The following is a 72,089-nucleotide window of genomic DNA, read 5'->3' as shown; positions in this document are numbered from 1 at the left end:
AAGTAATTTTAAGAGCAAAATCTTACACTTTTTTAGATGTCGCATAAAGAAAAAATGAGAGGCTTGTTTAGCAAATATAAAGTAGTCTTACTACTCATTTTACCCAACACCTCCATAACTAACAAAAAAAATTCAAATACTAGGAGGATTAGTGTTAAATGTCAAGGGAGGAACCCAATCATCTATTTGTAGTAAGAAAACAGATGGCAGTGCCCCAACGGGTTTGGCACAGTGGAGGGGACCTCGACCACTAGGAGGGTAGTCAAGGTGCCATTCTCATGACCATCAGCCCCTTGCATTAATGAGGGTAAGGGATAAGTCCTTGCTCAGCCTAAGCTTGGCAATTTCTTATGTGGAAGAGGTGCACCAGGGGTTTACACCAACCTTAAATATCAGACTTATTTAGCGCAACTAGGTCTCTGATTTTGAGGGTGATTTTTTCATCCTTCCTAAAAAACAAAAGAAAACAAAGACCGGTTGACATGCCAAGAGTACTTATAATATTTCAATGCCACTGCATTATTCAAGGGTCAAGGAGATAAAGGAGAATCTCATTTAGAATAATAAGCATCCAATATGCCAGACCCAATTCACTTTAACCATATTCCAAGAAGACCGGTGATCTAGTGGTTTATCCTCTCTTGCAATTGTAAGAATTACATATGCATATGCCATCTTCATTGTCACAGGCCTATTTCTTTCATAGGGCGGTGCAGTGCCACGTCACAAAACGTTGGTCAACCTAATGGCCAAAGGCTGCGTACCAACACATTTTCATATGTTGAATCATTTTATTGGCCAAAATTGTCTAAAAAAATCATGTCTTTACATCAGAAAACCATCGTCCAAGGTTTGATTCTTTGCAAACAGGCCATGTTGGATACATCTATATGGTCAGATTGAGATTATACAGTTTAAAATTATGATTTCTAGCTCAATAGTTATGTACCTGAATTAGTACCAAATATAATGAAAAAAAACAAAAAAATTAACAAAAAAATTAAAAACATCCCACAGTGACTCCTCACCCTTTGTGTACTTATTGAAAAAGTACAGTGGTATTTATGTCATTATGGTTCTCTCTCTCATGAATAAATGAAGTGAATTAAAACTCAAGCATTCTCTGTGAAAAAATTTAACAGGCATTGACTCACGTTCACCTCTCACCCCCACACGTAGTGTGCCAGCCTTTAATCCCGTCTTTTCCTTATTTTTGCTTCCAGTCATCTCCTCCAATTTCCCCCCTTAACGGTGAGAGGAAGAGCCTTCCTGCTGCTGCAACATTCTTTGAAGATCCCCATCATTTTCCTTGAAATCTGCTGAAACCCATCAGAGATCTCGCGTGGGGTTCTCTTGTATTTCACTCATCAAAAGAAACCCACCTTTTTGTCTCTCTCTAAGCTTCAAGTCTTGGTATCCTTCTGGTTTATATTTTGAAGAAAACAGAACTTTTGATTTCTCTTCTATAATTGAAATTTGATGTTATGATTTTTACCTTATTGGTTATTTACTGATATGCTCATGTGAATGAAACCCACTTTCTCTCTTCCGTCTCTTTGAGTGCTTTTCTTTCTTGTGTTTTGCTTGTACGTGGTTGCATATCTATGTACCATACTATTCACAAAAAGAAGAGCGTGGTGCATTTTGGTTCTTCAATCATCTTGAACCCAAAAAAGTTTGGCCATTTTGGCTAGTGTTATACTTTCACTTCTTGAAGTGATCACCTTTTCTAACTTCTAGCCTCAAATTTGGAAGGGATTTTGAGTTTTGAAAAATAAGAACCTCAACAATGGGAGATGAAGATGGTGAACAGTACCTCTTCAAGGTAGTGATAATTGGAGACTCGGCTGTTGGGAAATCGAATTTGCTGTCGAGGTATGTGAGGAACGAATTCGATTCGAATTCGAAGGCGACGATCGGTGTTGAGTTTCAGACGCAGAGTATGGGAATTGATGGTAAGGAGGTGAAGGCACAGATATGGGACACTGCTGGGCAGGAGAGGTTCAGAGCTCTCACATCTGCATATTATAGAGGAGCAGTGGGTGCTCTTGTTGTTTATGATATAAGCAGAAGGGGTACGTTCGAGGCAGTTGTTCGATGGCTAGATGAGCTTAGAGGTAAGATACCCAACAGAATTTCCTGTTCTCCCGTCTGTTTATAAATTTTTAACTTCAGTCCAAGTTTTGTTCTTTATTTTATTTTTCTGAAGTTATTTATTTATTTATTTCGTTTGGAACGTTGAAGATTTCGAATTTTCTGTTTGTATTACTGTTTACCATTAAATCATGATGTTCGTCTGGAACCCCAATGGTATGGTTGTATAACTGGTAGGGGTCTGCCTAACGCCAGTTTTCTCTTTCAAAATAAAAAGTGACTGCATTGACTTTTTTATTTAAAAGAAAAGAAAAAAAGAGGTTCACAAACATAATGTATGACCTGGTTTGATAGGAAGCTATGCTTTACTTGTATGATTTATGGAAATTTTGAAAATAATGCCTTGAAAAATAGCCACCATAAGGTTTTTCTTACATCCAATACTTATTGCACTGCAAATCTGCTTCACAGTTAATTGTTTTTTTTTTTCAAAACTTCAGAAAAAGAAAAAAAAAGGTCGTAGAATGCTTAGATCTATATTGTTTGAAGCAACTGACGAAACTATATTCTTCTTTTTTTTTTTTGAAATTTTGAAAAGAAAAGAAAGAGAAGGAACCATAAAAACTTGCACTAACTAGAAGATTCTCTAATTGTTTGTCATCAAGCTTTCACTTAGGGAGTTGTCAACACTTTAAAGGCCAGAGCTTAGGTATCAATCAGGACATGGATTTACTCATACAAAATCTAAACTTTCTTCTTGTGATATTGAAAACAAAGCATTGGACTCAAACAGCATTAGTGTTCTTATTGCACACGACATTTATGTCTCTTTCTTGTTTCTCCGAATTTGTCATGAGTACTTTTCATCAACCTCTCTGATATTTAAAATTGCCCCCCCCCTCCCCCCCTCCCAAAAAAAATCACAGCCCATTCGGATACGACTATTGTGAGGATGCTAGTGGGAAACAAGTCTGATTTGGCCAATATCAGGGATGTGACTGTTGAAGAAGGCAAGAGCCTTGCTGAATCAGAAGGGATGTTCTTCATAGAGACCTCTGCACTGGATTCGACCAACGTTAAGATCGCCTTCGAGATCGTTATTCGGGAGATCTACAACAATGTCAGTCGAAAAATCTTGAGCTCTGATTCCTACAAAGCACAACTATCTGCAAACAAGGGTGTGAGCCTTGTCAACAATGGGGTCGATGGATCTAAATCCCAGGAAACTGCAAACAGCTTCTCTTGTTGTTAGAACAGTCTCTCCAATATGAAAGTCTCTAAATCATAGGTTGTTGAGTTGGTCAGTTAGATTTTCCTCCTCTCTTTTTTCTAGAGAGTTTTTTATTTGATGGGTTGTATTGCTATAAAACAAAACCAAGTTTCTTGTCATTAGTGTCATAGATCATCCTGCTTAAAAGCAGTGTCATGTAAAAAAACAATGTTCCACCGTTTGAATAAGAGTACATTTAATGCAAGTATGGAAATCTACTTTCTACTGCCATTGTTTTTTTTTTTTACTTCCACACATTATTAAACACACAATTCCCATTTAGTCACATCTCATTCAACTTTGATATATTTCAATAACTACTTGACGAGACTATCAATGTTATGTTTAAGGTGCCTTTGTGTGCTGCAGAAGAGGTTGTGTGCCATGGAAAGTGTTCTTACCGTGAAAGGAGGTGTTTCTGCTGAAAGCAAGCTCCTCTCTGGGAAAACCAATTTAATTAAAAGGTGGCCATACGTCCAGAGAACTTGCTAAGAAGCATTGGTCACATTTTCATCATCACCACCGCCTCACCACTTATTGATATATTTCAATAACTAGTTAGCAAGCTGTTTAGTTTTTTAATAATTATATTCCATTGAAACCAATCTAGTGAAAGGATGGCAACAAGTCCAAGCACCATGCCAGTTTGCAAGAGTCATATTTTCATCATCACCACTTGCACCGTAATATCACCGTTGCCATCATTGCAACTCGCTGCATATTTTAAGCAACTTTTTTTTTAATACATGCAAGCATCCTGTGGACCCATTTTCTGACATAAAATAAAGACTTTGGCCTTTATGGACAAGGGAGTAGAGCAAGGGATCGTGTCTTTCACTCACATTCCATCTTTTTTAACAACTTAAAAGCATGTCTTAATATGGAAGAAACAGAAAACCTTGAAATGTTTGTGGGTTGTGGAAGTTATCATGTGGAATTGCACTGGGCTTTCTTCTTTTTTTAGACAGAGAAAGCTGGGGTTTCCTCTATCTAATATAACCAACAAAGGTTTTTGGCTTTTCAAATGTCCACCAAAGTATCCTCCCGTTCATCAAATACACCCAATTGTCAACCACAGGTGGCTTAAGGATGAGTACGTTAATTCTCATGGGTTGCATTTTTACCCTTAAAAAAGGGGCAACTCATTGTCCTTGTCTTCTCACTCAATTAAATTACCTTTTTGTCCTTGATTCCAAAATTCTTTCTTGTTTTGATGCATTTAAGGATGGCAGTGGACGGGGGTAGGGATGGCAGTGGACCGGGGGAAAGCGGGGCCCCGCCTCGCCCCGTTTAGACCGGGGATGGAGGGTATGAAACGGGGATGGAGGCGGGGACGAAGGTTAAAATCCATCCCCGTCCGGAGGTGGAGGCGGGGATGGACTAGCACGTTCCCCCGCCCCGCCCCGGCCCATCCCCGCCCCGCCCCCGGCCCATCCCCGTCCCGGCCCCGCCCTGCCCCATCCCCGCCCCCAACCCTTTATATTTTTCTACATGTTTACTAACCCTAACTCCCTTCCCTAATTTCCTAACCCTGGAGCCGCCGAGCTGGGCCGTCGCCTCTTCCCCTTCCTTCCACATCCGCATTATCATTGGAGCTGGGCCGTCGCCGACCACCGTTGGCCGTCGCCGACCATCGTTGGCCGACGCCGACCACCGTTTGCCGACACCGACCACCGTTGGCCGACACGATCTCTCCCTCCTTCCATGGCTGATGCATTGTTTGACATCTTCTGAGATCTTAAAAACAACTTTTGACATGGCTGATGCATTGTTTGTTTGTCAGCGTATGAACTATCAAAAAAAGAAGGTGAGGTTGGGACACCTGAGAGACCACTCTCCGATCTTGGTAATCTAAGTTATCGTGGCTACTGGACTAGGGTTTTGCTTGACATTCTGAAGAAGCATAAGGGCAATATTTCCATCCTGCTTTCTTTCTGGACCTTCATGTTTTAAATTTGTGTTGCACTCTGTGGTTTTGCTTGTGCTGTCAAATCTTCTCATATAGTGGACACATTTTTCTGTGATTATAAAGCAGGTTTCAATAGGTTATTTTTTTCATTTATAGTGGTTGTTTGATTTGGCTTAATTTTTTTTAACATTTCAGATCAACTTATTTGCATATTCATTTTTCTAATTATTAAATAATATTCTCCAGTTCAGAAAAAATTGGAGGATGAGGAACTGAGTCCATTCAATATCTTCTAGAGCATGATCCATGGATGTTATGTATTAGTTTACTAGGCACAAGTAAAATCTAATTTTTGTTTGGGCTATGAAGGCGGGGAGATCCTGTTTTCCATGTGGATGAATTCATTTATCATTAACTGAAATATTAACGTGAATGATTTCTAAGTAGGGATGCAATTTGACAAACGGGGACGGGGACGGGGACAGGCCGGGGCGGGGACGGGGCGGGGGTGGAGGACATGAAACAGGGATGAAGGCGGGGGTGGAGGATAAAATCCATCCCCGCCGCGGAGGCGGGGCGGGGGTGGAGGATAAAATTTTGAGGCGGGGCGGGGGTGGAAACCTTGTCCCCCGCCCTGCCCCGCCCCACTGCCATCCCGAGACGGGGGGATAACAGGGCCCCGCCCCGCCTTGCTCTTTTGGACCGGAGATGAAGGGCATGAAATGGCGATTGGCGATGAAGGTTAAAATCTATCCCCGTGCGGGGATGGACTTACGCTTTCCCCCGCCCCATCCCCGTCCCAATCTCAATCCCCACCTTGCCTCACCTCGCCCCCATTTGGACCGGGGATGGAGGACTTGAAATGGGGATGGAGGTTAAAATCCATCCCTGTGCGGGGATGGAGGTTCGGATTTTGAGACGGGGCGGGGGTGGAGGCCTTGTCCCCCGCCCTGGTCCACTGCCATCCCTAGATGCATTCACAATTACCATTGTTGCCCAATTTATTAGGGATGAAAACGGGTAGTAGTTTTAACCCAGGTTCAAACTCGACTCAACTCACATTATCTGATCCAGATAATATATTCTGAATCTAGTTCAGATCTGAAATAGACAAAGTCAGTCTATTTAGATCTTGGTTAGAATGATATAAGCATACATGGACGGTTCTGCCGCAAGGGGGTTGGTAGTGGGGTGGGGCCAGTCAAGGTTTGATTCTCATGCGTGTCGTCCCTCTGTGCAAGCCAATGCATAGCAGAGGCCCCGATGGCAGGGGTCTTAGCCTTGGAGTTTTATGCTGCTGGCATAAGAACGGTAGGTATGGCAGGCTGAGCCAGCACGACCAGATCTTCATTCGGTATGCAGTTTCTTCGGGTTATAAATTAAAAAAAAAAAAGAATACATGGATGGTTCTGGATTATAATGGGTTCAAACTCGTCATTTATCGTTTTCCTTAAAAATCAGTTTGTTTATCCGTTTCTTGGATCCAGAAATATAAGGTCCCATTTTTTACCTGAATCATGACCGTTATTGTACAATTCAAGTTGGATTCAGATATGAAACCTAATGCACCCTTCAAAAGTTGGAGCCAGTATCGGGATCTATTCTTATCTGACCCATATCTAGCCTATTTTCAACTTCATTATTTATAAAGTGTGTAACTAGGTTGGGTCTGACAGGTCACGTCAGTTCCATCCCTAAATCAGGACTAAAAACTACAACAAAATCAATCCAATACAGGTTGAGTTTGGCTAATCTTTGGTATGATTTCTACATATTTAATGGATCGAGTTTTAATGAGTCATTTTTCACATCACAATTAAATTAGACCCAAACAAACTAGAACTGATAAAAAGCAGGTTTTGGGGTTGAGTATTAGAAATGCTAAACGGCATAGATTCCCTATTAGTTTGAACCAGATCTGACTCATATTGTCAGATCCAGATACTGTGTATCTAAATCCATATCAAATTGGGGAAAAGTATGCTTGGGCTTTGTTGAATTTGCGTCAAAATATGGAAAGAAATGTGATTGGATCTAATCTAACCCATTTTAACTTTTCCGCATAGAAATCGATAGGCTTTACATATTTACAATGGATCAAATACCAAATTGACTAATATAATGGCCAGACCGCAAATCTTTGAATATGAAAAATAATAGGATCTATTTTTTCAAAAATCAGTTCGGCTGCTCTATTAAGCTTGATCCAGCCTATGCCCAACCTGTTTAGCTACTAGGCTAGAGTGTGTATATATATCGGGTAACTGGAATATGTAAACAAACAAAATATGTTTACTGGTATACACTGAGATTTCCATAAGTTTTTATTATTTATTCTAAAATTTTACAGCACGGATGCAATCTAGATATTTGGTTTTATAGAAACAAACTCTTAGATCATCCGATTACCATGTATAAGAAGAAGAATCTTTTAAGGTTTGAAAACCAACAACTTAGAATTTTTGTAAATATGAAAGCATAAAAAATCACATTTCTTGATCCGATTATGATGATCCAATAGTCGATTCAAAGTAAATGGTCCACGCCGAATGCATATGTAGGGTTTTAGATTTGCCAAAAAAAAACTATGATAATCTCGGTTCATATCAGTGTACATATTTTGCTAGTTTATACATTTCAATTTTCATATATATATATATATATATATATATATATATATATATATATATATATATATATATATATATATATATATATATATATAGAGAGAGAGAGAGAGAGAGAGAGAGAGAGAGAGAGAGATTGCTTGTAATGGATAATTAATATAAGTCATTTGCTTAACCTAGACAACAAAACTTTGGTGAGAAGTTGAAAACTTCCATACTTTTGGTTTGCACGTGAATTAGACCAAAAAGTTTGGTGGTTATTTGAAAATTTCTCTAAGTTTTTCCTTGATGGCTATGCCATACTTCAACGGGGCACTCGCGTCGTGTCCTTTTGTATGCTATTTTTTATGGAAAATTATACAATATGGTGACTCTTGTGTCCTTTTTTCTGTGTCCATGTGACATAGTTTGGTAAACTATGCAAACAATAACAAACCTTGAAATGATGAAAATAAAATAAATTTTAAGCAAAAAGAAGGAAAATAAGAAGAATATGATCCATTTTCAATAGGGACAGATAAAAAAAGACGCTGATGAAGTTGCAGCTTTTAATTTAATGAAGTAATCATTGAATTTTGGAGGGAATGAAAGATCAAATGTTCTAGGTGAATGAAACAGTGCCAGCTATTGAACAATCCTTCATTTTTCTAACTAATGCATTACAAAGTTTAGAGGAGTCCTGGGTGCAAAACAGATTCAGTGTCCAACTAACCTACACAAGGGCTACCACCCACTATTATCCCAACTAACTTCAACAACCAACAAATGAAGAAATGATGCCTGAAACGATGAAAGTGGCAAATGAGGTGCAAGAGCCCACATTATATATGAACAAAAAACTATGGCATCCACCTAGTCATATCTGTATTATCTCCTATTTGAGGAACCTTTTGAATTAGCTATTTTGCTTACATAAAATGTGGCCCATTCTAGACTTTAATGAGTCATACTTCATGGAAATGTCTGTGATTTCCATTGTTTGGCTCTCTCAAACCCATTCTTGCAGTAATGATAGTCTTCAATAGTTTGGTCAATCTCAACTTGGGTGTTCATCACAAATGGACCATACTGCACAACAGGTTCATTCAGAGGCTGACCACCAATGAGAACAAACCTTAGTGGCTTTGAGGATTTGTTCCACACACTGAGGCCATCTCCATGGCTCAGAACCAGAGCATGGTGAGCAGTTGCAGGTGAGGAATTAGCATTTCCAAGGACGGCCTCGCCTTCGATGATGTACACAAAGGCATTCCATGGCTCTGGAATTGGCTGATGCACTTGGGCGCTGGGTTTCAGCGTGAAATCCAAATACATCGTGGGCGTCCTGGTATAAACTGGTGATTTGATTCCCATTGATTCCCCAGCTATAACCCGAACTTCTACGCCATCCTTCTCTGCTCTCTTAATGTCTTCCTTCTGCAATTCTTGATATCGAGGTTCGATCCTGAGATTTCGTGGAAAGTGAAGGTTGTGGTTTTCAAATTAATTTACTTTTGTTATGCGTCAAAGTATAATAATTAACCATTTTAGTTCGACTCATTACATTTTCTCCTTGGCAGAGAGATTGATCCATAGCTGCAAGCCTTTTTGGGCCCCTTCTCCGGCTGGCATTTCTGAATGAATGATCCCTCTCCCAGCAGTCATCCACTGCAGGGAAATCAAAGTTCAAGAAAGATCAAGATATTAAAGACTATTTCACTGTCCAATTGATATCATATGCTTAGGAGACATGATCATTTTCATAAGCATACCTGCAGATCACCAGTTCTAATTGTTCCCTTATGTCCTGCAAAATCTTGATGGGTGAAAGCTCCCTGAAATTCAAATTTTCTACACTTTAGATACATATAGAAAGAAAACTATATTGCAAATGATCAAAAATAAAATATCAACACACCTGCAGCATGTATGTAACAGTTTCGAATCCTGGAAAAGCAGAAACCCAATCCAAGAACCAAACAATCAGATGTCAAAGACAAAAAAATAAAGGGTGTGCAACCGGTGACATAACAAAAGAAAGACTTCACAAACCTCTGTGCGGATGATCCGGGAATCCAGCAGGAGCAGAAACTGCAACACCGAATTGCCCAAATGATCACAAATGCTTCAAATTCAAACCAAACAAGAAAACCAACTTGCAGAAAATACAGTACCTGAGAATTCATCCAAGAGGAGAAATGGGTCCAACCGCTTCAGTTCCATCCTGAAAAATTAACAATACCCTTCAAATTCTAATCCCCCACAGATTCCAAAAAGGCAGAAAAGAAGACAATAATGATAAAAGAAAGAACAATGGAAAGAAAAATCGTTCACAAACCTTCCAATGCTTCTTCTAACCACAGCTCCATCCCCTTCATGCTGTGGCCTGGCCAATACTCTCTTCACAACGTGCCTTGGCTTCTGGAAAGAGGAAGCTTGTTCTGCCATCTTAGAAATGCACCTGAAACGATTCAGAAATTGATGGGCGCTAAGAAAATGTGAATTCATTGAGGGACTAAAGCCTACGAGATGCAAATTTATAGGCGTCGTTTTTGAACGTAACCAGAAATATTTGTTCTCATTTATTATATTGCCAACGTTTTAAAAGAAGTTAGTTGGCCTTTCCTACAAGCAATTTCTTTCCATATACAGGGGTTTGCCTGGCTGGATTAGATTCATGCTGGTGATCTCACTCTGATGTAATCATGACATGATAATTGGGTTCGGGTTCGGGTTCGGGTTCGGGTTCGGGTTCGGGTTCGGGTTCAGGTTTTGTCGGGTCACTAAAATAGAATCTCAAATCCGAACCTGCATAATTTTAAAAATTTGTTTTTATTAAGAAATCTATATAATGCTTAAGTCGTGTTGGGTATCCTGCAAAAAAGCTTGGTCGGGTCAGTATATTGTTTGGATCGGTTTCGGAACCCTAATATAATCAGTGTCAGCATTTTTCATGCTCATACCCAAGAATTTAAGTTCGGGTCCGATTGAATACCCTATACAAACTGGACCCACTGACAGCCACCATCTATTAAGGGCCAGTTTTGATATTGGCTCCTTGTGGAAGGATAAGATTGGAAAGATCATGCTTTGTTGAAAATAACAAGGTATGATGAATCTGTATTTGTTGGTCATCTAGAGTTTTAAGAAATAGTTTTATCAATCTATGCCTGTGCTGCTGCAATTTTTTACATTTTTGACACTGAAAGGGACTAGTTTGTCGCCAAGGCATAACTAACTCGTTGGGATCATGAAAATTCAAGTTGGTATTTTCGGCTATCCCATTCACAATTTTGTCAAAGTTTCATCTTATTTATGAAATAAAACTTTTGGTCCATGTCAATATTATAATATTTTTTCAACTGTCTGAAAAAAATGAGTGCCCAACATGCTTGAATAAATGTATTGGATGGGGAAAACTAGTTTATATCTTTTCTTTTGAAACTTCAATGACACTTTATTAACCACCCAATCACCAAATAAAAATCAGAGCAAATGCAATTAAAAGTTTCTGCAAACCCCATGGAGTCCCAGTTTCTGTTTCAAAAGAACTTCACAAGGGTTCACTCATCTGGTAAGGGTGACTTGTGAGTAATGTTAAAATCGGTTTACAATGTGAACTGGTTTCTTTAAAAAAACTCAGAATTGAATTGAATTGAATTGAATCGAATTACTTGTGAATCAACAACTTTTTGCCATCAGTTGACACGTGTCATTCGAAAATAAAAAACATCAAAATATTTTTTAAACCCCTCAAAAGAAATATTAAAAAACCCATCTGAATCAGCCCTTTTAGAACTGCTGTTGAGCCGATTCTATCTGAATAGGCTGATTCAGGCTTAGACTGTTTTTAATAGCATTGCTTGTGAGCATCACCAAATACGAGGGTTCCGCTTGTCTGGCAAGAACAGTTAGTGCACGTCACCTTGTGTTGGGACGTTGCAAGTTCGAAACCCAGTGGCATGGTCATCTTTCTCTGTCAAAAAAAAAGTTGACAGGACATCCCAAATTCAAAACAAACAGGGGTCCCATGCTATAAGGTCGAAACTAGGTGTACTCCCCAATGGGTAGGAGTACCTCAAGGGTTTTATCAACTGTAGGTCTGCCAATTCCCGACCGACCATGGGAAAACCACAGTTTTCTGTTTCATAAGTGCCTAATTTTAGATATTACAAACAGAAGGGTAGTGTTAAACAATTCCCATTTGATTTGGCATCTTGTTTTTCAGATGATACCTCTTTACATCCCTATTTTCTGGTCCATGGTATTCCCAAAAACATGTTGACCGAAAGGGGCGTTGGAATTTGGATTCTGTTCCTTCTGGCTATTATTTTTTTGTTGAATACGTGTGAATTCTAATCATATGTGACATCTTCCACGCATAAGCATGGCGTGTCTTGTGTGCATAAGCATGGCGTGTGTATGACCAAGAAAAAGATGGATTCACCCTTCCCATCTTCTTTGTCTTTCTAGGAAGGTCATGATAGCTTAAGCCACCAGTTAAAGGTATTGATATTTTGGAAGTGAGCTACCTGAATGCTGTTCATGCATCATTGCATGATATCTGTAGGAGATCATCCTTCCTAAAACAAGGAAAGTAGATGGTAGTCATAGATATTTATCATAATGGGCAGTAAATGGTAGTGATAAATATTTACCATAATTGATTACTGATTTCAATTGTTACAAATCTTGTTCTTGGCAAAAATCTCAGGTGAGGGAAAATCTGGCGTTATTTTAAATTTTTGGCTTTTTTGGGCAAATCTCAAAAAATCCTGCACATAGAAAAACACAAAATATAGGAAAATTGGTTCCTAACCCACCATAAAGTGTGGACAATGTTGAATTTTGATGTTTCAAGCAATGTTTGGTCAATCTGATTCCATTAGCTAGGACCGATTGTTGGATCATGTTTTTTCATTGAAAAAATATGATATTATAAGTTTAAATTTATAAAAATTCTGAGCTGTCAATTTTGAAGCCTTATAAATACTTGCTCACATGTCATAATCAGGGCAATATGTAAGCCCTAAGAGTTTTTACACAGCCAAGACACTCATCATAAGTACGGTAAGCATAGCCAACACGGTTAGGTCTTTGATCCTGAGGGCGGTTTCTCCATGTAAATAAAAAAAAGTCTGTTTCTACTAAACAGGGCATATAGATCACATTTGTTTTTTCGATAGAGAAAGTTGGGGTTAGGCATGTCCTGGGCCGAGCCTTCGGAATGGGGCAATGGTAGTGCTGAGATCTACGGAGTAGAAAATGCATCGAGTGTAGGAACATGCAGCATGAATTGGCTTGATCGGTGACGTACACTGATAGCACAACACGTGATAAACAACAATATTGTCTTTAGTGCATCGTTGTGTGGCGGCACAGACGTAGAGCGTTGTCTGATTAAGTAGTACCAGCGGATCAGAGGATGTTGCCTTTGAAGATTTGGTTAAGGACCTCTCGGCTTGCAAGAGTTTTCCACGCAGAGCATTTGGATGCACAAGGGTGTGTGTGGGTTAGAGCTAATTCCCCTAGGGATCACCTTAGGTGGTTTCAACTGAGTATGGTGACTCGAAGCTAGGCGAGTGAATGCCTAAGCACAAGATGAGTTTGGGTGGTGCTCTTCACTATGGTGTTCAATTATCAACTGGTCTTCGGATTGGGAGTTGCAAGGTCTTGTTCCTTCAGTGGTGAGGTTTTGTTGTGTTGTGCGTATAGAGTTGCAATATGCTCCATAACACGCAAGGCTAGGGCAAGTTTGTGTCCTTTCGAAAGAGATAGCTGGTATGGGACGACTATGCACTAAGCGACATGGACTAAATGAAATTTGCATTTGAAGATGCACTTGATCAACTTTCGCTAGGCAACTGCGCATGAGGTGCTGCACATGACCAATGGAAATGATTCAACACATGAAAAAGCGTTAATGTATAGCCTTTGGACGTTGGGCAGGCCAGACTGAGCAGTCTGGTGCATTATGTGTTTGCAAAAAAATCTATGTGCTTGACAAATTGGCATCAGAGCAGAAAGATTCACAGATACCTTGTTGTTCATTGTATGCGACACTGAAGAGGACAGTGATGGTTTATCTTAGTTATATAATTTTGCACAGCTGAAGTGTGGTTGACCGTGCACAGAAGCAAGATGTTGACAAGTTGGTATAGATTATCTTGTCGATAATAAGCAAAAGTGTAAGGTTGTTGTTCCGTTGACTAAGAGAACATAGATAAGTCAAATATTCCTACCAGTTGTGTGTTAGGCCCACAGGTAAAGTATGATTGGAGTGTGACGTTTTCTTGTGCAAGCAGAGAATACACGTTTGATTCGGTTGAAAAGATTTGCACCTTTGGATATGGGAGACTCAACTAAACTTTTATATTCTCTCTCAAGATTGTAGGTTAGCAAAGTGCCAATGTTGAGCAGAATGCTCGTTGTTTTGGTTCTTTGAATTGGTAGTTCCTCTGTGGATTGCATGTAGAAAAAAATTTATTGTTCGTGGCTCATCGGTTTGGTTCCTACGGGAACGTTTTGCTAGATCCGGATGAGAGTTGCAGTGTGTTGGCTCCATATGAGAGTTGCAGCGTTAAGTCGTGTTTCTCTTTGTATGGATGAGTGTCTAGGAAGATGATTTAAAGAACCGCTTTAGGGTGTTACGCAAATAGGCATCTCCCACTTGAGGACTAGTTTGAACTATTGAAAAACCATAAGTTGGTGCTTAAGGAAGTTGATATCTCTACGACATACATTGATGGTCGTCTTTCTCTGTAAAAGGACCATGAAGAGCTTAGAATTGCCTTTGCTGGGGTTAGAAGAAACTTCAGCCATAAGCATGAAGATGACGAGTTTATCGTGCGGGCGAGGATGACATGCTTGTATATATGACTGCACTGGGATTCTAAGAGCAAATAATACTTGATGTTGATGGAGCGGAAGACTGTTATCTAAGTGATCGGATGCGCGTTAAAGAATGAGACTTGACATGTTAAAGGTTGCAGCGATGGTAGATGAAAACCAAAATAAGTTGAGTAGAGTAAAGAAAAGAAGTAAACCAAAGATGAGTTCAAAGAGAAACTGACATATCAATTAAGACTGTGTTCTTACCTCCACCGGCATTGTCAAAGACGATAATAGTTTGGGTGTCGGAGAATGTCACAGACTGAGCCTTCGGAATGGAGTAATGGCAATGCGGAGCTCTACGGAGTGAAAAATGCATCGAATGTAGGAACGCATGGCATGTGTTGGCTTGATCGGTGACGTGCAGTAATAACACGACACGTGATAAGCAATGATTTCATCGTTAGTGCATTGTTGTGTGGTGGCACCGACATGGAGCGTTGTTTGATTAAGCAATGCCAGCAGATCAGAGGATGTTGCCTTTAGAGATTTGGGTAAGGACCTCTCGGCTTGCAAGAGTTTTTCATGCGTAGCGTTTGGACGCACGAGGGTGTGTGTAGGTTAGGGCTAATTTTTCGAAGGATTACCTTAAGTGATTCCAACCGAGTATGGTGATTCAGGGCTAGGCTCATTCGCCTGGGTGGTGCTCTTCGCTATGGTGTTCAATCATCAACTGGTCATCGAATTAAGGGCCAAAAGGTCTTGCTCCTTTAGTAGCGAGGTTTTGCTGTGTCGTGTGCATAGAGTAGCAATATTCTTCATGGCACGCAAGGCTAAAGCAAGTTTGTGCCCTTTCGAAAGCGATAGTTGGTATGAGACGGCTATGCACTAAGCGACATGAACTAGATCAAATTCACATTTGAAGATGCGCTTGATCAGTTTTCGCTAAGCAGTTATGTACGAGGAAGTGCGCAGGACCAATGAAAATGATTTAGCATATAGAAAAGTGTTAGTGCATGGCCGTTGGATTAGCCAGACTGAGCAGTCAGTCTGGCACATTGCGGGTTTGCACAAAATCCTATGCTCGTTACAAGGCATACCCCTACCAGTTATACAATCATACAATTGGGATATTGAACTTTGAACATCTCAACACACGTGCATTAATTGCTCGTACCAGACAAGCGGAGCCCCATGTATATAGATCATATGTATAAGGTTAGATTCTAAAAAGAAAACAAAAAGTTAAAAATTAAGACTGTCTACACCCTCCGGAAGACACAGGGTTACGTGCATTAATTGCTCGTACCAGACAAGCGGAGCCCCATGTATATAGATCATATGTATAAGGTTGGATTCTAAAAAGAAAACAAAATGTTAAAAATTAAGACTGTCTACACCCTCCGGAGGAACCAATAACTCCAAAATATATAAGAAAAAAAATAGCATGTTAATTTCATGATAAAAGCCATGATATTTTCAAAATAAGCTATATGTTAAATATATCTCATTTGTTATGGAGTGATGTCAGCTTTGGAAAATATCATGTTATAAATTTGTGACAGAGACTAATATATGACTAGTATAGCGTTCTCTTAAAGGCGGTTGGTTTAGAGTAATGACATGAACACGATTGACCATCCAAATGCAGTCCCAGCACCCACACCACGAAACAGTCAAGTAGGCCCCACTCCATCCTAACTCTGGCCGGTATCGTCGATACACTTCACCCTTGAATCACCTATTTTTTTAATAAATATAAAAAATACTTAAAATTATTTTTAATATTATTTTAATGGCTTTAACATGTGTCACATCCTGATCGACATGTAATATTTTTAATTATTTTTTAGCTTATTCAGAACGATTCACTTGGGTATCGGTGTCGGTGTCGGGCAATTCACCTGAATCGTTGGCCAAACAATACAGGACCATACCGATACAAACAACATTGGGTGGGACCGTGGGAGCCATCTTACACGAAGGAGAAAGACCCTTATAAGGAAAAGGAACAATTATGGTCAGAACTTAGTTTGACGATGAGGGGGACAATCTCGCCATAGATGGGTCGTTTTTGTTCTCTTCCTATTCTTTTCCCACCACCCTATATCTTCCAACACCTCACAAGGATTCGAACTCGTGACCTCATTTGAAACTGCGCACTACATGGTGTCACTTGACTATTTGAGTTAATTTTACTTTACCCCGATTTGATTATATAACATATAATTTATTATATTATACGATAGTCACAAATCTTGCTTTTAGGAAAATCTTGCGATATTTTCAAAATATTGGCTTTTCTTGAGAAAATAAATCAGTACATAAAAAGTATAGAATATGTAGACTATATAGTAAACATATAAATACTTAAACAGCATTTGCAAAAAAAAAAATCATAACATATATTAATGCCTTAATAACATGTCATATTCAAAATAAGTATTTTTTTAAATGTCATTTTTTATGATCAAATAATGACCATGGAAAATATCAAGATAAATTCATCGTATTTTCAAAATATTGGCTATATTTATGACAATGCTTATGCTATATATCTATATACAAGCCGCAAGGTGATATCCAAATCACAGTTATCATAAACTTACAGGCTTAAACCTCAGAAGCTCGTTCGTGAAAATGGAAGCACGCTTCTACCGATATGGAATTGAACTTGGCATTGGAAATGCACTTTTCATGTTTAAAAACAGAAAATTGTACTTAAAAAAATGAATCTTTTTATATCATAAAACGTTCATATATGATGTTTTTTAGGAGAAAAAGCTCAAAATATGCATTTAAATAAAAAACATAAGTTTTATTTATTTTTTAAGTCAGTTTTTTTTACTCACTTCCATTGTCACTTCTTATGCTTCGTGTTTCATACTTCATTCATTAAGACATCTCTGCCTTTGGTTTCTAGGGAGGATCAGGTGCAATGTAATTAATTGCACACTTTTAGTGTGCCAACCCCATCATTGTTTGGGCCCTACAGCTGATAGGCTTTATTCCAAAGATAGGAGGGTGGTCAGGTACAGCAGCACACTAAAAATCTGCAATGACATTGCACCTGATCCTCCCTCTTTTGTTTCACGATCCGTTTGTCACTTATTACTATGGTAAATATTATCCAATGGCCTTTTATAAAGCATTGATTATAACCACCATGGTGAAAAGCATTGTTCAGACAACTTGGTCCTTTTGAAGACTTATCATGAGATAAAAAGAAGACGACGTTCTTTGGTACAGTGAAAGTTGAGTTAATATTTGCTACAATCGATTGTACCTACAGTTGACCTAAGAAAGCCTGTCTTTTATTTTTATTTTGTTTTTTTCTTTAACATTGTAAATGTGATGTACATGTTATTTTTAGTAGAAACTGGATTCAGCGTTAGAGTGTCACCTTGACTTGGCTGAAGTTATCAGTTCGAGCCTGATTATTCCTAAACCCAATGTGAGCTTTGTCATTTTGACTTGCTCCCCCACCCTGATCGAATGAGATAAGAGGCTCATGGGATTGACGTGAGAGGCCTTTGAAGCCCGCACCCAAAAACTGCTACAACGTAACACTACAAGAAAACACGTTAACGACAGACGGTAGCAACGGAAATATTCCGTCGCTAGTTAGCGACGAATTAACGAGCGACAAACATCCGTCGCTATAATCCATGAAGCATACGAAACCAGCGACAGAATATAGTCCGTCGCCCCGTCTGTCGCTATTTAGCGATGAATTTTGCGACATACTATTTTGTCGTTACGGCCGCACGATTTACCGACGACTCTTGCGACAAACTTCAGTTCGTCGCTACTTAGCGACGGACTTGGCGACAACGTATAGTCCGTCGCTGGTTTCGTAAATTTGATTTACGTGGGCTTAGCGACGGATTAAATCCGTCGCTAAGTTTCGAATAACCCTAATCTCAGACAGCTTTTCATTTTCTTCTTTCGCTGCTCCCGTTGTTCGCCGCTCTCGCCGTTCGTCGGTCCCACTCCCGCCGTTCAAAAGGCAGGGGGTTAACCCCCTGCTGTTCCTGCCGGGGGTCGACCCCCCTACCGGAAACGCAGGGGGTTAACCCCCTGCCCAAAAACGCAGGGGGTTAACCCCCTGCCCAAAAACGCGGGGGTTAACCCCCTGCGTTTTCCGGCAGGGGGTTAACCCCCTGCCGGAAACGGCACCTCCTGCCGGAACAGTAGGGGGTTAACCCCCTGCCGAAAACGGCACCCCCTGCCGGAACAGTAGGAGGTTAACCCCCTGCCGAAAAACGCAGGGGGTTAACCCCTTGCCGTTTCGGGGTTAACCCCCTGCCGTTTCCAGCAGGGGGTTAACTCCTTGCCGGAACAGGCAATGGGTTAACCCCCCTGCCTATTCCGGCAGGGGGTCGACCCCGGCAGGGGGTTACCCCCCTGCCTTTCCGGCAGAGGGTTTAACCACCTGCCGGAACAGGCAGGGGGTCAACCCTCTGCCTGCTCAGGTAGGGGGGCGACCCCCTGTTGTTCCGCCAGTGAGTCGACCCCTTGCCCGAACAGGGGTTCAGTTAACTCCCTACGTTCCGTAAGGGGGTTAACCTCCTATGTTCCGTAAGGGGGTCGACCCATTGCCGAAACAGCAGGGGATTCGACCCATTGCCAGAACAGCTTTTTTTTTTCGTGGTGACTTCATTTTAAAATAGTATTTTTTTGTGCAGATTTTTCAACGGAACCAGCTCGTGCTCAGCCACCTGTGGTAAGTAAGTGTCAAAAACAATGCAAATCGGGTAAATACCCGTGGTGAGTAAGTGATGCAAGCGTATCACATGTTATTTAATTTATTAGATGTAACACTTTATTGTTCACACACTCACTTAGTTGTTGATATTTAGGGTTGCTTTGTTGGAGTTCGGAGATCATGCTGAGCATGATTTTAATGTATGAATATTGAAGTGTTCTTATTTTTGGAGTACGGAGTCCATGCTAGGCATGGTAGTAGTTAGTGAGATATTGAAGTGTGTTTGCTGCAGGTACATGTTTGCCATTTGTTTGATATGAATGATTACGATGTATTGCAATGTTTGATGTAATTGTATCCATGCTTGCATGTAGTTACTTTCAATTTGATTATGACTTCCATGTGAAATTGTATAATGAAAGCATTTTCAAATGATTGTATCGTGTCATTAATAGTTTGCACATGAAAATATTAAGTTATCAATGCATGCATCAAAATTCTTGTTATTGTATGACATTATATATTGCATGATAAATTTGATATGTTCTTCATCGTAGCATTTTGATTGTTCTCTTTTAATTCGTTAGGCTATTACTCGTAACATCATAAGAAAATGACTGCAAACCGTGAATGGATGTACCGTAGGATAGTGGGCAATGAGTTATCGCATGAATATTTGGATGGTGTTGACAGTTTTATTGAATTTGCAATGACAAGTGTCAGTATAGTGGATCTCACAGGTCAGATTAGGCGTCTCTGCAAGATTTGTAAGAATAATCGATTTGTAGAACCTCATAGCATTAGACATCACCTATACAGGAAGGGTTTTGTGAGTGATTATCAGAACTGGACGTTTCATGGAGAAGAATTTAGAAACGATTTTGATGCATGGGTGAATGTGGTGCACGATAATTCATATACGAATTTGATATTTGATGCCGCACGAACAAAACTAGGTTATGCTATGAGTTCTAGTGATGTAAGAACTGCCGTAGATGAAGAATCACCAAACGATGCAGCTACTAGATTTTATGATTTACTTAGAGATGCTGATAAGCCACTTTGGAACGGTTGTGAGAGTTACACTATCTTGTTTGCAGTTCTTCAACTAATGAATTTGAAGTTCGAGTATAATTTGAGTCAATCATGTTTTGACCGTTTGTGCATGATTGTGAAGAGTATGTTGCCCAAAGATGAGAAATTGCCACAAAATTTCTATCGTGCGAAAGTTATGGTCAACGCTCTAGGTACAGGTTACAAAAAGATTGATGCTTGTCCAAATCACTGCATGTTGTATTTCAAGGAGTAGGAAAACAACATATCATGCTCGTCATGTGGGCATCCTCGGTTCAAGCCAAAGACAAAAGGCAATGGTAGCACGAGATTAAAGGAAGTTTCATACAAGTCGCTCCGCTACTTTCCTATCACTCATAGATTACAACGAATGTATATGTCTTCAAGGATAGATAAACACATGAGATGACATGCAAATAAAGTCTGACACAATGAAAACAAGATCACGCATCCTGTTGACGCTGAAGCTTGGAAGCACTTTGATCGTACTCATCAGAACTTCGCAATGGAAGTGCGAAATGTTAGACTCGGTCTATGTACAAATGGATTTAATCCATTTGGGGGTAGATCAACTCCATACTCATGCTGACCAGTATTTGTAACTCCATACAACCTTCCACCAAGCTTGTGTATGAAACGTCCAAATCTTTTCTTGTCTCTGTTGATCCCTGGTCCGACCTCACCTGGCCAAAATCTTGATGTATATTTAAGGTCATTGATTAATGAACTAAAAGTACTGTGGGATGACGGTGTTACCACATATGATGCCCACAAAAAATAAAATTTCAACATGAAGGCCGCTGTTCTATGGACAATCAGTGACTTCCCTGCATATGGTATGCTATCTGGTTGGAGCACACATGAGAGGTTGGCTTGTCCGTACTGCATGGAGGATTCCAAAGCTTTTAGATTGAGGCATGGAAGGAAGCCTTGCTGGTTTGAGTGCCAACGTCGATTTCTACCCAGCAACCATCCATTCCGACGACAAAAGAATGTGTTTAAAACAGGCACAACTGAAACAGAAGGTTCATCCTCAAGATTGTTTGGCATAGAGATTCTAAGAAGATTGCGATACTTTCTAGATATATTAACAGATGCCCGCAGTTCTACACCCTTCCGTGGATTTGGGAAGGATCACAATTGGACGAAGAAATCTATTTTTTGGGAACTACCGTATTGGCCGACCCTATTGATACGACATAATTTGGATGTGATGCATGTGGAGAAAAATGCGTTTGATAATGTGTTCAATACAGTAATGAATGTTAAAGGAAAAACGAAGGATAATCTGAAGGCCCGTATGGATTTAAAATTAATATGTAAAAGACCAGAATTGGAACTCAAAGAGTATAATGGCAAAGTACTGAAACCAAAGGCAAAGTACGTGCTCGAACCTGATCAAATAAAACATGTATGTCAATGGTTAAGACAACTGAGATTTTCAGATAGATATGTCTCTAACATTGCTCGGGCTGTGAAGATTGACGATGGACAGTTATATGGGTTGAAAAGACATGATTGTCATATCTTTATGCAACGATTGATACCCCTAACATTCCATGATATGTTAGACAAACCTATATGGGGGGTATTATATGAGTTGAGCAGATTTTTCAGAATATTGTGCGCATCGGAGGTCGTAGTATCAGATGTAAAGAATCTCGAGAACTCTGTCATCACCACTATTTGTCTGCTAGAAAAGATATTTCCGCCAGCATTTTTCGATGTTATGGAACATTTGATCATACATCTGCCATATGAACTAAGGGTTGGTGGCCCTGTACAATATCGATAGATGTACCCATTTGAAAGGTATATGTTTTTTATATTTGTCTCTTTAATGACAGATATTTAAAATTTGAAATGTATATTCTTGTCAGATGCATGTTCGACCTAAAAAAAAGGTTCGTAATAAAGCAAGAGTAGAAGGCTCTATTTGTGAGGCGTACACTTTAGAAGAGATTTCAAATTTCTCATCTATGTACTTCGAACCTCATATTCCAACATGTTACACATGCCCGCCCCGTAACGATGATGGAGAACAAGTGACTGTAGCTGACAAGCTGTCGATATTTCAACCACTTAGGCATGCATTTGGTAGTTGTCGATCAAGGCTATTGACAAATCGAGAGCAAGATGCAGCACACATCTATATTCTTTTTAATTGCTCAGCGATCGACCCATATATCGAGTAAGTATATGTAGATGCAACACAATTATAAATCCTTTTATATTCTATATGTGGATACATGGCTCTGCAATATAAGTATTTGTGGTTTGCAGACGATTTGATCTGGAGTTGCAAAGAGAAGTTTCACATCTCACTGATGCAGAAGTACAAAAAGAACGTGAAACTAAGTTTATGGAGTGGTTGAAACAGTTGGTAAAGAAGCTAACATAAATTTTGTACTTATAAACAACACTAAGTTACTTCATTGATCGTGATAACAATCATTGTTTATGTCTGTGCGTAGGTCCGCCATGGTGATGTTAAAGATCAAGGAATATGTGATTTAGAAAATGGTTCGACCAAAGTTGTGCAATGCTACAACGGGTACATCGTAAATGGTTATCGATTCCATACAAAAGATTACGGTATAAATAAATCAACGATAAATAGTGGTGTGTGTGTCAAGGGTAGCATCTACGGTGAAAATGAACATGATTACTACGGTGTTATAGAGGAAATAATGGAGTTGATTTACTTAGGCATAAATAACAAGGTAACTTTATCATTGGTTTGATCCAACTGCAACAAGACTCGACAAAGCTTCAGGCATTGTGAAGGTGAATCATAAATCCAGGTTTGGAACATATGAACCATTCATATTAGCCTCGCAAGCTCAACAAGTTTATTATACTTCATATCCGAGTATAAAAAAGTCAGATAGAAATGAATGGTGGGCAGTTTGCAAGGTGAAGTCCAAACTATACCTTGAGTATGATCAGTTACAGGAAGATAAGTTAGCTGAAGACAGCGCTTACTATCAATCAGATGATGTCTATGACTTCGCTTATGGTCACGATGTTGTGCATGATATGCATGTCATATCTCCATTGGCCGATGAAACATTCATAGAGGAATGTGATCCAAATGATGTACCAAGTGGATGGGCAAACAATGAAGAAGAAGAAGAAGAAGAAAGTCAAACTAGTGACGAGGAATAATTCTTAAGCTAGTGAGCAAAATCTTGTACTACAAACCTCTATTTAAATGCATTGCAGTACTTGATGTGAATGATTTGAATTATTTGAATGTACTGTAATACTTGATGTGAATGAATGAGTTGTATTGCAATACTTGGTGTGAATGATTAAAAATTTTATTAGAATGTATTGTAATACTTGATACGAATGATTCGAATGCATTACAATACTTGATGTGAATGATTTGAATTATTTGAATGTATTGTAATACTTGATGCGAATGCATGAGTTGTATTGCAACACTTGATGTGAACGATTAAAAATTTTATTTGAATGTATTGTAATACTTGATACGAATTATTTGAATGCATTGTAATACTTGATGTGAATGATTTGAATTATTTGAATTATTTGAATTATTTGAATGTATTGTAATACTTGATATGAATGATTCGAATGCATTGCAATACTTGATGTGAATGATTTGAATTATTTGAATGTATTGTAATACTTGATGCAAATGCATGAGTTGTATTGCAACACTTGATGTGAATGATTAAAAATTTTATTTGAATGTATCGTAATACTTGATACGAATTATTTGAATGCATTATAATATTTGATGTGAATGATTTGAATTATTTGAATATATTATAATACTTGATACGAATGATTCGAATGCATTGCAATACTTGACGTGAATGATTTAAATTATTTGAATGTATTGTAATTTATGCAACGCATGATTTGAATTATTGCAATACTTGATGTGAATGATTTGAATTATTTGAATGCATTGTAATACTTGATGCAAATGATTTGAATGCATTGCAATGCTTGATGTGAATGACTTGAATGCATTGCAGTACCTGATATGAAAGATTTGAATTATTGTAATACTTGATGCGAATGACTTGAATGTATTGTAATACTTGATGTGAATTATTTGAATGTATTGTATGACATATGTTATTTGTTAGAATATGGTTCATGGAGGTTACAGTGGTCGCTCATCCAGTAGTAGCCAGGCCCAACCTTCATCTTCACGGGCTCCTGTGATAGGTATATCATTTAACTAACTGGATGCTTGATTAATTCAAATGCGCATTCTGAGAATTTTTAACGTATTTTTTACAGATGATGTTTCGCTTATACACGACCCACCTACACCAGTTGATCACACAAGTCAGGAGCCAACACTGGAAGCAGGGTCTTCTCAGTCTGGCACAAGAAGACTCATTCGAATAGTGTATATCGATAATCGACCGTAAGTATTTCGTTTTCAATTATTGCATATCTTATAAATATTTTATATTGATATTTACTGTGTAACAATTCATGTGCAGCATGAGGTTTGAGCCACAAAAAGTAGTACGGGAGATTAGGAATTCACTTCTTCAATATCTACCAGGATCGATTGCTCAATGGAAAGAGTACCCAAAGGAGGTATTAGACAGATTGTGGTCCTCATTCACGGTATACAATTGTTCCTCATAGTTAATGTGTTTCATATTTAAATTTTTTAAGTAATGTCTACTAACTTTCTGAAAATATTTGTAGGCTTCGAATCGCTTCGCAACTACGGTGGAAGAAAATGATGCAAGGAAGGTGTGGCAGAAGGTGGATGTCAATCGATTTGCAGACATGTTGCACACTATGAAGACTGCAACAAAAAAAGCATTTGGCGTAGTAGATGATCCACTACAGTGGAAGGGCCATGGCCTTATTACTATCAGGAGATATTACTCTGATGAAATGTGTGATAAGTGGGTGAGAGATGCATTTTGAAATCGCTCTGCGAAGGCTGCACAAAATCGAGCAAAAATGCCCGAAGCTCATCTACACACAGGTGGATCTAAGACATTTGGGAGCCACCTAAAGAAAATGATAACTCATCAATATATAATATTCATTTATAAGTATTGTTGCAAACTTGTGTACTAAATCTTTTGTCATTTAACTTCGCAGGAAGCAGAAAAATGTGGCATTATACCATATAAAGATGTGTTTGTTGAAACACATAAACAGAAGACCACGGGAGTCTTCGTATCAGAGAAGGCGAGAATGACAACGATATGTATTTATTCTATTAATAATCATTGCAATATGCAAGTTATCATAATGTTATCATTAATTATTAATGCATACTTTAAACATTATTTTATAGGAGGCAAATGAGCAACAGATGGTAGAGCGATATGGCGATGACGCTACTCAGCATCCATCATTTGATCCTGCAGCATGGGTGACTGCAGCAGGTGAACCCAAAAAAGGTCGTGTGTTCGGGTTTGTGAGTAATCTGAACACTTCACCAGTTATTGCTTCTTCCAGTTACGGCTCACAGGCTACTTTCGCCGACATAAGCTCTAAGCAGCAGCCTATTCTTTCCAGTGATGATGTACGCCAGATCATTAAGGACACAATGCATAACTACTTTCATGACACTGTCGCCCCTTTTCTCCGAGATGAGATCACCAGTATTGTGTTGAATAGAGGATCTTCGATTGCAGGTCCCTCTCAGGTATAATCACATATTCAATTTTTTGACTGCCTTAGCACATATATGAGCATGATAGAATCACATATATAACTTTTTGCCTGCCTTAGAGCACATATGAGCATGATAGAATCACATATAGAGTTTTTTTATTGCCTTAGAGCACATATGAGCATGCTATAATCACATATAGAGTTTTTTTATTGCCTTAGAGCACATATGAGCATGCTATAATCACAAATAAAGTTTTTTGCCTGCCTTAGAGCACATATAAGCATGATAGAATCACATATAAAGTTTTTTTGACTGCCTTAAAACACATATGAGCATGCTATAATCACATATTCAGTTTTTTGACTGCCTAAGAACACATATGAGCATGTTATAATCACATATTCAGTTTTTTGACTACCTTAAAACACATATGAGCATGCCAAAATCACATATAGAGTTTTTATTACTGCCTTAGAACATATATCATTCATGATAGAATCACATGTAAATTTTTTTGCTTTGCCTGCCTTAGAGCATATATGAGCATGCTATAATCACATATTCAATTTTTTGACTGCCTTAGCACACATACGAGCATGATTGAATCACATATATAGCTTTTTGCCTGCCTTAAAGCACATCTGAGCATGGTAGAATCACATATAGAGTTTTTTTAGCTGCCTTAGAACACATATGAGCATGCTATAATCACATATTCAATTTTTTGACTGTCTTAGCACACATATGAGCATGATAGAATCACATATATAACTTTTTGCCTGCCTTAGAGCACATATGAGCATGATAGAATCACATATAGAGATTTTTTATTGCCTTAGAACACACATGAGCACATGATAGAATCACGTATAGTGTGTAATTTATTTCATTATATTTTGTTTATCAATACTGACTGTTTTTTTCTTGTGTAGGTTGCTAGCGATAATCAGCGTAGCGGAGCTGAAGGGACAAATAAAGGCAATGAACAAGAAGACGCACAAAATCTTGGCGATGATTAGAGAATTGTATTAAAGAAGTTCTATTTTTTATGTTTCCTAATTGTAATTGTTGAATTGTAAATAATTAAACTTGTTAATTTTAAGGTGGAACAATTAATTGTTGTAGATTCCTTTTATATGGAATTTTTTAGTATAGTTTGTTTTTTATTTACAGGAAATATAAATTGTACACGAAATATAAATTGTACCGTTCTCGGTATTTAATTTTCAAATAAATTTTTTTTATTTTTTTTCGTGTTTGCGACGGATTAGCGACGAAAACATCCGTCGGTATGTATATAAATCTAGCGACGTCTTAGCGACGAACGTAAATCCATCGCCAAGCTGAGGTCGTCGTTTAGTACCGGCGGATTGGCGACGAAATACAACGCGCGTTAGTCCGTCGCAATTAGCGACAGACCTGACGATGAATTTATTTCGTCGCCAGTTAGCGTCGAAAAAATCGCGACGTAAGCATACCGTCGCCTCGTCGTCGCTAATCCGTCGCTACGCTTGTTAGCGACGGAATGTGGTCGTCGCTAATCTACTGCTTTGTTGTGGTGTAAAGATGGGCTGGTAGATGAATTGTTTCAAACTGCATAAAATCTTATGTCTCCATATAATATAGCAAGAACCTCTCAATAGCTCTCTTAGCCGCTTAGAGATATCGGCCGGCCAGCTTTAAGCAAGCTACCTTCGCATTTTTTGCTTAGATCCCAAGTCTCCAAGTGGGCCCTCTTGGCCATCCAACGCACTCCCTTGGCTTTCTAGAGAGTTAGCGCTCAATTTTGTTGGTACTATCCATTTCAATCGCTTACTGATTTGATTCAATGAATTTTCAAATTCAACCAACCAATCTTTATTGGAAATATCAAAAAAAATAGGTTGATAGTATTCGGCAATATAGTAAAAAAGAAATGTTCCAGTAGTCCAAGCAGATATTTGAATCAAAGCAAAGTAATATTGTAGAATTCGACCTATATGTAAAATTCAATGGTTGTACTATCATCTATGATAGACACATCTAGGAGGTTAGATTGAGTCAAACCAACTTGTATCATGAGATTCCAACTAGATTGTAAGTACAGTTGATTGCAGCAAATATATATTATGCAGTAATTGGGAGAGTATGGTACAAGCTAATTTTTAAGTTCAATGGATCACAAAAATTGGCAATGGAAACACAAATGCTAAAAAGATTGGGCGAGTTGAACTTACTCCAATATAAGATTGATCAGTAACTAACAACAAAAATATCAGAAAGGGAGACCAGAAGTTCAAAAGGTTGATATACCAAATCGAACTCGACACCTGTTATCATATTTAGTGACCATCCTTTACAAACCAACGATCGTTAAAATTAATACCAGTCACTTTGTTAAACAACTCGTTAATGGGAGTAATCTGGCAGCCTAATTACCATAATTCTACATTTTTTTTGTACACAAATTATTTTATAAAGCGTGCTAAAATTAATATCCACTTATTCGGTAGAGAATAAGAGATGGACCTTTTTTTAGTATTTCTACTTTTTCTGTTAATTTCATCGGTTGTCAGCACTACGGTTTACTAAAATTTTACCAAAATTATATAGGAATCGATCGATTGCATGTGCAAACGACTAAAATTTTAGTACATAGCGATTTTTTGAATGGGAATATATTTGCTATTGTAGCTTGCATGTGCAAACGACTAAAATTTTAGTACATAGCGATTTTTTGAATGGGAATATATTTGCTATTGTAGCTTGCATGTGCAAACGACTTGGTTTTTTTTTTATTTTTTTGGTTTTTTGGTAAATCGGATCCTGTAAATGTGATCGGCATGGTCTATTTTGTGGCCCCAAAGGGGTTTGACATAGTGGGATGGGACCTCGGCCGCTGGGCAAGTGGTCTAGGTTCAAATCACATGGGCAGCACCCCTTGTGCAAGCTGAAGCATGGCGACTCCCTAGAGGCAAGGGGTAAGCTCATGGAGTTTTACACTGTCAAGACGGCAATGTAAGTACTCTTTCAAAAATAAAAAGACAGCGACCGCACAGCAGGCAGAGCCAGACTATGTCTCTGATCCTGTGGGTGGTTTCTCTATGTAAATATAAAAAGAAATGTTATATTTTGTGAGGATCCACGTTTGTACCAACTTGTGAGTTTTTAGTGATACTAAAAAATGTTGTTAATAAACCCTTCAAAATTTTGACCCATAAAAACATATATTTTTATGTAAAACAAACATAACTCAAAGGTGGATTCCTAACAAATTGTCCTTGCTGAACACATCTGCAATCGAGTGAAAACAACTTGCATCATGATGCAGCAAGATGGTACATACAAACGATTGAAGCAAACATATTTCTTTTCTAGATACTGATTTGGAACGTAAACTTCATCTATATATCCACGCACCTCTCTCTCTCTCTCTCTCTCTCTCTCTCTCTCTCTCTATATATATATATATATATATATATATATATATATATATATATATATATATATATATATATGTGTGTGTGTGTGTGTGTGTGTGTGTGTGCACGTGTGAGTGTGTCAATAGCGGCCACTCTTTTTCAGTAAGAAAAGATCTCACTGCTATTGAAACACGTGCTTGACTGTGAAACTGGTGATTCTCTGACTGCCGAGTATGATTTGCAAGCCACAAATTCCGATTCCATATCTATCAACCAAAGGAGATTCTTCCTTTTCCAAGAGACTAACTTTTTTCTGTCACAGGCTCTGTGGCAAATTCTCCACCATGAATGTACTATATTGTTACATTGGTCTGTAAACGCCCACGAGGGCTTCATTCATCAAGTAAAGGTGACTTGTGAATATCACTAAGTTGACGGGATGTCACAAGTTCAAAACTCACGAGAGGTGTCTTGCTGCAAGGACTAAGCTGGGTGAACACCCCTATGGGTTAGGATGACCTCAAATGCTTTACTAACGGGAGCCCAGCCAATGTGCCATCACAGATGGAAAGAATTTTCCTTGGCCTAGTAAATAAAAACATTGTTCCGTTAACACGCGATGGTCTCCAAATATACCGAGAGTGAAAGAAAACCAATAGTTGGCAGCTGAAGATGTAGATGGACTGCTTGAGAATCTATCTGTGAGTGACCTTTCCTCCTACATTCCTCACTTTCACAATGCAATGTGGTAGCAAAACAACCTCCAACCCATTTACTCATGTGCAGGGATGTCAACGGGTTGGGTTTGGTTCCGACTCGGGTGAAACCAGGCCCAGACCTGATTTGAGATGATGGTACCAGGTCTGGACTTAGGTTTAATCAGGCTCACCATAAGAGAAACCAATCTGGATGCTATAAGAATTATATATACCAGACCCGAACAATACCCAGTAAAATAATATTTTTTTATCTTTTTTACATTGAAAAATTATGAATCTTAGTGGAAACTCGGGTTATAAAATTTCACGAACCATACCTGGCTCCATATATTAATCGGATCCAAATGGTCAAACCCAAATCCTAAATGGGACCTTCTTATTTGTCACTATGATCCTATAGGGTTTGGTATGGGTTGGGTTTGGGTCAAACCTGACCCGTTGACACCCCTACTGTGCTAACCATACGGTGGTGTGTACTCCGTTTGCATGATTTAGTTATTAAATGTTAGATCTAACCGTACAGATTGTGCATCATTTAGCAATACGTATTTACCGTGTATGACAAAAACAAAGGTACGGCCCAACACATGATACATGTCAAGTTCTTTTTTTTTCTGAAAAAACAGGACACGAGGACAAGGATTTTTTTTATATTTTAATACGTAAAATGTATTTTTATGAAATTAATATTAAAGTATATTAAAATAATATTCATATGTGTAGGTGTCCAAGTCAGCATGTCTGATCAAGTCAACAGGGGCACGCGGCCAAAATGGCGTGCCCATGTGAGTATTTACCATGCTAATAGGTTTAATCATCTCTATTACATTATAAGATTCAAGATTTAAGATGATGAAAAATCAAACGGCCTACAGTTCATGGAAACGTGGTCAGTTTAAAAATTATTCATCATATTGGAGCCAACTTTAACATAGACGTGAAAATAGTAATCAGATCACACTAAACATGATACCCAAAAACAAAAGCCAGATTTTGCTTTTGGACATTTAATCTATGTAAACCAAGAGTATCATACCATCATAAGTTATGATGGTTCGTTACCCCCCCCCCCCACACACACACACACACACACGCACATACACACCATCCAATTAAACTGGAAATAAGAAGTGTGAGCGATATCAACTCAATCAGACCTCACAAATGCGTTAGGCATGGTCCAAATGTTTCGGGTTTTTGAAGTTCTTTTGGATGAAAAACACCATTTTATTGGTCGTGAATGTGTTTAGCTGGCACATTATAAGTGATTGGTTCTTTGACCCTTCCAAAAAAACTGTGTACATGTCATAATTTACAATGCAAGTCACTCTCACTGACCAAACTATGTAGATCACCTGTACAACTAGATTGATGATGAAAACTAAAAAATATCTCATTTGTATTTCACACACACACACACAAGGGAAAGTTTACCAATTGATTTGGGGTACTGTTTTCCACACAATGGGTAAACATGGTAGCCGCTTTCTTTGCGGATCAACTACTTACAATGTGATAAAGTATGTAACGTATAGTAGCCCTACTGATTTTCTAATGTTTGAGTTGAATATGTTTAGTAGATCTTACTGCATGCATGTGATCTCTTAAGAGTCTTTTGTGAAAAACAGGCTAATTTTAGTGCAAACAGATTTTTAAAAAAGAATCTAAAGCATGCTTTTTTAGATCATCAAAACAATTAGATCCAAAGCATTCTCTTTTACTAAACAAACATAACAAACTCATAAGAGGTCCGACAATAATACCTGCAACCACAACTTTCATAGCCCCCCTGATTACACACAGTGTACAATCCAATTGCCTGATTCTTAGGAACTCAATTTAGTGGTGCAGGTCCATAAGAAATGGACTTGACAAAGAACAGGCTAACCAATAGAGTATGTCAAGATGGGAAGCGGTGTGTGGTAATATAGTTTGAAGGGCACAATCTCTAGACAACCAGAAGTTTGGTAAATCGCCACAAATGCCGTGTTGTATAGTATAGTACATTATATCACCATGCTTGGCGCCTCCAGGATTCACTCTCTTATCAATGGGACAAGGATTGAAGCCAACTTATAGCTGAGCTGATCTCAAGAACACCTTCATCCTAATTTGAAAGCAAAACAAATTTCATTGTCTGCCTTTTCTAATAATCACAGCTCACTTCAAGGATGACAGGGGTGTTCTACTGTATACTTCAGGGATGACAGCAGCGCTATGGCCAAAACTCCAACATGAAAAAAACCAGCATTTCCGCATCCTCAAGGTTTTCTCAGGGCAGATGCTGCACCCATGACAACAGCCAAGACAAGCCCAAGACCAGCACCCAAGGATGCACCCACTGCAGCAGCTGTCATGGAGCTCCCTTTATCCTGGGAATCCTTTCTTGCTTCAGCCCACAACTGTTCTTGCAGTGTTTCTATGTACAGCCTCTCTCTTGCAAGTTCCTGAATTATAAATACAACAAATCATTCAAGCCAGAAAGCTGAAATCAAAAGAAAACCTGAGCTCAAGCAACCATGCTGGAGACTAGGAATTCAGCTCCATTTAATGGTAAAATATGCAAACATGCTAGTAAGGAGGCAAGTAATCCAAGAACCCCATTTTGGCAAATCAATGAACAAACATACGAAATGTTCCAAGTACATCAAGCTGCAATTTAATGAGGTGAGCAGATGCATATAAGCTTCCACTAATATTGCTTAAAAACCATTTGGCCTGCCTTGTAAACCTATCATAGACAGGAGTCTTGTGCTTGATTGCACATGCAATTGCTAAATCTTCCAAACAATTTTGCTTTTTCAGTATGACATACGAGATCAAAGTGACTTCCATATGATAGCACACATCATATTATGAAAAAAAATCCCTAATAAACACATTAAATAAAACTAACAAACATAACTGTTTACACAATTTTACCTCAAAAGATATCTCCTCATTTGTCAAAAGCACACGGTGTATAAGTTGGCAGAGAGAATTCACACCCTCAACAGGAAGAACCATAGGTTTCTTCTGAAAAGGCATGCGGACAAAATTCATTGGAGCAAAGATCCGCCATTGAGCAGTTGCTGCCGCTCTTAAGTCTCCCACTTCAGTTGAAATCCATGTCTGAGATGCAGTTGCACTGCTTGGCATAATGTAAGGGCATGAATTGACAGCTACAGCCATGTCTGGAGATGTTTGATATGCCTGAAGTACAGCATTAATGGCTGAATTTTTCTGATCAGCACTGAGTGAAAATATATTTGTGATGGCAAGAACACATGGGATCCCAACTTCCATTGCCTCATTCAAAAGAAGAGAGAGCGCAGGTTGCATATGTGTAGAGTCTGTTTGGTGATACCGAGGAATCCTGTGTGATAAGTTATGAACAAGGACAATCAGATCAATTTTCCTGCTAAGGTAACGAGTTCCCATCCAGAGTTCCTCTCTCAAATGCCTAGCTTCAGATTTTAAGTCCTGCAACAAAAAGACAAGTCGTGTGTGTGTGTATATATATATATTATAAGAAGCAAATCATCATAGAACATCCACAAAATTCAAAAAATTCCAAGGAAATTTAAAGAATATATATGCATCAATCCAGAAAACCTTTACAGGCATATTAAGATGTACTAAAAAGCAAAAGAATCAGATATTCTGCTAAACATGAATTAACAGAAAAAGGTTGTGAATATCAAGAAGATAACTGCTACTGAAATACTTTTTGACTTGTTCAAGTAGTGCCAACATATTGTGCAGCAAACAATTATAAAAAGAAAAAAAAGAACAGAAGATATTCAGACATAAATAAATTTAATTCTATGTTGTCCAAAGTCTCGAAGACAAGGGTGTTGGAAGTGTGGGTGGTTCTGCACATTGCTGCCCATATGTCCACTGTTTTAAAGAGGAATAGCAGCTGAAAAGAAAAAATCACATATTTTAAATTTGCACTCAGTGATATTATCACAAGACCAATGTTGGTGACTATATGCACATTTAAATTGTTGAGACCGATACTGGTGACCATGCTTTTAAGCTTTTAACTTTATCAGAATTTTGAACTGTCATAGGTACAGGCCCAAGTACAGAAGGCATGACCATGACAATGTCTAAAAGTGTGTGTGTATATATATAGTATTTGCTACCCACGTGGGTAAGGAATCCCTTAGTTCTCATAGGGAGAGGTTGTTTTGACCAAATCTGACCTTATGGATGTGTTCGGCATGGTCAAAATGGTAGAAATAAACTCTTGAATCATAGTTTTCAAACATAAAAACATGTTTTTTTTGAGGTTTGAAAATTTGGTACATTGTAGGCCATTGATTTTCAACCCTCGTAAAATCTGACATATATGTTATGAAAACATGATCCAAAGGTCAGTTTCTACTAAACTTAATATGTAGATCACATCTGGAGGGTCAGATGTGTAAACAAACTGAAAATAATGAAAATATTACATTTTTTCACTAAGGGGTTCCTTACCCAAGTGTAGCCAATATTATCCACACACACACACACACACACACACACACACACACACACATATATATATATATATATATATATATATATATATATATATATATACCCTCTCTATCCCTCTCCCTCTTTGGGAGGATGGGAAGAGGGTGAGAACAAAACGATCTGCCCCTTCGACTAAGACAACATTAAAAAAACTGAAAATGGGTTTTGGCTATAAACTCCGAGTGGGGTCTGACCCAACCCGACCTGCACCTGTACTTGTACCCATGTCAACACAAGTAGTCTAAGTCCACAGACATGCCTATGTTACATACATTACAAAACTATCCTAATGGGATGCTTGTTGATACAACGGTTAGCAAGAATAACTGAAGGGCACACGGTACCTCGATGAAACTCAAAGTTCTCCATGCATTCAAATTTAGGTGACAAGCTACTGGATAATGGTATTCATGATCTGATACTAAGTTTTTAAACTATCTAAGAATTCAGGATTACTTGGAGACAGACATTTATGACCATGAGGCACTTGTGTGATGCTTATGTATGCAATCCTAAGAAATTTCTTAGTTAGCAAAAGTTCCCAAAGTCGCATATAACAAAAACAATTGAAATAAGAAAATATTAAATTCCATTCAGTCAAAAATTTTAGAATCAATAATGGAGTTGACATGAGAGCTGTCTAATGTTACAAATAAACATATTCAGGAAATAACACTTGTGAGTTAACCAAATTAGCCACATAATCTAAACATTTTACTTCAGAGTAAACCAAATTAGGCTTGTAATCTTCCCATTCTGGATTCTTAGCTGCCCATTTATCTGGATAAGACTTTTGAGGAAACAGTATTTAAAGGTCCGCATTTGCAACCATTAACTTAAACAATAACAAACTACTACACACAATCATGCTATCAAAAGATCCAAAAAGAAAAATCAAGGAGACCTCAATCTCGTGGTCATTAACATTACATAAAAATTTAATAACAAATTCTGAGATGGATATCAAAGGACAACTACATCAAGAAAAGCACCTGCAAGTTTACTCCTACTGAATCTGTGTAACACAATCCCCCAGCTATTCCTTCTTGGGGATTCGGGTCAGACTGTACAGCCTCGAGATTAGTAATGGGAATTTGCTGATTGCGTCTCATAATAGCATTATACAAAGAAGTCTTGCCAGCACCCTGTACAACATTGATGACAATAAGATAGTTAAATTCCGAGTACATACTCTCTCTCTCTCTCTCTCTCTCTCTCTCTCTCTCTCTCTCTCTCTCTCTCTCTCTCTCTCTCTCACACACACACACACACACACACACACACACACACAAAAAAAAAAAAAAAAGTCATGTACACACGCATAAAGCCATGCTCCCAACCAGCAAGAAAAAAATGAAGAAACATACCTCAAGACCAAGTAACCGGACTCTACGGGTTCTAAAATGAACCTCCTTTGAGACAGTGAAGAAGTCGCTGATACAGTGTATAATACAATTACTCAAACCTCCAACACATACATTTCCTTGTTCAGAAGTGGAACCTGGGTTAAGTCTAAAGGAAGGACCCACACGAGTTTCATTTGATGGTTGAAACCCACAAACTAAAGGATCAACAACAGCCTGCTGCTTCAGTGACTGCCTTAGTGGAGCACCAACTAAGATACGCACTTTTTGTAAATCAGTTTGTCTGCCTTGAAATGAGTATGCTGGCACTGAAGGCGATGACTCTACTGTAGTTGAACACCTAACATGAAAAATTCAATATGGATCCTGAAAGAGCTGGAAAGAAAAAAGATGCATGCACTTCCAATCAAGAAATGGGGCAATCCATAACCGCTATCAACATTGTAATATAGTGTACATACATGATTATTTAATGCCCTATTTTCCCATGTATCTTGCTCTCATCTCAACAACATACAACAATGGTATGTGTCATTCGGAAATTGCACCAAAAATGGCCAGAATTGTCCTTTTTAGAGTATGCATCCTTTAAAATAAGAAAAAGACATTTAAAATTTACCAATAAATATATGCTGCGGGTTTTAAAATGAAGCCATGGAACGTGTACACATTTCAAATGAAAGGCCAAGATACTGTCAGGTACATTAGTTTGGCACATTAGTTTGGCCATAAATGGGATAAGTTTGGGGATTTAAAGTGAGGAGAGGGGTTACTTCTATAGTCTAATACTAAACACAATGAGTTGAATGTTATTATTATGCACACATGCATACACGCATACCAGAAAACTGAATTGAACTGAAATTGTTCTTTATGTGCATTGTATCATGCAAAGAATAAACAATGACAATTGAATAAATTTTGAATTTTATTTATGAAGCACACCAGAGTCACTGCAAGAAAATACCTTCCCAATAACTTCAAAAAAAGTAGAATAATCACAGACTTAAAAATAGGAGTATAATGAATACAGGACATGAGCAATACCAGCTACCATTTACTTGGGCCTGAAAAAGGGCGCACAGGTGCAGTCCATAACCATGTATATCAACTTTCAAAGGTTCCTGGCCATTCTTCATTCCTGGAACACCATTCCACCCAAGAGGAACAATTGATGTCGCAGTTCGGATAATTGGAGGCTCTACTATGTGCCCAAGTTCAACAACACCAGCAACCGCAAGGCCAAGCCACTGCTGTAGATGCGGAAACTGTGGCAGTTGTTCCATTCCTAAAATGGGAGGAGGGCTATCACACATGCACAATTCGTAGATTCTGAAAGAAAGTGATAAAGATTAGCAACAAAAAAGACCAGTCACCACATACAAATGATGTCTTTGTGTGAAGAATACTAGGAAGAGAGTACAAACAATTCTCTTTATCTTGTAAAATAAGAATACATAGATGAGGAAATACAAACATGAAAACCACTACCAAAAGTTCCCATTACAAGAGGTTTTAGGGAAAAAATTGCTCAACGATCTCATATTATCAAGAGAGACTAGAAACTTGACTTTATTAACTTCTAATTGTGAGTTCTAATTTCTAAACACTGTGTGAAAGATGTCCTTAAGCATACAAAGTTCATAATTTACTTGACTGAAACATATTGAATCTGAAAAGCAAACTACAAGAACTTTCCAAGGTACAACAGCCTGTGGAACAAATCCCAGTATTAACTCAGAGCTGTGGTCTGACTAGATGAAGCCTAATTATCTAAGCTTGAGATAATTTCTTCCACTCCAATGCTAGAAACAACATACCTTGACTAATTCAAAGTATGATGTTATACCAGAACTGTGATTGCTAGAAAAGATTGGGAGAAATAATAACTGTCCTCATTAGTGTTAAAATACATTGTATATACATATATGGGGTATTTTGGTCTTTTTATGTATTGTAATATATACAATCCAATAGGGACTGTACAGTCTTCTTGTTTTTCATTTTTTCTATTTTATTTTATAATGTAAATCAGTGTTTACTGATTGGAAGCAGTCCCATGACTGTTGGACTGCCTCCCTTTTCTCCATTTTGGCTGTATTCTCAGCTCTATAAATAGAGCCTTGCGCAAACATGCTACGATATGCTTTCAAGCATATATTTGTTAAGAATACAAAGAACATTTATTTTTACATTGTTTTCTTGTGAAGTTTGTGTTTTTTTTATTTCTTTTATGAGTTGTATTCGGTCCATTAGAGACTGTGATTGTGCACTTGTATAGCCCTTTGTTGGCATTGTGATTGTGCACTTCTTGTTTCATTTCATGGTATTAGAGCCTTGGGCTCTTATAGTGTTGAAAATCATCTTGAGTGTTATCTCTTTATGGTGGTCTTCAAGCTTTGTTCTTCCACTTCAAGCCAATCATTTCACCATTAGAATGGGTGAAAGAAAATCCGCCTCCGTCATGTCCTACAAACTCAACAAAAACAACTACTTGATGTGCGGCTACCGTAATGGAAAACCACATCAAAGGGATAAAGCTTTGGGGTTTTGTTAGTGGAACCACTAATGAACCCCAACTAAAGCCAACGAGAATAAAAGGAGATCAAATAAAAGCTCTTTCCGAAGAAGAAAAAACAATGCTTTGCAAGACTATCAAGACAAAATAGAGGATTGAAAGGTTAATAACGCTCAAATATTCTCATGGTTCATGAATACTACGGATCAAGTTCAAAAAAGCATATGATGCATGGATATTCTTAAAAAGCTCATTCATTTAAAAGGATATGGCTAGACTATATTAGCTCCAAGACAAGGTACGTACAACCAAGCTAGGGGATAAAAGTGTAAGAGTTTTTTATGGTTTCTTATCACCTATTTGGGATGAATTGGCTACGTTAGAACCAAAATGAGAAGGTTCGGCAATTGAAATGAGAAAACAACAAGTTGAAAGAGAAAATATTTTTTCTTTTCTATATGCTCTTCGACTAGAATTTGAGCAAGTTAGGTCTTCTTTACTTCACACTTTTGCTCCTTCTATAAGTGAAGCCCTTGCTCAAATATATCAAGACCTGGTAACTTTGTTAAAACTTATAAACCTTATTTTGAGAAAAAAAATCAATAGAGAAGAACATAATGGAGGAGGTTATAATGGAGGATACAAGAGAAAAAAAATTACTTGTCACTATTGTAAAAAATTGGGGCACATAAGACCGGATTGTCCTAAACTCAAAAAGGTGGCCACAGTAAGTGAAAAATCTCAATTAAAGAAACTGGGCAATTTCAATGATTTAACAATTGCCCAAATTACAAAAGCCGTTTCACAAATACTAAAAGCCACTCCTTCTATATCTGGTGTTGTCGTTTCTTCCTTTCCTTCGGGTAAGTCCTTTTAGATTTTGGATTCGAAAGTGTTTTTTCACATGACTCATAATGAGTCTCTACTATCCGATTGCACTAATTTATATTTTTCGTGTGTATCAACCCCCGATGGTACTTTTTTAAAGGTTAGAAGTATAGAAAATCTTGACAATGATTCAACAAAGTTCTTTGTTCCAAATATTAAGGTTATTCCAAAACTTGATTTAAACTTTTTTTCGGCTTTCTCAAATTTTCGATTATGAGTGTAAAGTATTCTTCTCATCTAAGGCTTGTTGGGTGCAGGATCTCCAGTCAGGGAAGCTGATTGGGCAAGGCAAAAGAAGAGAAGACTTTTACTATATGGATTTTTTATGTCTACCTAAAGATTTTTTTTTTATATCATATTCAAGAAATTAATTTGGATATTTGGCATAGAAGACTAGGACAACCAAGTGTATCCAAACTATCCCTTTTTTCGTTTCTGGAAAAAATCTATAAGGAAAAAGAATTTGTATGTGAATATTTGAAAAAAATTCAAATGTTGCCTTTTGGATCTAAAACTTTCTTGACTAATGAAAGTTTTGAATTAGTGCATTCAGATGTATGGGGTCCCACTCTTATTATGTCAAAAGGTGGTTATTCATACTATGTCATATGAAAGATGATTTTAGTAGACACACTTGGATTTACTTCTTTAGGCTCAAATCTGAAGTTTTTTCGTGTTTTAAAAATTTTCATAATATTGTTAAAAATAAATTTAAAACAAATATTACGATCTTTCACTCCGACTCAGGGGGAAAGTTTCTTTCAAATAATTTTCAATCATATCTAAAAACCGATGGTATTTTGCATCAAAAATCATGTTCTAGGACTCCTCAACAAAATGAAATTTTTGAAAGAAAACATTGTCATATTATTGAAACTACTAGGACCCTACTTATTTCAAAAAAAGTTTTGGGCCGAAGCCGCCCTCACCGCGATTTAATTAAAAATAGAATGTCTTCTCAAACTTTTGAAAACAAATCTCCAATTGAAAAACTCTTTAAGGTTACTCCCGATTTGAAAAGATTAAGGGTTTTTTTATGTAAATGTTTTGTGCTTCTTGAAAAATACAACAAACTCACTCTTAAAGCTATTAAATGTGTCTTTCTTGGATATGCCGAAAATAAAAGGCTATTGATGCTATGATTTTAAAAATGATGAACTTTATGTATCTATAAATATAACATTTCTTGAAAAAGAAAAGGAATTTGATCTTGAAAAATCTAAGAAAGAATCTGAGTATGCTTTCTTGTTTGACTTATTGCCTAAGTTCGATGAAATTAGTGATAATATTGAGACAAATGATGAACCAAGTGAAGAACCAACTCATAACATTATACAATACTCTAGATGAGATAATGGGGAGAATTCATGTGTGCATGAAAATATAGCCAATCAACAAATATAGAATAATCTAGTGTTAGAAGATATGAACGAATACTTTGTTAAAATGTATCTCCAAAACCTTTGATTGTAAGTATAAATATATATACTTATATATATAGAGATACATATACATATAATATATTATATGTATATGTATCTCTATATATATAAATATGTATATTTATACATATTTTATTTTCTTACCCAAAAAGGGCATTCTTGTAAATTCCTATCTTGCGCATATTCCATTTGGAATATGCTGTAATTTTTCTCTTTATTTTTGTATTTCATTTTTCATTTTTTTTTTATTTTTTCTTTTTCATAAAAGATGCATTGGGGGTCCCCCAATAGAGTCGTTGGGGGCCCCCAACGGTCGTTGGGGGCTCCCCAACGACTCCTTTGGGAGCCCCCCTTTGCACCTTCTTGCTTTTGTATAAATATGGGTGTTCCCCCTTGTTATTTTTCAAGCTTGAGAGTCTCAAGCATTTGCTTCTTTTTATGAAATACATGCATCATTGCATGTTTGTTACTTTTACGCTTTTTGCGTATTTTGTTCTAGTGTTGTGAGAATGTCTTCGTACACTTCTTTTATAAAGTATTTATGCTTGTATGTGTATTGTCTCTTCATAGACAATTTTACATGGTATCATAGCTTGGTTGGTGATAGAGGATTGTGGGATTCTCTTCTTTTCAAGTGCCTCGAAAAGCGTGCCTTCGGGATCATTGGAGGTTGAAGTAGTGGATCTTGCTTCTCAAATACTTTAGAAGAATCTTGCGCAAGCTAGCATTTGAAATATTGTGTTGGTACGCCATTTCTCCCTTTCTCTTTACTTCATAATGGGCGAAAAAGAGTCTCATTTTACTCTTGGCTTCAAATTAAATGGGTCCAACTATCATATTTGGGTCGGAAACATGGAGGCTCACATAAAAGGGAAGGGGCTATGGGGTTATATGCAAGGCACAATTCTGGAACCGGAACCCAAAATAACTGTGGTAGACGGAAGTGAAATCAAGATTCTTGAAGGAGAAGAAAGGGTTAGAGCTTTTGAAGAGTACTCTAAGAAGCACGATGAATGGGAAATAAAGAATTTCAAGATTCTTTCTTGGTTCTTTTCATCAGTTGAAACTAAGATTAATGCCAACATTATTAAGTTCAAAAAGGCATCGGAAGCTTGGCATTATCTTGAGAAAATGTATACATCGAGGGATCTATCTCATAAGTATTATCTTCAAAAGAAGGCTCTCTTTCTTTCTCAAGGAGAAATGACTATTAGGGAATATTTTGCCGATCTTTCCTCCATTTGGGATGAGCTCGCCAGCTTGAACCAAAATGGAGTGGAGAGGCAATTGAACTCCGTCACAAGCAATTTGAAGAAGATCGGTTCTTCAATTTTTTGAATGGGCTAAGGCCCGAATTTGAGCAAATAAGGTCTTCTCTTCTATCCTCATTTACTCTTCCCTCTCTTGAAGATGTACTCACCAAATTAAGTGGTGAGGACACTCGTATGAGTTTATGTAAACAAGGATCAAGTGTTCTTGTGGTTCCTTGTAATCATGAAGAAAGCAATGAGGTCAATGCCGTATCAAGACCCGGGAACAATGTAAAAACCTATCGTCCCCCTCATTTTAAACCACAAAATCAAGGTGAAAGTGGTGGGCAAAGAGAAAAAAGGGACTATAGCAAAATTATTTGTCATTTTTGTAAAGAACCCGGACATATCAAACCCATATGTCCTAAATGGAAAAAGCTTCTCGCAATGGCTACCACCGGTGTACCGCAAAAGGAGGAGGCATCATCAAGTGGGTCACTCTCTTTAAATCAAATAGTGGAAGCCCTTCAACCTCTCCTCAAGGGAGCTACCTCCGGTGCCGCCGTGTCTACTTCCTCTTTTCCAGGTAAAGTCTCTTGGCTTTTGGACTCCGGTGCATCTTTTCATATGTCCCCAAACATATTTTCACTTTCCGATTTCTCAAAAAATGTTTCTCCCTCTTTTGTTTCCACTGCGGATGGAACCTCTCTTGAAATTAAAGGAATAGGTAATTTTTAAACTCAAGATTTTTTCATTCAAAAAATTAGATTTATACCTAAACTAAACTTAAACCTTCTCTCTGTTTCTCAACTCTCGGACCATGGTTGTGATATTAAATTCTCTTGTGATAAATGTTTAATACAAGATCGTCGGTCCGGGAAATTGATTGGGGAAGGCTTTAGAAAAGGAGACTTATACTATATGGAATCTCTTCAAGTTCCAAAATCTTTTTGTAATGTGGCCCAAAACAAAGATATAAATGTATGGCACAAAAGACTTGGTCATCCTAATGTCACCAAGTTGTCTTATTTACATGTTGCAAAAGACCTATGTAAAAGTTCATTTTCTTGTAATGATTGTATTTTCGGAAAAATGCAAAGTTTACCTTTTGAGCAAAGAACTATGTTCTCTTCTAAAACTTTCGAAATTGTTCATTCGGATGTTTGGGGACCCGCACCTGTTGCTTCCAAAGGAGGCTTTTCTTATTATGTCATTTTTGTGGATGATTTTTCCAGATATTCGTGGATCTATTTTCTTAAGTTCAAACATGAAGTTTTTTCGTGTTTTAAAACCTTTCATTCAACGATCAAAAATCAATTCAACAGTAATATAAAGATTTTTAGAAGTGATTCTGGAGGGGAATATCTCGCCAATCAATTTAAAGTATATCTTGAGGACCATGGAATTGTCCACCAAAGGTCTTGTCCTAAAACGCCTCAACAGAATGGGTTGACCGAAAGAAAACATAAGCACATCATTGAGACCACTAGGACCCTTCTTATTTCCCAAAACATTTCTAAAAATTTTTGGGCAGAAGCAGCTCTTGCTTCTGTTTATCTGATAAATCGCTTACCATCTAGGATATTAGGAAAAATATCCCCTTTTGAGATTTTATATAAGCTTGAACCTGATTATAGTAGGTTACGGGTTTTTGGGTGTAAGTGTTTTATACTTACGGATAAGAATGACAAACTATCTCCCAAGGCTATCCCTTGCGCCTTTCTTGGATATTCTGAAACTCAAAAAGGGTTTCGCTGTTATGATCTTCGAGATGATAAGTTATATGTCTCTAGGAATGTAACTTTTTTAGAAAATGAAAGTGGCTTTGAAAAAATTGTTTCTCAACAAGAAAATTTGATTATTCCTTCCTATTTGACTTATTGTCTAGTAATGATGATATATCTAGTGATGATGATGTATCATCAAATCATGATGAGGAAAATGATGGTGACGGTGGTGAACATAACTCACTCAATGAACAAGAAAATAGAATTTCAAGTGATCCAATAACCTACTCTCGTAGAAACCAAGACACCTTTAGAAGTGCTATTGACCAATATAGTGAGCTTGTTCCTACTGTCGATCACCGAAGATCTGAAAGGAATAGGAGAGCTCCAACTCGTTTTGTGTCTTTTGATTCTTTCTCACCCCGATATAGGGCTTGTCTTAGTGCCATTCACTCTTATTTTGAACCAAGCAATTTTAAAGAAGCTAAAAAATGTATAGAATGACAAGAAGCTATGCAAAATGAACTTAATGCTCTTAAAAAGGCGGGAACTTGGGATTTCCAAACTCTACCTATAGGAAAGAAAACTACAGGTTGTCGATGGGTTTTTAAGGTTAAAACTAAGAGCGACGGATCTCTGGAAAGGTATAAAGCTCGCTTAGTTGCAAAAGGGTATGAGCAAGAGTATGTAATTGATTATGAAGAAACTTTTGCTCCTGTAGCCCGAATGGTTACAGTTAGATGTCTTATTACTATTGCATCTATTAAAAATTGGAATATTTTTCAAATGGATGTAAAAAATGCTTTTTTGAATGGTGATCTTAACGAAGAAGTGTATATAGATGCTCCACCAAGCATGAAGATTCCTAAAAATAAAATTCTTCGTCTTCGAAAGGCGCTCTATGGTTTGAAACAGGCCCCCAAAGCCTGGTATGACAGGTTTACCAGTGTAATGCTGGAAAATGGATTTTTCTCATGTTATACTGACACTGCTTTATTTACTAGAAAATCTAATGCAGGGATTGTGATACTATTACTCTATGTTGATGACATGTTAATTACAGGTGATGATGTTCAAGGAGTCAAGGGTATTAAGTCAGTCTTGACTTCAAGATTTGAGATGTCAGACTTAGGTTTTCTGACATATTTTCTTGGAATTGAGGTTGCTTATTCGCAACGTGGTTATTTTCTATCTTAGTCTAAACTTGCTTGTGAGATTATTGACAGATCAGGAATTTCTGATGACAAAGTATGTGAAACTCCTGAAGTCGTGAGATCAAAAATGAAGATTGACGACAGTGTTCCTCTAACCGATCCTAATCCTTACAGGCAGTTGGTAGGTCCTTTAATGTACCTTAGCATTACTCGACCCGATTTGTCACATGCTATACACATCGCCAGTCAGTTTCAGCACGCTCCTACAACCGTTCATATGAGTGTTGTCCTTCGCATCATCAGATATTTGAAGGGAACAATGAATAAGGGAGTATTTCTATCTTCTTCTTCTGAATTAAAATTACTTGCTTATACTGACTCAGATTGGGGAGGTGACCCTAGTAACCGTCACTCCACCACTGGCTTTTGTGTTTTCTTAGGTGAGTCTTTGATCTCATGGCGATGTAAAAAGCAAAAGAAGGTCTCTCTGTCATCCACTGAAGCCGAATATAGAGCCATGGCATCTACCACCATGGAAATTATATGGATTCGACGTCTTTTGGAAGATATGTGAGTGTTTATCAGAGAACCAACAAAGCTATGCTGTGACAATAAAAGTGCAATTTATATTGCCAAAAACCACACCTTTCACGAGCAAACAAAGCATATAGAGATGGACTACCATTATGTCAGAGAAGAATACTTGAAGAAGGTCATTGATCTACCATACGTGACGTCAGAATATCAACTTGCAGACTTCTTCACAAAAGCTCTATGTTCGCCCAGATTTCATTTCCTTCTTGACAAACTTGTGGTTATCGTACCGTAAGTTTGAGGGGGGGTGTTAAAATGTATCTCCAAAACCTTTGATTGTAAGTATAAATACATATACTTATATACATAGAGATACATATACATATAATATATTATATGTATATGTATCTCTATATATATAAATATGTATATTTATACATATTTTATTTTCTTACCCAAAAAGGGCATTCTTGTAAATTCTTATCTTGCGCATATTCCATTTGGAATATGCTGTAATTTTTCTCTTTATTTTTGTATTTCATTTTTCATTTTTTATTTTTTCTTTTTCATAAAAGATGCATTGGGGGTCCCCCAATAGAGTCGTTGGGGGACCCCAACGGTCACAAATGTGACCGTTGGGGGCTCCCCAACGACTCCTTTGGGAGCCCCCCTTTGCACCTTCTTGCTTTTGTATAAGTAGGGGTGTTCCCCCTTGTTATTTTTCAAGTTTGAGAGTCTCAAGCATTTGCTTCTTTTTATCAAATACATGCATCATTGCATGTTTGTTACTTTTACGCTTTTTGCGTATTTTGTTCTAGTGTTGTGAGAGTGTCTTCGTACACTTCTTTTATAAAGTATTTATGCTTGTATGCGTATTGTCTCTTCATAGACAATTTTACATACTTAACTTCCAAATAGGTTTGTTTCTTATGAATTTTTTTCTCCAAATTATAGATCATGTCTTCTAGCAATTTACTCATATCATGAGTCATCCACCTATAGAGAAGCCAAAGATATAAAAGAATGGGTAGAAGCTATGAAAATAGAACTAGATATATTACATAAAGCCCATACTTGAGAAATTCAACATCTTCCTGAGGAAAAGAAGATAATAGGATGTAGATGGGTATTTAAGGTGAAAACAAAGAGTGACGGATCCCTAGAAAGATATAAAGCAAGGTTAGTTGTGAAAGGATACTCCATGATAAAACCTTTGCCCAGTAGCTCGCATGATCACAGTTAGGACTCTAGTTGCAGTAACAACGATTAGGAATTGGCATATATATCAGTTACATGTTAAGAATGCCTTCTTAAATGACAATTTAAATGAATAAGTTTACATGAATCATCCCCCTGGTCTGACTTATTAATCTGCACTCCACCATATTTTATGATCCATATGAAGGACGCATGGAATGCTTTCAACAAATGGAAGTATAATGCACTCGAGGTATGAGAGCAATTGGATGCTTAACACATTAGAGTGAAAAGAAATAACTTCTGAAAGCATGCTATACACAACTTCATATAATAACCAATGTAAAGTATGAAACAATCCTCAGTGCAAAGCATCAACTTGAGTTCTCAAAGTGTTCCTTATTGATTTCATCAAATGCATCAACTTACTTCTGAAAACGTGCCCTATATGACCTCATCGAATGTGACTGCAATCGCTCCCTCAATTCTGCAATCACAGATCTCACCTGCAAACGTCTTTGCCAACAGAAAGCAATCAAGATGAAGCATCCAGAAATGTAATGGCTACTCATGAAAACAGCTGAACAGTTGACACTTGACAGCATAAAATAGAGTATATCAACCCCAGCAATGCTGCTGGAGCTAATACTCGGGTATGTACAAAGAAGAAAAGCACTTACAGAAGTCAATTTTGAGTACTCTGACACAGAGAGTGACTCCACTGATGAATTCCCTAATAAGTAAAGCTGCCATAAACACAAATGAATAAGTCTTTCTTAGTGAACTTCCAATATTACATTTTTCCACGAGAATCAGAAACCAAATGCCAGTGAATAGAGCTCAATGTGTTTGTCAATACAAATGTCTTGCAATAGGTCGTTTCTTAATAATATAATCCACATGAAACTAAGAATTACTACTTGCAAACAGCTTTAAATATTAGTTTAAGTGATTAGTGTGTGGAAGAAAAGCTTTAGTTTGACAGCACAGCTTGTAACTTCTTAAATAACATGGTCAAAATCTGTTACAAATGTTACAGTCGGCCCTCATCATGAGAAACAAATAAATAAAGGAATCTGTTGAGGAATTTCTCTTTATTTTCTTTCTTCAAGATATGGATGCAGCAGACTTCTATGCATATCCTACTGATTTCTAGTTTCATCACTGCTTGAGGAGAATAAGCTAAGCAAGAGAACTTCTTAGAACAAAAAGTATGGTCGTGAAAAGTCTATAAAGTAGTTTGCAGCCTTGTGGGTCAACCAGGCAGAATTAACTTACCAGAGAGAAGTGAAAATATCAATCACTTGTCGCATCTTACTCTAATGAATTCACCTTAATAAGATGTAAAGAGAATGCATGTAATGCTACAGCATATGCACCACACAAATTCAACCAAGTGAAGGGATGAGTTTGATCAGATTAACAAGAAACTAAACCAAAGAATTCGGATTCAACATTTCAACGCACACAGAAGTATAAAAAGTTGAATGCACAATTTTCATGCACAGATTCTCATCTGGAAGTGTTACAGAAAATATATTACATGATAGAGTCTAGGAAATTAATATTCAGATTCATGAAGGTTGAGCTAATAGATGCAACACATGGGTCAAGCTTGCATATATTTCATTTACGGTTATTCCTTGGTTTGTTAAGGAAATGTGGCAGTATAGAGTCTAAAGTTGCCTAGTTAGCAATACACAGATTAAATGCATCCATTTAGGCTCAGATCCACTTTGTTTTCTTAATAACACTAACAGAAGAGGGGTAGGCAAGTAAGATTGGCGTTTGGACAGAACTGTAGGTCCAAGCCTGGTTTGTTGAATAGATCAACCCAAGAATGGTGTTTAGGAGGTGCAAACAGCCAGGCAAACTCACCTATGTTGATTATGATAAATAATGCAAGTCCTATCAAGTCTACTCCCAACAACTATACACAAACCAAAGCTGATCACTCACAAACATGGATACGGTTGGGACTAAACACCACAAAGGACTCTAAGATATAAGAATCTGAGAATTGACACCATTCCTCGCGTCTAAACATCACAAAGGACTCTACGATAAGGGAGAATCTGAGAATTGACTCCATTCCTTAGCCTTTTCTACATCCTATATAGTGTGCCTATTAGATGTTCATGACGTTCACTAGGGATACTTCATATCGACCAAATTGGCCCCCAAGTAATATAGTTTTAATCATTCTTCACTTCCTCTTCTTCTTTCTCTTTGTCAAACATTGGACTTAAAGAAGCAACACATTCAAAGCAGACAATGCTACTAGAACAAGATAATATTGATAGCAAATGTTTCAAGTTTCATCTGTAATGAAATACGCGGAAATAAACACAACGTCCTATAATGGACATTCACACATAGAATGCAAAGATCAAGTCCACAATAGACATACACAAAAGCCAACAATGGCTTGCAAAATATGAAAATGTTATAGAAGCAAGAAATGAGCATCAAGAAGCCTTACAATGCAAAGGGGTCTACCCCTTTATTTATAGACAAGAGAGTGAGAGAGAGAGAGTGGGAGAAAGAAGAAAAGTGGGCATTGGGGGGCCCAACAAGGAGTCGTTGGGGGCCCCAACGGTCATATTTGTGACCGTTGGGGGTCCAACGACTCTTGGTTGGGACCCCCAATGCAACATGCATTTAATGCATGTACAATAAAAAAGAAAAAAGAAAAATACGAATAATAAATAGAAAAAGAAAAAGAAGAAAAGCATGGAAAAGACTAAAATGCCTCTATTGGGCAGAATTACAGAAATACCCTAAGTCAGGTATGATGGAATTATATATATATATATATATATATATGAGTACATATATTTTAACACCCTCTCTCAAGCTTTACGGGGACATGACCGAAAGCTTGTTGAGAAGGAACATAAAACGAGGAGCAACAAGAACCTTGGTGAAGAAGTCCGCCAACTGGTACTCATATGTAACATACGGCAAAGTTATAGTCCCTCTTAGATATTCATCACGAACGTAGTGGCAGTCCATCTCAATATGTTTAGTACGCTCATGGAAGGTGTGGTTGCTTGCGATATAAATGGCACTTTTATTGTCACAGCACATCTTCGAAGGTGTGGAGATGATTATGCCCATATCACTGAGAAGACTTCTAAGCCACACAAGCTCCATGGTTGTAGTAGTCATTGCACGATATTCTGCTTCCGTTGAGGACAACAATACTTTGTGTTGCTTCTTGCATATCCAAGAAATCATAGTCACCTAAGAATACACAGAAACCAGTAGTTGAAACTCTATCATTAGGATTTTCTCTTCAATCAGCATCAGTATAAGCAATTAAATCAAGTGACGAAGAAGAGGAAAGAAAAACTCCCTTAGTTATAGTATTTTTAATGTATCTGATGATTCTTAAGACTGTACTCATATGCACGGTTGTAGGTGCATGTTGAAACTGACTGACTGAGTGAACTGCATGAGCTATGTCTGATCGAGTGATGGATAAGTATGTCAGAGACCCAACGAGTTGACGGTAGGGAGTGGAATCTTCGAGAAAGATTTCATCTTTCAACCTCAACTTTGCATTGATAACTTCTGGGGGTTTTATTTTCTTGTCATCTGAAATGCCAGACTTTGAACACATGTCAGCAACAAGTTTCATTTGAGAGAGAATGTACCCTCGTGGAGAGTATGCTAATTCAATACCTAAAAAATATCTTAAGAACCTAAGATCAAACATGTCAAAATTTTCTTAATATCATTAATTCCTTTCTCATCACTTCCAGTGAAGATCATATCATCAACATAAAGTAGTAGAATAACTACTGAGGACCCTGCACTTTTCACAAATAAAGCAGTGTCAGTATAACATGAATGAAAGTTTAAACTTGTCATTACATTGCTAAATCAATCATGCTAAGTCTTTGGAGCTTGTTTCAATCCATATAATGCTTTGTTAAGTTTGAGAATTTTATCGTTATCAATACATACTCCTGGTGGAGGATCCATGTAGACCTCTTCATTTAATTCACCATTTAGAAATGCATCCTTAACATCTAATTGATAAATACGTCATTTTTTAACTGAAACAACCGCAATAAGAGTCATAACACTAGTCATTCTAGCTACGGGAGCGAAAGTTTCTTCATAGTCAATGCTGTATTCTTGGGCGTTTTCTTTAGCTACCAACTGGGCTTTATAGCGTTCTAATGATCCATCACTTTTAGTTTTGATTTTGAAGACCCATCTACATCCAATAGATTTCTTTCCAGTGGGTAATGAGGTTATTTTCCATTTTTTTGCCTTTTCAAGGGCATTAAGTTTTAAGTTCATGGCTTCAACCCACTGGAGAATATTTTTGGCTTCATTATAATGAGATGGTTCATGAAAATAGTGTAACGCAATTAGACACGCCCCATATTTTGGTGTTAGAGACTCATAGGAAACAAACCTATTAAGAGGATTGGAGATTCGGCCGGATCTTCTTAAAGAGGTTTCTTCTATGTTGGAACCTTGAGAGTATTTTTCTAAGGCACTTATGGGAACTTGTTGACCACGCTTAACATAGGTTTGAATTGATCTACTTTAAATGATATCACTTTCATTTTCAACATTGTTAAGAAGAATATCCTCTTGGTCATTCAACAAATCATTAGAAATTACCTCTTCTTGAGGAGTCACATCTTCTTGAGGAAGAAGATCAAAAAAAGAAAGCATATTCACTTTCATTAATATCTTTCATTTTTTCAAAACCATTTTCATTTTCTAGGAAGGTTACATCTTTAGAAACATACAGTTTGTTGCTCTTGAGGTCAAAGCATCTAAAACCTTTTTTATTTTCTCCATATCCTAAGAAAACACATTCAATAGCTTTAGGGGATAATTTATCTCTTTTATGTAAAAGAACAAAGCATTTGCACTAAAAAATTCTCAATCTATTAAAATCGGGTGTTCTTTCAAAAAGTTTTTTATATGAAGATGTATTTTGTAAGGATGAAGAAAGCATTCTATTTATCAAGTAAGTTGATGTTAAAGTGGCTTCGGCCCAATAACTTTTTGGAACTTCTTTGGAACTTCTTTGGAAATAAGAAGTGTCCTAGTGGTTTTCAAAATGTGTCTATGCTTTCTTTCGGCTAAACCATTTTGTTGAGGAGTTCTAGTTCAAGATTTTTTATGACAAATTTCATTTGAATCTAAATAATTTTGAAATTCATTTGATAGGTACTCTCCACCCGAATCAGATCTAAGAGTAGAGATATTACTTAAAAATTGATTTTTTACTATCATATGAAATTTCTTAAAGAAGGCAAAGACATTGGATTTTAGGTTGAAAAAATAAATCCACACATATCTAGAGTAGTCATCAATGAATATAACATAATAGGAGTATCCTCCTTTCGATATGAACGGAGAAGGACCCCAAACGTCCGAATGAACTAACTCAAATGGCCTCTTGGACACAAAGGTTCTATTTGAAAAATGAGTAGATTTTATTTTCCCAAAAATGCAACTCTTACAAACAAAATGTTTCTCATTACAAAATTTCTTTTCAAAGAGAAAAGAGTACATTTTTGAGAAACTTGGATGTCCAGTCTTTGGTGTCAAGTTTCAATATTTTTATCTTGGACATCGTTACAAAAAGAGTTTTGGAATTTTCAAGTTGCTCATGTAATAGAGATCTCCCCTCCTATAGTCTTGCCCAATCTGCTTCCCGGACCAGAGATCCTGTATAGAGCAACCCTTAGTTGAGAAGGAGATTTCACATCCATGATCACATAATTGAGAAACAGAGAAAAGGTTTAAATTAATTTAAGGTACCACCCTCACATTTGGCACAAAAAAATCTTTGGAAAAACTTAACGTTCCAAAACTTTTGACTTGTAAAGATTTACCATCGGCGGTTGAAACATAAGAGGTTTTTGAGTTATTACATAAGTCGAATAGCTCATTCTCAAGAGGTGTCATATGAAATGATGCTCCAGAATCAAGGATCCAAGAGGACATACCTGGAAGAGAAGAGGAGGCGATCGCGGCACCCGAAGTTGATGGTGATTTGAGTAGAATTTGGAGTGCCTCCGATAGTTGAGCAAGAGAGAAGGAATCCTTCCCTTTGATGGGCTCCTCCTTCTTTTGAGTAGTTTCTTCAACGGAAGCAACCTTACTTTTGAGAGCTTCATTTAGCTTAGGGCAATTAAGTCTTATGTGACTCGGTTCTTGGCAATGATGACAAATGGCTTTTCTATAGTTGCCATTATAGTTATTTTGTCTTCCAAAGTGTGGATGCTTGTAAGCTTTCATATGATTGTCAGGTTTAGACACGGCCAAAACTTCATCTTCTCCTTTAATCATGCCAAGACGAGTTTCTTCTTGGCATATCTCGACTATGGCCTCTTCCAATGGAAGAAGCTTAGATCTATGAAGTAGAGAAGATCTAACTTGTTCATATTCGGGCCTAAGCCCATATAAAAATTGGAAAAAGTGTTCTTTCATTTGTTCTCTCCGTAGTTCAACATCTTCACTAGAAACCCATTTTTGTTCTAGTAGAGATAGCTCATCCCATAAGGGTCCAAGGATGCTAAAGTAATCTCTTACACCCATTTCCCCTTGCTTAATGGTACGAATTTTCTCTTGGAGGAAGAATTGTCTAGCAAGGTCCTTTTGAGTATAGATACCTTTCATAAAGAACCATGCTTCGTTTGCCATTCGAAACTTTGCAATGTTGGCACAAATCTTGAGCTCCACATTGTTCATGAACCATGCAAGAATTTTTGCATGTTTGCTTTCCCAATCTTCAACTTTAGATTGGTGATCTTCAATGGCCTTCATGCGAGCATTTCTTTCAAGTGCTTTTTCTTGATCACCGTCCATCTTTGTGAGTTGGAGTTGTGGTTCCGAAATAGTGTCCATAACATATCTCCAAAGCTTTTTACCCTTGAGGTTGTTCTCCATAGCGGCGACCCACATCATGTAGTCGGTACCATTAAGTTTGAAGGAAAGATCGATCTTTTGTTCTCCTTCCATAATGACTCAAGAAAGGATGACAAACAAAGAAGGAGAAATACAATATGCAAACTATAACTAATCAACTAGCTACAGCAAGAATCAAGAGCATAAACCTAGCCCTGATACCATGTAATGAAATACACGAAAATAAACACAATGTCCTATAATGGACATTCACACATAGAATGCAAAGATCAAATCCACAATGGACATACACAAAAGCCAACAATGGCTTGCAAAATATGAAAATGTTATAGAAGCAAGAAATGGGCTTCAAGAAGCCTTACAATGCAAAGGGGTCTACCCCTTTATTTATAGACAAGAGAGTGAGAAAGAGAGAGTGGGAGAAAGAAGAGTGGGCGTTGAGGGACCCAACAAGGAGTCGTTGGGCCCCCAACGGTCACATTTGTGATCGTTGGGGGTCCAATGACTCTTGGTTGGGACCCCCAATGCGACATGCATTTAATGCATGTACAATAAAAAAGAAAAATACAAATAATAAAGGGAAAAAGAAAAAGAAGAAAAGCATGGAAAAGACTAAAATGCCCCTATTGGGCAGAATTACAGAAATACCCTAAGTCGGGTATGATGGAATTATATATATATATATATATATATATATATTAACATCATCAACATTAAAATAGTGTACAAAAGAACACATATCTAAAAGGCTGCATGATCTCTTGCACGGCATGAACAGTCAAAACCAGAATAGCTAGTATGATGAACACCTCACCTCATACATATCATTTTAGTTGTTCACCATCATTCAGTGAATGAGAAAAATATGTTTTCATTGGCCACTAAAACCCAATTCTCCCAAAAGAAGAAAATAAGGTCTATCACATGAAGAAAAGAAAAATCTGACTAATCACCTGGCCAAATGGAACATATGATGGTAAGGAAGGCACCCTACGCCAAGAACGGGACTGTGCACTCTTATCATTTCTAGCAGCTGCTCGACCATCCTTCAATTCATCAGATGTCTCTTGAGTTGAATCAGGAAAAGGCTTAAGAGATATACCATCAGTTCCCTCCTGAATTTCAAGATATTGTGGTGCTGAGTCCATTTCATCAACTGTTGAATTTAAGCTTGAATCAGACATCAATGATTTGCCCTCAGTTTGTTGTTTTCCCCATTTGAGCCAATCAAATTGCTTACGAACACCCTCTAAAGGCACAAGCCTAGAGAGCCGCCAAAAGGAACTCTTGATAGGAGTAGGTCCCAAGCCTAGAACCATACGTTCACCCTCATTCTCCTTCAGTTTGATCTTTTTTGCTTCCTCAAGGTCATGTTTCCCCGGAGTTACTCCACTGACAGAAGCATCCTCAGAATTTTGTAATGTGTTTGAACTATAGTGATGAAAATATGCAGGAGATAGAATGCGAGGCACCAAATCTTCTGGAATGCAGTAAGTCTTAAAGTAGTTTTGCCATCCCTTCCTATTGACATAGCTGAGAACAAGTAAAAATAACCCAAATAATCATGTTTTAGTTAGTTCTGCATATAAAACAAATAATCTAAGCTAGAAGTACTGATTGTATTGACAAGTATCTAGTAAGAAAAAATATCTTGTAGGTCCATTCCAGAACCATTTTTTACTCTTCACCAGCAAAGGCTTCACTATGTATTACAAACCCCAACTCTATTATTACATTTCTTATAGGACTTTTTACTTTTTGTAGTTGTTTTACCCTTATTACCCCAATTCTCCTCTAACCAAATAATCTTTAGCTTCACTGTCATTCAACGATGTGCAAAATTACAAGCTTTTGAAAGTAATATCTCATTTCACCACTTCGTTTTTTCTGATGGGTTAACATAGAATTGTTGAAGACATGTGGTTGTTAAAAATGTAAATGTATATACAATGTATGTGTATATATACATATTTGTGTATATACATATACATGTATATATATATACATGTTAGGGTAGTACCTAACTAGTAAATAGTAACTAGGTCAGTGTCTAACTAGTTTTTTTACTTTTTGATATACATACATATATATATATATATATGTATATATATACATGTTAGGGTAGTACCTAACTAGTAAATAGTAACTAGGTTAGTGTCTAACTAGGTTAGGTTTTTTTTACTTTTTCTTTTTACTTTTTCAACTACTTTGTAGCTAGAGAGCCTAACGGCTCTATTGGAGCCGTTGGGATCTCTCCCAACGTCTCTCTAAGGAGAACCCTCTTGTGTTTATAAATAGGGGTGAGACCCCCTCTCAAATGTATCTTTTTTGCATGGTCTTGATCAATAAAATATTATTTTTATTCCTTGTGATTGCCCCTTTAATGGACGTTTATGTGTGAGCCTATTTTGTGGCTTGTGAATGTTCTTTTGGTGTTTTGGTGGAACTCTTCGAGTGTCCACCTTTTTGTTTTGGTGAATACAATTTGGAGGATCTTGTTTTCTTACATGGTATCAAAGCTTGGAAATCAAGCTGATTTTTTGGTGCATTGGGAAGTGTGTCACTCAAGATTTTGAAGAGATAAAGTTTCTTTTGCAAAAGTTATTCAAGTACTCGTGTGTTCGTAGTGCTCTCTTAGTGGTGGAGTGCACGTGTGTTCGTGTTCTTTATTGGAGGTGCTCTCTTAGCAGTAGAGTACTCGTGATACTTTTGTTTATCTCCTCTCTTTCTTCCTCTATCTTCTTTCTCTTAGCCCTTGTAAACATGGATGACAATGATAATGTCACCTTAAAACCCATCAAACTCAATGACACAAACTTTATAACATGGGCTTCAATGGCGAAACACTTCATATGGGAGAAAGGGTCGTGAGGATTAGTAGATGGGTCGGATTTGGAACCCAAACTAATTCTTACCAAGATAAAAGGGAAAAAATACCTCTTACAGAGGCGGAAAAACCAAAGCTATAGCCATGTATGAGACAAAATGGAAAGAATAGAAAATGAGGCATGCCAAGATTATGTCTTAACTCATAAGTAGTGTTGATATCAAGAAGTACTCGAGTCTAGCTAAGTTTGAACATGCAAATAAAGCATGAGAATATCTCAAGAAAGTATATTCTCTTAAAGATATTGCTCATATTTGCAACTTACAAGACAAAGTACGCACCAATGACTCAAGTAGGAAAAAGTATTTGAGAATACTTTAGTGAGTTGTCCGACCTTTGGAATGAGTTAGCTCTTCTTAAACCACAATGGCATCGTCCTGAAGACATAAAACTCCGTCAAAGACAAATTCATGATGAGCATTTCTATCAATTTATCAATGATCTAAGACCGGAATTTGAATCTACCAAATCAACTCTTCTTCATAGAGGAAAAGTTCTCTCTATTGAAGATACCATTGAAAAGCTAAGTATGGAGGAAAATAGACTAAAAAAGAAGACATCCAAAGAAGATGATTCAGTCAACTGGGAAACCATGTTCATACTTACAAATCACCACATTATGGGCTCGAGATAAAAGGAATAGGAAATTTCGAAAATATTTCAAAAGATTTTTTTATTCCAAAAATTAGATATATTACCAAGTTAAACCTAAATCTTTTGTCAATCTCTCAATTATCTGACCATGGGTATAATGTTTTTTTCTCTTCTATTAGTCGTCGAGTGCAGGATCGCCAGTCAGGGAAGCTAATTGGGGAAGACCATAAGGAAGGATGATTATACTACATAGATTTTTTTAAAATACGCAAAAATACCTTTTATTACAATATTCAGAAGTTGGATTTGGATTTATGGCATAAAAGACTTGGGCATCCTAATATATCCAAAATCCAGCACTTTCCAAATATGAAAAAACTTTGTAATTTTGAAAATTTTACATGTGAAGATTGTATTATTCGCAAGATGAAAAGATTGTCATTCCAAGAAAGAACTTTTGTCTCTACACGACTACTTGAGTTAGTGCATTCGAATGTTTGAGGCCCAACACTTGGTATATCTAAGGGTGAGTTTGCATATCATATAATCTTTGTTGATGATTTTACTAGACACACGTGTATTTATTTTCTCAAACATAAATCTAAAGTTTTTTTATATTTTCAAATATTTCATAATTTGGTCAAAAATAAATTTCAAAAAGATGTCTCTATCTTTCGCACTGATTTAGGGGTACAATTTTTATCAAAAGATTTTAAAATTTACCTAGAATCAAATGGTATTATACATCAAAAATCTTGTCCCTACATTCCACAACAAAATGCCTTGGCCGAAAGAAAATATAGGCACATCATAGAAACCATAAGAACTCTTTAAACTTACTTTTGATTATTCTAGACTAAGGGTTTTTGGTTGAAAATATTTTGTATTCATTGATAAAAATGATAAACTTTCTCCTCGTGCTACACCTTGTGCTTTTTTGGGGTATGCAAATAACTAAAAAGGTTATAGATGCTTTGATTTTAAAAACAAGAAACTATATGTTTCAAGAAATATGCCTTTCTTAGAAAAAAAATTGAATTTGAGAATCTTAAAGACATAACTGAGTACTCTTTCCTATTGGATCTAATTTCAAAGTTTGGAGATTATGATGCAGATCTTGATAAAGATCAGGATATCAGAAATGATACGGTGAGTGAAGAATAATCTCTTGACAATGAGATAAGTGAAGAACAATCTCAAAATCAGAATTGTATTCAATATTCCAAGCATAGTAGTTCAGAACATCCATGTGCCCTTGAAAAATATACTAATAAAAATAATGTAGAAATACAAACTACAAGGTCATCAAGAGTATCAAAACCCCATAGAAAATTTGTGTCCTATGAGTCCTTTTCACCTAAGTATCAAGCTTAGGCTGCATTGATACATTCCTACATAGAACCCTTCAATTATGTTGAAGCAAAGAAACACTCTGAGTGGATAGAATCCATGAGGGTAGAAATAGATGTTTTATAAACGGTGAATACTTAGACTATCCAAGATATTCCCTTAGGAAAGAAACTCATAGATTGTTGATGGGTCTATAAGATAAAAACCAAGAGTGATGGAACACTTGAAAGGTAAAAAGCTAGGTTAGTTGCCAAGGGATAATACCAAGATTATGAAATAGATTATGAGAAAACCTTTGCACCTGTTACTAGAATAACCACAGTTAAAATTGTAGTAGCCCTTACCTTTGCGAAGAAATGGCATATATACCAAATGGATGTTAAGAATATGTTTCTTAATGGTAAATTGGTTAAAGAAGTCTATATGGAGGCACTATCTGGTATAATTATTCCTAAAGGGAAGGCTTTTCGTTTAGATAAGACTTTGTATGGCCTTAAACAAGCTCAAAAGGCTTGGTATGATAGGTTTAGTCAAGTTATACTTGAAGTTGAATTTCAATCTTGTTTAACTGACACGGTTTTGTTTGTTAAGATTTTTGATGCAGGTATTATTCTTCTTCTTCTTTATGTGGACAATATGATCATCACAAGAGGTAACAAACAAGGAGTTGAAAACATTAAAAGACTTCTCAAAACACATTTTAAAATGATTGATTCGGGGTTTTTAAAGTATTTTTTTGGTATAGAAGTTGCTTATTCCTCTAAAGGTTAATTACTGACTCAATTTAAATTTGCTTTAGATATTGTTGTCAGGTCAGGTATTTCGGATGATAAGAAAGTTGACACTCTGAAAGTTGTAAATGTCAAAACAAAGATTGATGATGGAGAACCACTTAAAAATCCAACACTATACAAACAACTTGTCGGGGCTCTGTCATATCTCTTAATTACAAGACCTGATATTGCACATGCAGTTCACACAGCGAGCCAGTTTCAGCATGCTCTCACCATTATTCATATGGGAGCAGTTTTGTGTATCATTAGATATCAAAATTTCTATTTTTCAAGGATTTTTCTTGTCTACTTCTTCCTCCTTAAATTTATTTGCTTGTATTGATGCTGACTAGGGAGGTGATCCAAATAACCGACATTAAACCACTGGTTTTTGTGTGTTTTTATGTGACTCGTTGATCTCATGGAGGAGCAAGAAGTAGCATAAAGTTTATCTTTCCTCAACCGAAGCAGAATATTGAACCATGACTACAACCACTATAAAGGTGGTCTGGCTAAGGAGATTACTCGCTGACATAGGTGTTCCAAGTACAGGAGCATCACGACTGGGATATGACAACAAAAGTTTAATCTAAATTGCCAGCAACTGGACCTTCCATGAATGAACCAAACATTGAGATGGACTCTTACTATGTACGAGAGGAATTCTACGTGGCATTATTGATCTTCCCTACGTTACTTCAGAATATCAATTGGCAAACTTCTTTACCAAATCTCTCGTTGCACCTAGATTCCACTTTCTCTTGGACAAACTTTCGGTTATTCAACTGCAAGTTTGAGGGAGAGCATTAAAAATGTAAATGTAAATACATGTAAATATATATACAATGTACGTGTATATATATATATATATATGTATTTTTGTATATATATATATATATATATATATATATATACATGTTAGGTTAGTACCTAAGTAGTAAATAGTAACTAGGTTAGTTTCCATGTCACATGGGTGCGGGTACGGGTGCAACACGGGTGCGGAGCAATTTCAAAAATTTTGAACACGAGGACACAGCTATATATATGTATATATATTTTTAAAAAAATATATATAACAATAATACTGAGCGACGTGTTGTACTCTATAGGCCCAAAGGCAGTGATAAATGGGCAAGGGTTGCTAGATCATCGCCCAGAAACGACGCGTCACACCGGCGCCCGGGTGTGGTGTCAAATAGGCAAGGGTTCCCTCACTTTGTTGGACGGGTAGGGGTAAGGAAGATAGTTCAAGACCATAAAATTAGGTTAGCCACTTGGAACATAGGGTCTTTAACTGGTAAGTTGGTAGAGTTAGTAGATGTTATGTGTAGGAGAAAGATGGATATTTTATGTCTACAAGAGACCAAATGGGTAGGTGAGAAAGCAAAAGTGATAGAACCTTGGGGATATAAGATTTGGTATAAAGGAATAAATAGGAATGGAGTAGGGATTGTTATTAGTCGTGAGTTTATAGATAATGTAGTTGAGGTCCGTAGGAAGGGTGATAGGATTTTACTTATTAAATAAGTATTAGGTACGGATATTATTAATATTATTAGTGTTTATGCACCTCAAGTAGGTTTAGATGATTCCATTAAGCATCAATTTTGGGAAGATTTAGATAGAGTAGTACAAGGGATATCTTATGGAGAAAAGCTTTTCATCGGCGGTGACATTAATGGACATATAGGCATTAGTAGAGATGGATTTGAGAGTATCCATGGAGGCTATGGTATAAAAGAAAGAAACGAAAGTGGAGAAAGGATTTTAGATTTTGGTTTGTCTTATGATATGATCTTAGCAAACACTTGGTTTAAGAAGAGGGAGTCTCACCTAGTAACATTTAAAAGTGGGGTTAATACGAGTCAGATAGATTTTTTCCTACTCAGAAAGAGAGATAGGGGTTGTTGCATCGATTGTAAGGTTATACCGGGAGAAAGTGTAGCTACACAACATAGAGTCTTAATTTTAGATCTTAGAATTAGAAAATGCCGCAAACGGGATAGACATAGGATAGATCCTAGAATTAAGTGGTGGGCACTGAAAGGAGCTAAACAAGGAATGTTTGTAGAGAAGATAGTTAAGGAAGTTGATTGGTGTCTCGAGGAGGATTCAGAATCAATGTGGAATAAGATAGCGGGTGGCATGAGAAAGGTGGCTAAGGAGGTATTGAGTGAGTCTAAAGGCGGTGCACCGTTAGGTAAGGATACATCATGGTGGAACGAGGATGTCAAATTAGCTATTAAGGTTAAAAGAGAGTATCAGAGAAATCTAAGTAAGAGTCGTGATAATGAGAATTTGGAGAAGTATATGATAGCAAAGAAGGAAGCTAAAAAAGTAGTTCGAAATGCGAGGGATAAGGTATATAAGGAGGTTTATGACAAGTTGAATACCAAAGAGGGCGAGAAGGATATTTATAAGCTTGCAAAGCTGAGAGATAGGAAATCGAGGGATCTGGGTATGGTTAGATGTACTAAAAATGAAACGCAAAGGGTTTTAATCAAAGATAAGTAGATTAAGGAGACATGGAAAGATTATTTTGATAAGCTATTTAATGAAAGTCATGCTCAGGATCTTGGAGACTTCTCCATTCCTTTTCATGAGATGAATCGTGACTTCATGCGCAAGATTCAAAAGAAAGAAATTGCAAAGGCTTTGAAGAAAATGAAATCAAGAATGGCAGCTGGCTCAAATGGTATACCTATCGAAGCTTGAAAATGCTTGGGTGAGAAAGGTTTAGAATGGTTGACAAAACTTTTTAACAAGATTTGGCGGAAAAATGAGATGCCTAACGAATGGAGGAAGAGTACTTTGGTGCCTCTATATAAGAATAAGGGTGATATACAAGATTACACAAACTATCGGGGTATAAAATTCATGAGTCATACTATGAAACTTTGAGAGAGGGTGATTGAGTATAGGTTGAGGAAGGTTGTCATGATATCGAAAAATCAATTTGGTTTCCTGTCTGGAAGATCAACTATAGAAGCTATATATCTTCTTAGACAACTTATTGAGAGATATAGAGAGAGAAACAAAGATTTGCATATGGTTTTTATTGATTTGGAGAAGGCATACGATAGAGTACCCAGGGATGTTCTCTGGTGGACAATGACGAAGAAAGGTGTTTCTCTCAAGTACATTAGTATAATTAAAGATATGTACGAAAGAGTAGTAACCAATGTCCGCACTTCTGGAGAGGTGACAACCAATTTTCCTATAACGGTTGGGTTACATCAAGGATCTGCATTAAGCCCTTTCCTATTTGCTATAGTGATGGATGAGCTTACGAGATCAATTCAAGAAAATGTGTCGTGGTGTATGTTGTTTGTTGATGATATTGTTTTGATTGATGAGTCTAGAGCTGGGGTTAATGCTAAGTTAGAAGTATGGAGACAGACATTGGAAGCAAGAGGTTTTAAGTTGAGTAAGAGTAAGACAAAATATATGGAATGTCGGTTTAGTAAGCAACGAAGTAGTGATGGGAGTGTAGTGAAGCTTGGTGAGCAAGAAATACCGGTGGATGACTGTTTCAAATATTTGGGATTTATCATTCAAAAGTATGGAGAAATTGATGGAGATGTAAATCATAGGATAAAGGTTGGGTGGATGAAATAGAAAAGTGCAACTGGAGTGTTGTGCGATCGTAGAATGCCATTGCGGTTGAAGAGAAAGTTTTATAAGACGACAATTAGGCCCGCTTTACTATATGGTACGGACTATGTCACATGGGTGCGGGTGCGGGCGCGGGTGCGGGCGCGGGTGCGGGTGCGGGTGCGGGTGCGGGTGCGGGTGCGGGGATTCGGCACTTCCAAAAAACCCGGGTGCGGGGGTGCGGCAGGGGCAAAAATGTAATAAGTAATATATATATATATATATAAGTAATATATATATATATAAAGGGGGTTGGGGAATAGGCGGGTTTTTTTTTTTTAACTTTGCAGCTGTCAGCAGCTGACAGACAGTTGCTGTAGCTGACAGACAGCTGCTGTCAGCAGCTGTGCGTGAAAAACTTGCTTTATGCTAGTCTGTCAGCAGCTGACAGACTAGCATAAAGTTTTTTTTAAAAAATTTCGAAGCCCATTTGGGCAATTTTTTTTTTTAAAATGGACATTAATGATCCTGGGTGAGGTCAACGCACCCAGGATCGAGTTGACCGCACCCGGTGCGGCACCCGCACCCACGTCGAGTCGCGTCAACGCGGGTGCGGCACCCTCCTAGCCGAATCCCTGTGACATAGGGTACGGAATGTTGGGCTGCCAAGAGACATCATATTCAAAAAATGAGTATAGCTGAGATGTGTATGCTTAGATGGATGTGTGGAAATACAATAAAAGATAAGATTCGAAATGAGGAGACATGTAAGAAGGTAGGTGTTGCATCCACTGAAAATAAGATGAGAGAGAATCGTTTACAGTTATTTGGACATATTCGGCGAAGGCCTAATGATGCTCCAGTTAGAAGGATAGAGAAATGAGAAAATATATTAGTTAAAAGAGGTCGGGGTAGGCCTAAGAAGACTTGGATGGAGATGATAGGAAAGAATATGAATGCTTTGAACCTTAACGAGGACATGGCATTGGATAGAAATGATTGGAGGAGAAGGATTCATGTGGAGGACCCAGAATGATTTTCTTTTTTGGTTCATATCGCTGACCCCAATTGTTTTGGGATGAAGGCATAGTTGTTGTTGTTTGTATATATATAACAATAATAAGACTCGGTCAAAGTTGTGCCCATTAGGGGACACGGCTATATATATATTTAAAAATATCTATAAAAAGATTGATTTTTTTTTGTTTTTATACATTTTTTGCCCTAAAAAATGGACAAAAATAGACTCGGTCAAAGTTGGCCGAGTCTAAAATGTGGACGAACTCGGCCCCGGTACATTGACTGAGTCTGACACTTGGTTGACCGTGTTCGCCCCATGTCTGAAGCCGCACCCTGTCGGGGCGTGTCGACGCGGATGCGTCGACCTTATAGCCGAGTCCTTGTGACTTAGGTTAGTTTGTTTTTACTTTTTCTTTTTACTTTTTGTTTTACTTTTTCAGCTAATTTATAGCTAGAGAGTCTCGGATAGAAAGCCCAATGGCTCTATTGGAGTCGTTGGGATCTTTCCCAACGTCTCTCTAAGGAGATCCCTCTTGTGTGTATAAATAGGGGTGAAACCCCCTCTCAAATGTATCTTTCTTGCATGGTCTTGATCAATAAATATTATTTTTATTCCTTGTATTTGCCCCCTTTAGTGGGTGTTTGTTTGTGAGCCTATTTTGTGGCTTGTGAATGTTCTTTTGGTGTTTTGGTGGAACTCTTTGATTGTCCACCTTGGTGTTTTGGTGAATACAATTTGGAGGATCTTGTTTTATTTCAGTGTTTTTTCATTTAAGCTCAAATTTTATTTTCATTTAGAACGCATTTGGAAGCAGGAAAAAATCTCATAGGAAAAGAAAATTTTGTCTGAGAAGTTTTTTTATGAAAAATTTTCTCTTGTTTGTGTAACATGAGAAAACTGGGTGAGGGCTACCCTCAAAACTAAAAGCTCTTGATAGGAAAAAAATTTCCATCTCCTTGAGATGGAAAAAAAATTCCTATCAAAATCAAGGCAAAATTCTTTCAAAAAATTTCTATTGTTTGGAATGAATAGAAAAGTCGTCACTTTTCCTTTCTGACTTTCATTTTTCCTAGCATTTTCCCATTTTCAAATGTGCCCTTAGGGCACGTTTGGAGCAAGAAAATTTCTCATAGGAAAAGAAATTTTGATATGATAATTTTTCTAAATGAAAATTTTTCACTTGTTTGTGTAGCACTAGAAAAATAAAATGGAAAATGTTAGAAAAAATGAGAGAGGAGGAGGGGGTGGTGATGGACCAGCTTCTCCACCATGGTTGTCGCCCACCGACTACCGCCCAGGAGCACCAACATCTTTGTTCTTTTATAAATTGTTATATGTCGACGATGATGTTGTGAAGTATGGAGACTGACGTCTCTCGATCTTTCTCCACACACATGGTCTCCCTTCTCCTGCTCAGATCAGATTGCCCCAAAATCTCCTCTTTGGTGGTGCCACGTTCTCTGGGTAGCTTTCTCTATCTATTTTTGTGTATAAATGGTCAAAAGTCGTGATACCCATCTTTGAATTTCTTCTCTTCATTCGATTTTGAGTCTCTCTTTTGTGGGTTGTGTTTTTTTTTATTATTTTAGGTTGCCCTTTACGGCCTCGGCAGGCTGAAATCAGGGAGTTGGATCGCCGAGAGTCTTGTTGCCGGCAACTCGTGGCCGTCTCATCCTCCGCCGGAGGCGAGGCTCTCGGTGGGGAGGGGTGTGTGTGTGTGTTAAATCAACATTTTCTCTTGGTAGGAAACATTCCTCTATCATAAATTGTACTTTTTAAAAAACTCGCTCAGAGAATAATTCTCCCTCGTTTGGAACAGCCGAAAAATCCATACTTTTTTCTTTCCTACCTTCACTTTTACTTTTCCTACCTTTTTCTCACTTTCAAATGTGCCCTGATAGGGCTTTTGGGTTTTATATCCTAAAATTTTTATTTGGTTTTGGAAAGGTTAGATTTTAATATGTGTCATGTGTTGATTAGGATGAGCAACAGAACTTAAAAGCAATTACAGTTCAAAATGACTTGAACATTTGATGATAAATTAATGGAAGGATTACTAATCTTAATACCACTAACAATAAAAAGTACAGAAGGTCCATAAGAAATGGTAAAGTTCAAATTTGGTTACAGAGGTAATGGTCAAACTTTTGCAGGTGAAGAGAAAAGGGTGGTTTTAAAACAGCCATACAGGATATTTTTTCAATCTATTATAAATACAAAAGCTACTCATTTATCAGACAAAAAATAACAAAAGGTACAGTGCTAAACCTACTCCCTAAGAGCAGCATTTCCAACAGGGGGCTGGGAAAAAGTTATACATTTGACATGGACTTTATCGTTCTCTTTTGATGAAGATGATGCAACTACTCGCAATATGGCAAGGGTAGCAAGCACAGCTACCTGCAAATATGAGCAAGAAAATGACATCCATAAAACAATAAACAGCAGGCCCAATAATATATATATATAGACACACACTCATGACTTTATTGCAACAAAAATTAGAAGTAAAAAATAGAAGGCCCATCATACTTACAGCACCACCAAGCGAATGACCACAGAGCACAAGCTTTCTGTTCCTTTTTTGTGCAAGCCTATACAATTCAAGTGCAGGTATTCCCTTTGCACGAGCTAAAAATCCCTAAAAACAAAATAGATAAGTTGAAATTGGGTGTTCATTGATCGAAGTTAACTCAGCAACAAAGAGCGTATAATTGCTTACAAACAAACAACTATTGAACTTACCCTATGTGCAGCTGGTCTTGACTTCTTATTTGGGAAATTAAGTCCCGCTTTTAGTGGCCTCTCAGGATTTTCTCGGATTGTTTGGGCATCAATTTGATCATTTTGAACACCCTCCTGCACTTCAACATCTTCTAAAACATCCTCATGAAATATAGCTCTCTGTAGTATATTTGCATCGGTGATAACATCCCTACAATGATAAGAAGACATTTTATGGCAAAGAGTACAGAAGTTGCTATGTGCTATTGAGTTGATGACTGTGCTTACTTGTACTGCTTTGTTCCAATAAAAGAAGCAAACAAAGTGTCACCTGCTTCTGCTAATAAATACCTGCAACATTTGGAACTTTACAAGAATAAATACAGCCTACACACAATTGAGTGATAATTGTATGATATAGTTTCTCCACATTAGAGAAGTGGTCATCTGCTCAAATCCCAGCTTACTTCAAAAGATGAAATTTAATACCATTATCCTTCAAAATGAAAAGATTAAAAGGCAAAATGAGCAGAATTTTAAATGAGTATACATAATGATATAAAGCTGCCAGTAAATCAGCAGATGGAAGATATGAACATAGAAGATGTTAAAACTCGTGGATTGCATCCTGCAACACATGCCTAATATTCTAAAACATGGATCTATTGTGGGCCCATAACCCATAGGATGCAATGTTATTGGAAGAAGCATAAGCCATGGGACAGACTTGAGGGTGAGTCTTTCACAGACAAGGAATAATGATGGTACACGGGAGCCAGGTACAACCCAGATCCATAGGATCCAAGTCTAGTATTTAGTTTACTTTATAATGTATTTGGATATGGGTGAAATATATATTTGATCCATATTCAAAATTAGGTCGATTATCTGAATTAGGGAAATTTATCTTAACCAGAAAGCATATCAAGATTAGGAAGTGAGTTTATAAAAATGAGAATCCCTCATCTATAAATAGATGAGAGGTTGCAGGAGTTCAGAGCTTTTGGTGGGACAATTTCTAGATATTGCCTTTTCTGTTATTTTGTTTTTTAGACAAATTAATTTCCAATTATTTTCAGTTTTCCTAGACATTGTAGCCTGTAATTTGTAGTTTGATTTTGACATGAAACTGTGGGTTTCAAGAATGATTTTCCTATGGCCCTGCATCAGAATCACACTTTAGATCAAAGTAATTTTGATGTGAAAACATGATTCTTTAATCATGAAATTGTGGTGCATTATTGACCATTGATTTTTGTAACTCTTAAAAAAGCTCCTTATAACATGCAATGGGACAGTCTCAAGCATTTTTTTAACAAGAAAACTGTATAGACCATATCCGTATGGCTTGATTTTGCAAAAAAATAAATAAAAGGAAAATATAGAAGAACTACTAATTTCTACTAGAGAGTACAATACAGTCAAGGGTAGCCAATAGTAACCCTACACATATATCATAGTCACAAATATCGGTATCGGCTATATCTCAGCAAGGCTATTTTTCGCGATATTATAGGTTTGGTGATAAATCTCAGGAAGATCTCAGGGCTTAAAAACAACAAAAAATATATAAAAATAACATAAATAAGCTGTCACCTGGGTACGGGTACGGAGGGTAAAACACAGTAATTCCAAAAAATGTGGGTACAGGGACACAGCTATATATGTGTGTGTGTGTGTGTGTGTTAAATATCACATACAAAATAAATTTTAAATAAACTACTGAAAATATATATTATATACTGAAAATATAATATAGGACAAGCAAAATGGTGTGCCCGGTACCTGTACACGTGTCTAACATGGGTACGCCACCTAAAGTGGCATGTCCCCATAGAAAATAAGTAAGAAAATATCATGTTTAGATAATAAAATACATATATAATAAAATAAATAAGTAAAAAATGCAAAATAGAGAAGAAAAACACATTTAAGATGTAGAAACAAATAAAAATAGTAACAATAATTGATATATTGTGATATTATCAAATTGGCGATATTTTCAAAATATTGTGATATTTTACCTATAATATCGCTTGCTGAAAATACAGCGATAATATCACTATATTTTGAAAATATCGCTGATATCTATGACTATGATATATATATCATATTTTTATTTATTATATGTATAATATTTATATATTTATTTATGTTCATATTTATATATATAAAGCTAAACTGACAATAAAGGGATATGCCCAATGGCTTGTAATTGCTTGCAAAGACTTTTGCTTCAATAGCCCACATGACTATCATTACAAAACTTGTAATAGATTAATGTCATAGATGCACTCTTGACTGGAAAGAAGTGTGCATGTTGCTTCTTCCATGGTTTTAGATTGTACTGTGTGTTTTTTAAAGCATTATATGCAATCAAATAGGTCACATTGGCTTAATTTAAAAAATTCAGCTCTTCAGTGACTTTCTCTAAGTTTTAGACAAAATGCTTTTGATCCTGCTTAAGGTTATCAGAAGCGCAATAAGACATGGGAAAGCGTATTTCTGAAGCATAAAACGTGGCACTTCCAAAACGTGCTGGGAAGCATCAAAAAAATTGGGAAGTGTACTTCCCATTTAGGAGAAGTGTGTTTCCCAATTTAGGGGAAGCTTGCTTTTCCCTCACTTCTCCTTCTTTTTTCATTTTTTTTGTGTTTTCATTTATTTTTCTTTCTTTTTTCTCTTTTTCGCTTCCTAGGTCGCTTCCGGTTCACTTCCTATGCCACTTCCAATTCGCTTCTTAGGTCGCTTCTGAGATGATTCCTGGTTCGCTTCTAAGTCGTCCCACACTTCCCGCTTCCTAAAATTTTGGAAGTGCCTCACTTCCCGCTTCCCGCTTCCGCTTCCGCTTCCGCTTCCCGAATCGCTTCCCGCTCCCACTTTCGTGACTGATAACTCTGATCCTGCTACATTTGTGAGCACCACAAGTAGAGAGAGAACTATAGTTTTTTTATCTATGTTAATGATATAATTATTAGTACAAATCATAGAAGTTCACAAAAGTTATCTCATTTTCCAATCATTATGGACAGAAAAGGCAATATATTTTGTCATGCTAACTTGAAAAGTACTCAAATTTTAAAAATTGATACCTATGTGGCACGTGATCCAAAGATGGTTGCACACGCTCTAGAGAAACAACTTGTCCTCCAAAATCTGCTTTAAACTTATTAACTACATGAATCATTTCTGAAGCAGGCCTCTGTCAAAAAGAAACAAATTGTACTCAATAATATCCACATTCTAATACTTAAATAGGTAGGATCAATACAAGGTTTAATTGACTTCCACCGCCAATGACTTGTGCAAAGTGATGCATTTCACACCATAATATTAATAATTAATTGATTTCCACGCACCATGCTTGATGGAGACACACCTTTAGTTGGCTTTAATGAGATTAAGCTACGTATTTATTTCTCCAGACTTTCAAATGCATATGATATGTTTATATTGATGAACCATAGCGAGATAAGATGGCTCCAATGGCAGAATTAAACAATTTTGTCAAATATGGTGACAAGAATAAGGGATAAAAGTGTTTTAGACCTAGCATGTCATGGGTACTAATCTCGAGGCATGTTAGGTTTGATTAGCTACAACATAAATATTGATGCATAAAATATATCCTCAGTTCAGTTTGAAAGCTGCAGATTTTCAGCACATCTTTGCCTATCCTAATGAGAATCATCAAGTTTCACTAGTGTTACCTACGCCTCTAGGAGAATATCATTTTGCCTTCTGTTGAATTTTGATATTAATATATTGTTACCATGACCAGAAGGAATTAACTAATGCAGCAAATTTCTGCGCCTAATTGGCATGGCCTCCAAATGTTTACCATCATCAATCAATTGAAGTGCATGCTAATGATAGTATGGTTAAACAAATCCACCAACAAGGCAGGAAAACTCTCTCAAATACGATTGAGGCATTTTCGTTTAGACTCTAAACTTTATTAATAATACCAGCAATCGTGCGGAACCTAAATTCTACCATCAAGCCTGGAAAAATAAAGACAGCTCGAAACCACGAAAACTGAGATGTCAGCAATACTAGAGCAGGCCATTGGGAAATTGTAGATCATCCAATACTGCATGGCATTTGGCAATAAACAGAACTACTTTACGATGCCCAGAATTGGAGCATCAAAAAAGCACCATGTTTCATGGTGTGCATGTCAGATGAACTAGAAATAACCCGTAACCCAACAAAGACAATGAGTGAGACAGCAAGTAGAGTAGAGAAGCATCGTGCAACACGTTCTTTTAGATTTAATTAGAAATAAACAGAGGAAAAAACGCTTCAACACCAATTCCACAAATACCATAAACGAGCATGAACCGCCCAAAAGCACAGCAACCTAAACACCAACTCCTTCGAATGCACTATCTTCACAATAAAACCGCGGCCTATCACAAAACCATTAAAAATTCTCGACTAAATCCAAGATTCCTACCCATATCTCCATATAAATCCGATCCCACGAAGTGGGTCACTTTCATTCATGATGATTCATCGATTTCACGTGTCCCGTTTAAAATTTAACAACATAACCTCACTTTTCCGCAACACCATGGAACAGGAAATTCAATATAAACAATGAAAACCGAAGAAGATCCCCAGATGGTATTCAAGATAAACCACTGCCACGATGAATTGAGCAGAGAGAAAGAGGTGGGGAGGTGGGAGAAACCTTGTAGACGCACTCGGAGAGGACCATGGCGCAGAGGACGTCCTGGAGATCAGCGAGGGACTCGGCGCAGACGGCGCGGCAGAGGTTCTGCAGCTGCTGCTTCCTCCGCCGGTACTCCTCCTCGATCTTCCACCGCTCCTCCTTGGATCCGCCGCCGGGCCACGGCCACCGCCAGCGCGGCCACGACGCCCTGATCCGGTCGCCCTGCCCCCTCAGCCACGACTCCACCCTCTGGTGCAGCACCTCCATCTCCGATCGACGGCGACGATGCCGCTGATGGGTACAAGAGAAGACGATGATGGGTGATGATTGACGATTGATGGTTGATGAATAGGAGGGATGAGGGAGGGATTTGAGGCCGTACGAGGGAGCATATGCCCGCGGAATAAGAGCACAAAAAGGAAGGAGGGGATGGGAATTGTTTTTTTCTGGAGCTTGGAAGTTCGTGGTCTTTCTTCTTTTGATGTGAGAGTTGCGCCTTTTGGGTGTTACGTTTCTTCCTCTGTAAGTTCACTACTCGTCGTTTTCCCATCGATTTTCATTTCCCACCCCCCCACACATCTTGGGATTCGTTTTTCCCAAGGGAAAAGATTTAATACTGGGTCAGGTAATGGATCCGATTTGTGTAGGGGTGTCAACGGATCGGGTATGACCCGACTCTGACCCATACCAGATTCTATAGGGTCAGGATTTGATTACAAAGAAGGG

At 37.4% G+C, this 72,089-nt stretch overlaps 3 protein-coding genes across 4 annotated transcripts; 1 reads left to right on the top strand and 2 right to left on the bottom strand.

Annotated features, from left to right (window-relative positions):
- The first annotated feature begins 1,326 nt into the window (after nucleotides 1–1,326).
- LOC149833267 (ras-related protein RABA5c-like) lies at nucleotides 1,327–3,641 on the top strand. Its single transcript, XM_090012775.1, has 2 exons — nucleotides 1,327–2,117; nucleotides 3,021–3,641. The coding sequence occupies exons 1-2, from the start codon at nucleotides 1,790–1,792 to the stop codon at nucleotides 3,344–3,346; spliced, it is 654 nt and encodes a 217-aa protein (XP_089868901.1). The 5' UTR covers nucleotides 1,327–1,789; the 3' UTR covers nucleotides 3,347–3,641.
- Nucleotides 3,642–8,418: 4,777 nt separating this feature from the next.
- LOC149833266 (pirin-like protein) lies at nucleotides 8,419–10,403 on the bottom strand. 2 transcript variants are annotated; one of them, XM_090012773.1, is made up of 7 exons: nucleotides 10,218–10,403; nucleotides 10,054–10,103; nucleotides 9,932–9,970; nucleotides 9,798–9,826; nucleotides 9,652–9,714; nucleotides 9,444–9,547; nucleotides 8,419–9,344 (listed from the first exon to the last, which is right to left on the bottom strand). In XM_090012773.1, the coding sequence occupies exons 1-7, from the start codon at nucleotides 10,385–10,387 to the stop codon at nucleotides 8,852–8,854; spliced, it is 948 nt and encodes a 315-aa protein (XP_089868899.1). In that variant the 5' UTR covers nucleotides 10,388–10,403; the 3' UTR covers nucleotides 8,419–8,851. The 2 variants fall into 2 exon arrangements, with proteins under 2 accessions (XP_089868899.1, XP_089868900.1); XM_090012774.1 differs by lacking the exon at nucleotides 9,932–9,970 and having other exon boundaries at nucleotides 10,218–10,400.
- A 21,534-nt stretch (nucleotides 10,404–31,937) lies between these two features.
- On the bottom strand, nucleotides 31,938–71,852 carry LOC149833265 (uncharacterized). The gene is made up of 14 exons (XM_090015022.1): nucleotides 71,382–71,852; nucleotides 69,778–69,887; nucleotides 66,974–67,036; nucleotides 66,707–66,896; nucleotides 66,498–66,602; nucleotides 66,234–66,361; nucleotides 54,696–55,275; nucleotides 47,514–47,579; nucleotides 47,263–47,339; nucleotides 37,171–37,455; nucleotides 36,127–36,463; nucleotides 35,752–35,904; nucleotides 33,173–33,712; nucleotides 31,938–32,697 (listed from the first exon to the last, which is right to left on the bottom strand). The coding sequence occupies exons 1-14, from the start codon at nucleotides 71,628–71,630 to the stop codon at nucleotides 32,512–32,514; spliced, it is 3,069 nt and encodes a 1,022-aa protein (XP_089871148.1). The 5' UTR covers nucleotides 71,631–71,852; the 3' UTR covers nucleotides 31,938–32,511.
- Between the last annotated feature and the right edge of the window lie 237 nt (nucleotides 71,853–72,089).

This window comes from Nuphar pumila, chromosome 7 (genome assembly GCF_984573655.1).
Source record: "Nuphar pumila chromosome 7, dmNupPumi1.hap1.1, whole genome shotgun sequence".
NCBI classification, from domain to species: Eukaryota; Viridiplantae; Streptophyta; class Magnoliopsida; order Nymphaeales; family Nymphaeaceae; genus Nuphar; species Nuphar pumila.
The sequence above is the reverse complement of the archived record's forward strand: the minus strand, read 5'-3'. Positions and strand labels throughout refer to the sequence as shown.

Coding starts and splice junctions, on each gene's coding strand:
- LOC149833266 (XM_090012773.1), bottom strand. CDS start 10,387: ATGAATTCACATTTTCTTAGCGCCCATCAATTTCTGAATCGTTTCAGG. Junction 9,827..9,931: donor CCCGGATCATCCGCACAGAG/GTTTGTGAAGTC, acceptor CTGCTTTTCCAG/GATTCGAAACTGTTACATAC. Junction 9,715..9,797: donor CTGTTACATACATGCTGCAG/GTGTGTTGATAT, acceptor TTTGAATTTCAG/GGAGCTTTCACCCATCAAGA.
- LOC149833267 (XM_090012775.1), top strand. CDS start 1,790: ATGGGAGATGAAGATGGTGAACAGTACCTCTTCAAGGTAGTGATAATT. Junction 2,118..3,020: donor ATGGCTAGATGAGCTTAGAG/GTAAGATACCCA, acceptor AAAAAATCACAG/CCCATTCGGATACGACTATT.
- LOC149833265 (XM_090015022.1), bottom strand. CDS start 71,630: ATGGAGGTGCTGCACCAGAGGGTGGAGTCGTGGCTGAGGGGGCAGGGC. Junction 55,276..66,233: donor GGAAATGCTGCTCTTAGGGA/GTAGGTTTAGCA, acceptor ACTTGTTCTCAG/CTATGTCAATAGGAAGGGAT. Junction 36,464..37,170: donor GCCCAAGTAAATGGTAGCTG/GTATTGCTCATG, acceptor TTTTCATGTTAG/GTGTTCAACTACAGTAGAGT.